At 53.9% G+C, this 70,573-nt stretch overlaps 1 protein-coding gene across 3 annotated transcripts; it reads right to left on the minus strand.

Annotated features, from left to right (window-relative positions):
- Positions 1-21,681: 21,681 nt before the first annotated feature.
- MAP3K7CL (MAP3K7 C-terminal like) lies at positions 21,682-52,753 on the minus strand. Of its 3 annotated transcripts, XM_037161431.2 has the most exons (5): positions 52,458-52,753; positions 50,563-50,671; positions 41,316-41,377; positions 30,425-30,540; positions 21,682-22,131 (listed from the first exon to the last, which is right to left on the minus strand). In XM_037161431.2, exons 2-5 carry the CDS (start codon positions 50,630-50,632, stop codon positions 21,951-21,953), a joined length of 429 nt encoding a protein of 142 aa, XP_037017326.1. In that variant the 5' UTR covers positions 50,633-50,671; positions 52,458-52,753; the 3' UTR covers positions 21,682-21,950. The 3 variants fall into 3 exon arrangements, with proteins under 3 accessions (XP_037017326.1, XP_053513818.1, XP_037017327.1); XM_053657843.1 differs by lacking the exons at positions 41,316-41,377; positions 50,563-50,671; positions 52,458-52,753 and adding an exon at positions 34,499-34,581; XM_037161432.2 differs by lacking the exons at positions 41,316-41,377; positions 50,563-50,671; positions 52,458-52,753 and adding an exon at positions 31,745-31,890.
- Positions 52,754-70,573: the final 17,820 nt, after the last annotated feature.

The following is a 70,573-nucleotide window of genomic DNA, read 5'->3' on the forward strand; positions in this document are numbered from 1 at the left end:
CCCCAACGCCGGAGCCGAGGTGCAGAGTGAGCACCGTGGAGCCGGAGACGAGTACCAGTGGGACTGTCCCTGGGGACAGGCCGGACCGCGAGTGCTCTGGGCCGCAGGCGGCCAGGCCTCTGTCCAGTCAGTTCGATGTCACGGCTGCGGCTGGAAAGCAGGAGCCGGTGGCACCGGATGAGCGAGCGGGGCCACCGGGCAAGTTAGGGCGGATGTCCTCGCACAAGCCAGGCAGAGCCGGCCGTGGTCTGCTCACCTGTAGCAGTGACACGGTGCCCCTCACAGCGGGTGCAGGGTCGGCAGAAGCGGCCGCCTGAGTGCCCTTGGGAGCGTGATAACACGGGGTAGAAATCAAAAGTTTTAATGTGAACGTGGCACCTAAAGTGTCCTGCGGCTTGAGTGCGATGCTGTTACGTTACAGAATGACGTGCTGATGGTTTCGTAAGAAAAGATTTTGTTATAAAAATGGGTGTTATTCGTGCCGGACCTTGCAGAGTGTTTTTAAAACACACAAAACCCATTTTCAAATTCGTTTAATATCATTTTCTTTAAAGAGGTTTTTTTACAGGAAGTAACGTCTCTGGAGATGAGGGAGCCAGCCTGAAATTCAGTCGTTTCCTCAGTTGTCCTAAGTTTATTTTCTCTATCAATTCGATTCAAGTAACAGTGAAAACATTCTGCTGAAAACATGGTTCGCAGAGTAAGTTCCAGGCCATGGCGTTCACGCTGCCCTTCACTTCCACCCCACGTGACCGGAGAACTGACCTCTGACCCGCGGGGTTTGGGGCTGCAGAGTGCAGGGCGGGTGGGGACCCTGTGGTACAGGCTGAGAAGGGCGTCGGCCCGACTCAGCCCCCGGGCAGGAGCGAGCAGACTCGTTTCTTTTTTTTTTTAATATATTTTATTGATTATGCCATTATAGTTGTTCTATTTCCCCTTCATTCCCCTCCACCCTGCACACCCCTTCCCCACCATTCCCCCCCTTTAGTTTATGACCATGTGTCTCAAGTCCTTTAGATTCTATATTTCCCATGCTATTCTTGCCCCCCACATCTATTTTCTATCTACCGTCTATGCTACTTATTTTCTGTACCTTCTCCCCCCTTCTCCTCCTCCCACTCCCCTGTTGCTAATCCTCCATGTGATCTCCATTTCTATGGTTCTGCTCCTGATCTAGCTGTCCTCTTAGTTTGCTTTTGTTTTAGGTGTGGTTGTTAATAACTGTGAGTTTGCTGTCCTTTCACGGTTCATCTTTTTTATCTTCTTTTTCTTAGATAAGTCCCTTTAACATCTCGTTTCTAAACGGTGCGTCCTGGCTGGACTCAGAGTCAATGGGAACCTTCACAGCGGCTCTGTGCGCGGCTGGAACTCGGGGGCCAGCCTGCACCCCCGCCCCGTTTGTCAAATGCCACCGTTTCGGTTGTGACAGTTCCCCCCACATCTGAAGCCCAGTCCACGCCAGACTTGACGTCCAGGCCAGAAAGGAAGGCAAGGAGTCCTTTGCCACCTGGATCGCCACTGGCCCTGCGAACCTCTCTGTCGCTGTCACCCAGACGGGCCAGTCTGCCCCACGGGTCTCCGCCCGGTCCTGGGGCCGCACCGCTGTGGGGTGGTCTCTCCTCCACTCGGGGGCCACCCCGATCTTCTTTGAAGTCAACTGTCAGGGGAGGAGCCCTCTCGGGACTTCCCACAGGGCCGCTCTCGCATCCCTCCCACCAGACACCTCACACCCGAGGTCTCCAGGGCACAGCGGGTGGCATGTCCAGCCCCTGAAGCCCCCACTCCTCAGCCCACCTGCACATGGCGCCCCTGCAGGCGCCCAAGGTGCAGATTTTTCTGCAGCCCCTTCTTCCATAATCCTCTTTAAGGAGAAACGTCTCCAACCCTGAAGTTCATTCCCGTTTTGCTTACAGTCAGTGTGCCTTGTGGTTGGAGATCCCTTTGCCCGCACTGCGACTCAGAGACTCTCACTTCCCCAGAAAACTCCGGGGAAGGGGTGTGGATAGACACGACACCCCTTTAGCAATGTGGGAGCCTCAGGGCACCTGCACCCCCAGGATGAGCGGTGGGGTGACACGCAGGCCCAGCGGCTGGGCCGCTGCTTGGTGTGGTGTGTCTCAGCTCTTCCATTGCTCGGGGAGAAGAACAGTGAGGAAGGGCGGCGGCGAGCCTGTGTAGTAAGTGCACACAAAACACTGGCTGGTGCCTTCTGGATTCCAGAGAAAAAGGTTCGACTACTAAGTGCTTTCTAATCAAGCCTCAGTTTTCTCCCCAAAAGACAGGAGAAGGCTGCCAACTTCACTGTTTTTTCCGCTATGAAAAAGGAAGGAAAACACACAGGAAGGCTGGTGTTTAAACGGCAACATCTGGCCTGGCTGGGCGCTCAGTGGGTTAGACCGTTGTCCCAACACGCCAAGGTTGTGGGTTCAATCCCTGGTCAGGACACATTCGAGGCTCAGCCAGTGAGCGCACGGAGGTTAGAATAAACCACAGCATCTGAGATCGACTGTGGAAAGAGGTTTGGGCCGGTCGGTGAGACGCAGAGAGGATTTACTGGGTGGGGTTACACGCTTCCCACCTAACACAGTTTTAAGGGGACCCTCAGCAGCCACTAAAAACAACCACTGAATTTGGGCTCACAGACCAGCGTCTGGTCAGGCAGCCTTGCCACTCGGTTTCCCTGTCTGTAAAAGCGACCACCTCCGAAGACTGCTGTAACCACTGAGTGAGTTGATGCGCCTGGTGGAGGTGAGCGCACCGGGAACCGCTGTTCCCACAGTCACGCCTGTCTCACATTTCACATCGTATCAGGACAAAATGCCTCGTTTATGTTTATTTTCTTTCAGATACTTTCCCCGAAGTTTTACTTACTTGTTTTTAGAGGGGGGGAAGGGAAGGAGAAAAAACAAGAGAAAAACATCGATGGCGATTGGTTGCCTCTCCCCTGAACTGGGGATCTGGCCCACAACCCAGGCATGTACCCTGACTGGGAATCGAACTGGTGACCTTCTGGTTCACAGGATGACGCCGAACCCACTGAGCCACACCAGGCAGGGCTGTATTTGATTTTCTTGATGTCTTCATAGATGGATCCTGCTATGGAAACCTGGCATAAACTGGGCAGACCGATTATTAAACACCATTATTCCTCATTTATTCACTCACTGTGTGTGTTTACTCACTTACTCATTACAGACCAGGGCAAAGGGAAGTTGACGAAGGCTTTGCAGAGAAAGGGGCATTTGAGTTGCCTCCTGGAGGAAGAGTGAGAACCTTCAATGCAGAAGTAACTTTGTAGCTACAAAGACTCATACCGATGAGTGTGCATGTACATATGTGTCTATAAATATGTGTGTATACACATGTGTGTGCACACATACACTGCGGAAACCTTCGCACATGAAAGTAAACAAGTATCGTCTTCGGCACAGAAGAGAGTCGTGACACTTAAGCACACCAATGTCACAGGCCTTGCGGGGAAGGCTGGACAGTGCCCAGGGCGGTTGGGGGAGGGGACGGAGAACGGTACCCCCAGAAGGACCAGCAGCCTCTCTGAGGACGCGGTATTGCAGCCGGGCCCCGGCTCTGAGGACAGAGGGCGCCGTGCAGGGACCGGGAGCAGCCTCGCTGGGTGCACAGAGGCCCCGCAGCGACTCACCGATGCGCTGGCACAACAGCAGGAGAAGCCGCGGCCCAGCTTGAAAGAAGAGGAAAGAAGCCCATGGGTTCAGGAGATGAAGCGGGAGATGGGACGGCGACGAGCCAGTCCAGCTGACGCAGCAGCCCGGGCAGGAGGGGAGCCATGCGGGAAACCCAGGCAGGAAAGGGGCGGACCGCGCTCTGACCCACACTCGGCCAGGCCCTTCTGTGAACAGGGAACTAGAAACTCTGCCCCCGAAAGCCTGGGTGCAGCCAGGCCTGCCAGCTGCCCGGACCCTAGGGCTGGGGAAGCTGGACACCGCAACCTAAGGCGGGCATGCACGGAAGGGTCCAGTTTGCTCCCCGCCCCCCTCCCTCACATCCAGATCCCTAATCAAAAGCAGAGACATTAACGCAAAGCTGGTCTAGGACCCACGAAACCACTGGGAAACTGGCAAAACTGGTATTTCCACGGTCTAAGGCAAAACCAACCCCTACTGAGCCGATCCCACAAGAAAGTGGATCAGTGAACATAAAACACACAGAAGAGACACACTAGGGAACAATCCACCCGCCAGTAATAACAAACGGAGACTTCCAGTCCCCAAAACTAGTGAAGGTAGATGTACGGTTTCAACAACAATGAGATAAAAGAAGGAAGGGAAGCAACGGGACAGCGGAGACGGCTGCGGAGAATCTGGAGGTGGGGCAGAGCTCGGGCACTGGTGGTGGTGAGCGTGGGCGGGGGCGGGGGACCCACAAAAAGCTGGCACCGAAACTGGGTCCCGAGAGGCAGGCAGGACCCCGTGTGTAGGGACTTGGATGCCACACTACGAGTGTACCTTCGTCCCCTGACTTCACCGTCAGATCCCCGGGTCCCAGGAAGGACAAGCCTTGGGGACACCCAGGCAGGAATGAGCAGCTGTGACTCGGAATGTTCCTGTGGCGGAGACGCCGGGGGGTCTCGCGGGGACAAGGGCAGAGGAACAAGGGTACTCAGGTCTCTGCAGTTGGCCCGACGCCTCTCGCTCTGGCCGAGCAGCAGGCATGTGCACAAGCCAGATGCCGGGCATGTGTGCTGTGACCTGGTGAGCGTGCTGGGGTCACACACGGGAGGTGGGGGCGCCAGACATGGGCTCTGCACTTCTCCCCTCCAAGTGCTCGTGAACCAGCAGGAGAAGCAGATGTGTGATAGGTACCGTCACACCATGTGACAGGCAGACGTGCGAGCCTGGGGCAGAGGCGTGTCAACAAAGGCACTGCAGAACCGGGACATCCGAGTGGAATCTTGCAGGAAGAGTAAGAACATTCGGTGGGGGAGGAATGTGGTAACCGCAAGGACTCATAAAAGTGACAGTAAGATGATGAAATTTCGGGAAAGACTTCCCATAAACTCCATTTCTTGGTATTGTCATGTGAATCATTGTGTAGAGTAAGCAAAGGCTAAAACTTGATCCTCACGAGGCTTTTAATGTAACAGAAATAAGTAGGACTTTGATCAGTGTCTGGGGTGCCCCTGGGTTCAAGTGCAGGTAAGACACAGAGGAGAGGGGGCCACAGAAATCAGGTGAATGGTCAGGGTGGCCCTGCGTGCCAGAGCCTGAGAGTCTGGGAGGGAGCGGCTGGTTCCACTGGGCAGTGTGCTGGGGTGGAGCTGGGCGGGTGGGAGGGGACACTTGGGAGAGGCAGAGAAGCCTGTAACTTCGAGGACTGGATGGGACCTCAGAAATCCTGGAGTCTGTTCTCCCACCATCCCCGCATCTCCGTGCTGGAGATGCTGAATCCAGGAGCCCAATGAGCAAAGACTCCGCCTGAGCCACGTGGAGCCGGCCCACCAAGGAGCCGTTTGTGTCAGGAAATGGGCGAGAAAGACGCATCTGTGAATGCTGGACCTGCGGAGCCAGCAATGGGGTTTTATGAAGGACGTAACTCCTGCTCGTGGACGGTCATCCTCTGCTGGCCAGGGGACGCTAGGGGAGCAGGTGGCTCTCGCATGTGCCGCTTCCTCGACCAGCGGGTGTTGGTGGTGCCCCCCCCCCCCACTCAGCAGTGCAGGAGACTCAGTGGGGCTTAAACCGCTTTGTGCTGGGAGCAAGCTGCCTCCCGGTCGTAAGCTGCACGTCTCTGCACATCAGATCCTAGGCCACTGGCAAACTACTGACAATATGACTAGTCCACCAAAATAGATCAACTTTCGAATCTGCAAAAACGCTCTGTGTCCTGAGGAAGAACAGCCACAGAGAAATAAACTCGAGGTGTGGAATGAAGTCAGGTCTGTAAGCCACCCTTAGCTCAGGGTGGGAATGGGACCCCCTCAGGCCAACCCTGCCTGCCACCTGCTCTGTGATCACGTCACCCCAGGACACAGCACACCAGTGTCCCTGTGTGGTCCGGAACGCCATCCTGCAGCGCTGGTGGGGCCAAGTGGTTGTGAGAGAGACCCGAAAAGCGTGACATACTTCCTTTCTGGCCATCTACCAGGAGCACACGCCAGCCCCGGGCTGCTCCGGGTGTCTCCATCGTCCACACGTGATCAGGGACACGCCCCACTCCTGCCCATCCCCGTCAGCCCCGCAGACCTCCTGCACTCCCACCACGCGGTCAGCAGTGAAGCAGTCGGGGGCAGGGGTCGACATGGGGAAGACAAGGCTCCTGCCAAGAAAGAGGGAATACGGTCCTTCCGAGCTACGATCAAAACCAAGACAGGAGTACCCTGTGACGTCCTCGAGGCAAAACAGGAGACCTGACCGGAAGAAACGAGAAGGCTTTGTGGAGACATCAGATCACAGCCAGGGGTGGAGGACCAGCAGCAGCTGCCCAGTGAGGAGCCGGAGGAGTCCGGGCCCTACCTGGCGGTCGGCAGCCACCGCCGGACACTCTCTCTGGACCGACAGCCTTGGCGGAGACAACGGAGGCCGGGAGAGGCTGGGCTGGCTCGGACGCCCCGGAGTTCGCAGGTTCGTTCATGGCACCTGCGATGTAAAGATTAATGAATGAGAAGGAAAGAGTGAATAGCTTTAATAATCAACTTATGTAAAATGAAGCTTTTGTTTCCAGGAAACTTGAGTCACATTTTTAAAGCCAGTTAGAATTTTTCGATAAATAATTCCACTTACAAAAAATGTAAACATAATTTTTAACGTGCAAAAATCTGGACACTATCCATTATGTCACAGGGTTTGAAATAAAACTTTTTCTCATTTCTGACTGAGCCCCCAAAACCACTTCAACGGGAGACAAATAACCTCCTAAAAAACCTCTCTGTTGCCCTAACTGGGAGCAATGGCCAGCCACGCCAGGGTTGCAGGTTTGAACCCCGTCCGGGCTCAAACAGGAGGCGACTGATCGATTTTTCTCAGATCTCTCTCTCACTTTCTCTATCACTAAAAAAATATATTCTCAGGTAAGAACTAAAAAAACCCCACCTTTGTAAATTTGTCTACGTGGTATAAGTTACAGAGAACAAAGAAGGTCTGTAGCTCCAGAGGCCTCTCCCCCACCAGTCACTGAACGCGTCCAGCCCCGGCGTTAGAGACGACACCCCGTAGTGAGCACGTTGTCTCCCAAGGCCACTCACCCTCAGAGGCGCACGCGCGGGACCTGAGAGCTATCCCGCGGCAGGGTCGTTCTTTCCACCAGAATCACTGCTGGGATCCTCCTTCCTGATTAACAAGTGAAAAGTAAACCCGAAAGGCCTCGGACAAACAGCTCGCAATGCAGTCAGGGCTTGGGAGGCAGGAAAGATCCAGGGCCTTAGATTCTGCAGATTTAACGGGTCACGCGGTGCAGAAAAGGCCAGGGGACAACGGGGACACACCTGGACAATCCGACGGCGGGATTCCTTCTCCACAGGTGGGCTCCAGTGAGTGGGTGTGTCTGCGTGCACCTGTGTCTGCGTGCGTCTGCGTGCTTGTGCACCACTGTGCCGGTTCGTTGTGTGAAGTCCCTGCCAGGAGGTGGCAGGTGGGCCATGTGCAAAGCTGAGGACTGTGCTCTTCAGTCCAACCCCAAATTTAAATGCCAGTCGGAAAAGAACAGAATAAATCAAGGGCTCAATCAAGTCACTGAAAAGTAACACAACAGAGACAGAAGAGAGAGACCCCAGCCAGCAGCGACTTCAGGCCGACGGGCTCGACCTCTTCCTGAGACCGGCCCGGCCCCCGACCGCAGTGTCGTGCGGCTGTCTCCACGTCCAGCATCTCCATCACTCATGGACCACTGTTGGGGGACCACTTACGTGGCTATTCCTCAGAAAATAATCTCTAAGCAATGGCACTACAAATATTATAAAGTGTGTTTTCATCTAAGGTACAGAGAGGTTTTTTACTATAGCCTTAAAATGTAAAAAAAATGCTCTCAATTTTAATAGTGTAAATAAAATATCCTTAGGGCTGCCTTGTCCACAAAGTAGCCACTGGTCACCTGGAGCCACTGGCCATATTTAAATTTAAGTTAATTAAAGTTTAAAAGTTAAATGAGATAGAACTGCCGCATGATCCAGCAGTGCCATTTCTGAATATTTATCCCCCCAAATTAAATTGCTGTGTCCAAAAAATACGTGTCCTGCATGTTCCCGCAGCTGGACTCCCGGTGGGCAAGACACAGTAAGAACCCACGCTTGCGGGACAGGCGACCGGATGAGAAAATGGGGTCCGCATGCACACCGGGAGGTTCCAGGGTCATGAAAAGGGAGGAAATTCTCACGTTTGTGACAGCGAGCACGAATCTTGAGGGCTTTGTGTTAACGTGAAGTAAGTCAGGCAGAGAAGGACAAGTGCTTCCTGATGTCACTGACATGCAGGATCTGTAGAAACTCAGGAGATGGGTTGTGGTTGCCTGAGGTGGGGGCGGGGGGCCGGGGCTTTCAGTTACAAGACAGGTAAGTCCTGGGGCGCACTGTACGGCGTGACCGCAGTTGACAATACTGTTTCGTATATTTTAAAGTTGCCGGGAAAGTAGGTCTGAAATGTTCTCATCACAAAAAGAACTGACTGTGTATCAGCGGCTGCTGACTAAACTTACCGGGGTCGTTTCACAACAGGGACATGTCAGATCATCATGTGATATAACTAAAACTCATGCGATGTTACATGCCAACTATATTTCATGTTTTAAAAATTAAATATTCCATTTTTCCATCAATCTGGCCAAGGTTCGAGTGTTAAGGAGCCCGGTGGGGCCAAGGGCTGCCCCACTGGGTAGCGCAGCCACAGAGCATTTTAACCTTCACCGGAAGGTGCTTGGGCACCACCACTGCCGCGTCTCGGGGCCGCCGTCTGACCCTGAGAAAGCGCCTCCTGGTTCCTCTGCATGACTAGGTTCGAAACATTGTATCCTCGGCGAATGCAAGCTTTGTAAAGTATAACAATACATGATATCAGAAGCTTGTTAGGACAAAGTATTATTCCTCACTGCAGAGGCTGGTCACATTCTTTTGATGTTTATTTTTAAACAGTTTTATTTGAGCAAAAAGATGGGCAGAAGTCCAGAGTTGCCAAACTTTTTCCTAGGAGCCTGAATGTCTTTCCGATTCCTTGTAAACCATAAAAATTCAGCCCCGGGGGATTTATAATGTTGAGTGAGTGACTTCACACATTTAGCTTCTCAGAAGTGTTCATGATTTCTCTACTAAACACAGAATGGACTTCTTTATATCACATTCTTTCCCCACATTGTAGTTTTCACTTCCCTTTTCCATATACATGTGTTACTATGTTTTGGCTACACTGTTTGCTGACGCGGATAGATTCTAGCGTGAGCAGTGAGGGAGAGCACGTTATGGAGTATTTTTAGCATTCTGTTGTCTTAGAGACTAAAAAACTTAGAGACCTGTTAGTTAGTTGCTTGGAGCAAAAGAACAAAAACGAGTTCGGAACACTTTAGAGTTCAGTACATGGCTCTCCCCCGACCAGAGGACAGGCTGAATGAGTCTCTGCACGGATTTACGTGTTCCCGCCCTGCTCCCTGTGAACGGCTGGAAGACTGAGGCACCGAAACCACATCATTGTCTAGAAAGACACATTCAAATCTCAGAAATTGTATCTGATGTCAAGTCAAAATACGTTCTTTAATTTGCCTGGAGGAGAAAAAGCCTGTATTTAACCCGTAGGTTCTTATTATGACTTTTTAAAACTTCCAGTGAATTACAGGGAGACTGAAAAGACTCGTCCCTAACAAGCCACGTGGCCACCAACGGACCTCCACCACCCCCGGCACAGAGCAGACCCAGGGACGCAGCCCCACCCCGCCCTGAGAACTCGCGGCTGGGCTCCCACACAGTTCTCCGTGGCCCCGCTGCTGGTCCTGGCAGTCAGGGTTCGGGAAGTAGGTCCCTGGGTGATGACGAATGTTACTTTTTGTATGTGCAGACTTGGTATTTTAACCCTTAGAAAACTTTTTTTTAAACAGAAAGGCATCATTTATACACCCCACTCTTTCCTACAATGAAAGAAAGACTCAGAGAGACTCAGGAAAACCGACAGGTTCCACAGTTTTGGGAAGGCGATGACTTTTCTCCAGTCTACAAAGTCCTCCTAGAATGTTGCCAGGCCCAACGTACTGCTGGGCACAAAATGAACTACACAGGATCTTGGAATACAGAAAAGGGAAAGAAGAAAAACAGTGTGAGTGTAATCAGACAGTCAAGGTTTGAATTTCCCGGGAGGAAGCAGCTCGGGAATTAGAGACGGAGCAGACGGGGAGGGGGGGGAGGCTGGGGCCACGAGGGGCCGGAGTCCGTAGTGCAGGCCCAGGAGTCGCAGCACCGGTGCGGCTCCTGCAAATGCTCCTCAGTCAAGACCTGAGCCCCCGGCGCACCCCAGGCTCCCAGCCATCAGTCATCGGTCAACTGCTCCCAGGAAAGACGCACGTTCGCCCTGGCGCTTGGCCGCCCGAGGCTGGCCCTCCCGCGCCTCGCTCCGCTTTGTCACAGACGAACACGGCGGGATTCCGTGACCTGGTCAGCGTTACGGGCCGCCCACGTCTCCTGCACTTGTCTTCCCCGCACTGGAGGGGGGCAGACTCGCCTGCAGCGAAAGCGTCCGTGCTTGGAGAAGGTGCAGAATGTTAAGCACAGTCAGACGAGCTTCTTATTGCAGGACTGCCAGGGCCCTCCGCACCCGCGTCGTGATGAGCCTTCGAGAGAACTGACCACCGGGTGCTGTGTCCCCGGAACCCTTTCCGCTCCTCCTGGAGAAGCTGCCGGCCGTGAATACAGGCTCGCAGGTCGGTGGTACTTACACCCACAGGTACTACTTATGTCAGTGTGCCAGGTCAGCCAAAAAAGTCTTACCTTTTGTCCCTACGATGGCTCTGTTAGTGGTTAATTGTCTTTAACTTCATTCAAAACAATGTTGTTAGTGTCCTGGCTGGTGTGGCTCAGTGGATGGGGTGCCAGTTCAATTCCCAGTCAGGGCACAAGCCTGGGTTGCAGGCCAGGTCCCCAGTAGGGGGCGTGTGAGAGGCAACCACACACTGATGTTTCCTTCTCTTTCTCCCTCCCTTCCCCTCTCTAATAAATAAATAACTACATAAAATCTTAAAAAAAACAATTAGGTTAGATTGTAATGTGACAGGTGTCACATTAGCATGCATTTAAAAAACATCAAAATTGGTGAATTTTTGTGTGGCCATCTTAATACTGAAGATAGAAGAAAATAGACAACATTATTTCAAGGAAGGTAAAAGTGAAACTGAAACGTAGAGAAAAGATCTGTGCCGTGGGTGGAGAAGGTGCTGGAATGGATCAAACGTGTCAGAAGTGGTTTGTGAGGGACCCCGCTGGAGACCGGTAAGGGAAAACATATAATCAGATCATACATATTGTTTAAATGTACCTTGTGTTTCACAAAAGAACTGAAGGGACAGTTTGGCCAGCCCAGTAAGTGGTGACCCGTTATGCTTCAGTGTCACACACACGGCAGAGACCCCAAAAATGGTCAGGCCTCGGGTTAGAGTGGACGGTCACCTTCACATCAGGTGGCCGTGCCAGGGCCATGGGTAGAGAGCACAGAAAGCGCTGGAAACACCCCCATTTACTGGACAGGCCGCCCCTCCCCCACCCAGGCATCTGCAGGTTGTTTTCGGGGTCTCCCCCGCCCCGCGGCGCTGCAGGTTCGGTCTCACACCCGAACCGGGCTGCGCTGGTCCCCGCAGCCCCGCCCGAAGTTTGAATTCGGGAAGTGGGGCACCTCCAGCTTTTTCTTTCTCAAGACTATTGACTATTCAAGGTCTTTTTTGGTTTCATCCAAATTTTAGGATTTTTTTTCCCTGTTTCTGTGGGGAAAATGCCATTGAAATTTTGATAGGGATTTCCCTGAATCTTAGGTGACTTTGGCTAGTAAGAACATTTTAACGTATTGATTCTTCCGATCCGTGAATGTGGATCTCAGTCAGGTGCCCAGATCACCGTGTCCCCATACCCAGAATCAGGGGCGCCCCCCACCCTGCGTCCCGACTCTGTGGCAAGCGTCCCATCCCCGGGGTCGGGCCGTGTGCCAGGGGGTCTCCCGGCAGCTGTCAGGGGCGTGGGGAAGGGCCGGAGAACCAAACGCCCACCAGCCGGCCAGCCAGGGGGCGGGGCGGGGCGGCGGTGCGCTGGGGGCTGGGGTAGATCCAGGGGTCCCCCCACCCGCCCCACAACGCGGCGGCCGCGTTCCACTTCCAAACGCTGCCCGACCAGAGCCCGTGTCTCCGCGGCCCAACGTGTTGTGCACGTGACCCTTTTCCGAGTGTCGTCTGCCATCAGGTGGACGCTGCAGCCCCACGGAGCTCGCCCGAGCGCGTGGCGGGGCCCTGGTGGCCAGGACACAGGGGGAGGAGCGAGCGGGGCTCACGTGAGGGTCCCGGTTCTGTCGCCAACATCCCGAGGTGGGGACACCTCGCAGGCCCACGGCCTGCCGTCTTCGTGGAGGGGGTGTCCTCTCTCTGGTGGCAGCTTTTCGAGTTTTTGCTCCGTTTTTGTTTTTTGCCTCAGAGCAAAGCAGGAAAAGTAAAACAGAGCAAAACACAGTTTAGAGCTGTGACTGCAGCACCAGAAAGAGGCATGAAAGTCCTTCCTCGCCTGGGCCAGAGACGAGGACAAAGTCGGCGCATCTCTCTCTCTCTCTCTCTTTTCTTCTTCTTCTTTTTTTTTTTTTTTTTTTGTGCTCAGGTACTAAATGACTCGCCTTTCGAAGCCGGTGCAGAGAACAGAGACGGGAACAGAAGGGAGTGCAGCGCCCCGGGGAGCGAACCATCCCCTCCCCCCGCCCCAGTGGGCGGCCCACCCGGCGTCTCCGCTGCTACACAGTTTGCTTTGCAATCTCTTTGTATTACGCTCCCTGATGGCTTTTCTGCAAATGGCTGGAAGTCGACGGTTCCAGACTCTAAATCTGTCTGTTAGGACAAAACACCCAAGTCCCTCCCGGTCTCTCCACTCCCACAATGGGGAATAACCCGGGTTTTTAGACCTTGAGAAATCTCCGGAAGCGTTGCTCAGAGGCTGAGCCAGCACTGCAGGCCCCGCTGGCAGCCAGGGGAGCCGGGCGGCCCGTGGAGGAGACGGGCCTTCGGCTCCGCTCCAGGCTGTGCTGCCTTTGAAACGCGCTAATTCACATCATTCAGTGAAACACGTTTGCTTCCGTTTTCTTTACTAAAAACAGGAAGTCAGAGGAGGGAAGGCATGAGTTGCTTTTTCATAAAATGGGCATAACTGTATGCAGGGTATGTGGTGTCATGAACATTAAGTGTAACACAGGACCGGTAAAACACAGCCCGTGCCGGGGGAGGGGTTGGTGAGCACTGCCTGCCCTCACTGTGACTGTCCACACTGCAGACACAGGGGGACCCGGGAGTGACAGGGAGGCTTGCCAGCAGGGGAGCAACTGCTCCAAGTCATTTAGGATGCTTCATGGAGTGTGCACAGGAACCAGAACAATATTTCAGTGTCTGTGCCAAAGTATAATCAGGTGATGCCAGACCCTCAAAAGCATCCTCAAGTTTTATGTTATTCTCCAAAATGAATACCAGTGCCCAAATTCCTGTATGCTTATCTCCAATCCCCACCAACTAATTTTGTTCACCAGCTAATTTCTGAGTCTTGAATTATTCACAAATACATCGACGACAGGTGCACCAGAAATGCCCTTCAGAGAAACACGTGGCAGACTCGGTGTTTGCTCCGGGCCCTGTCCGGCTGGTCCACCCGGGGCACCTCTGCCCTCGGCTGCCTCCGTGCCTTTCACAGCCTGTTAGGTCCAGGGACGAGTGCGGAGGAGGTGACAGCAGTGTACACAGCTCCTGTCCACGAAAATGGCGTTCCTCTGAGTATTGACTGGTTTTACCAGTTTTGCCTCTGTTTGTAAATCCACTTTACATTCTTTGACTATAAATGTGTGATTCTCTTTTGAACCGCTTATAATATCAGTTGGTCCCTCATCAATTCATTGAGTTAAATAAAATCTTTGATACAGGTTGATTTTACATTGTATAAAAATCATAATTTTATCATCACTGAAAGTTTATCCTTGAATACATACCTACAAGCTTCAAATGTACATGACTCCCCTCATGAGGAACGCACCTGAAATTCAAACACATCACCTCCCTCGCAGATTTTCCAGCCTGGGCTGTGTGACCCACCTCCTTCTGCGGCTTCTGAACCACCGGAGCCGTCACCTGCAAAAATCAACCCACCGAGGACAGCTGTCCGAGCCCTCCAAGCACAGAGGGTGCCCGGGGCATTGCCGAGGAACATGTTCTGGGCTAGAAAAACTTGTAAACCTTGTAAGGCAACGAGTAAGCTGACCTGAAGGAGTCAGGATCAGTCTGGGCTTGAGCCGCCCAGAATCCCTGTTTGGGTTACAAGAGGTAGGTAGTGTTAGCTCACTTCAGAGCGGTGTATTCAAGACTAACACTATGATGTCTTAACTTAAAATTTGGTTCATGTCTTTAAAAACATTTTAAACATTTTTCGTGTTTTATCCTGTATCTTAAAAAATATAGAAGTAGAATTACTCAGCTTCATGGATAATGTTGCTAAAGTCTCAGGCCTTCCTTTTTAGTTTCCTTATGTAACTAAGGGACTGAATATTTCACAACTACAATACTATTCCAGGTCTGTGAGTAACATTTTACATAATTGAACTAATGATGTGAGGTAATTTAGTCAACCTAGCAAGGTAACCATTCATGTAGGTTACAGAATTGTGCAGACATTTTAAACATGTTTCCATGTAAATGGTAGTGTTCTAACAAGAGAGGTACCAAACTATAATCATAGAAGGAGCTGAAAATGACAAATAATGACTGTTTATTAAGTATGACTAATGATACCAGCGGGTGTTTACTAGAAGAGGAGCAAGTATGAGAATTTAAGTGTGTCATCCATGTGGAATATTTCACACACGATTGCATAAACCTAATGAGAGCTTTTCAGAATGAACTCATTGTTTGTAAAAACTAGTCACACTTCTTTTACTTGTGAGTGTTCTGCAGGCACCGCCTGGCACCAGTCCCCTTGGAAGGTGAGATGACTTCTTCAGTCCCTCTCAGGCACCCCCCTGCCGGCCCCCCAAAGCCCTCCTCGACCACAAGCCGGAGCGGACGCCCTCGCTGGGCCCCAGTGCAGGAGCCGCAGGGGCTTAGTGACCGTGGTTACCTGAGGGTCTTGTGACTGTAAGTGTGACATTGGGGAGACCACACGGACGGTGGGGTCAGATCAGATGTGAGTGCCAAAATAACTAGCGGCTCGTTGAGTGATCACGGATGAGCAAATAAACACTGTGCACCTCGGCAAGATGCCCCCACTGTTCTCGTCTTTCGCGTCTACTTAAGTGCACGACCGCGGTATCTTGTTGCTGAGACTGAGGGGAAGGCGCAGGGAGCCCAGTGAGTGCTCAGTGGGTGGTGCCAGCACCTCCACCTCCTCCCTGCAGCGGGAACAAGAAATCTTCGTCCCCTTCACTGCGCACTCGCCACACTGCACTATCCAGGCGCTGGCAGAGTGAGGCTGCCTGAGCGAGGTTTGTAGGGTAATAACGAGGCTGTAATAATCTGTAGTTTTAATTCGAACACTTCGCTGAAAATGTCACATGGTGTGCTTGCGTGTGACACTATTACGTTACAGAATTACATGCTTATGGTTTTGTAATAAAAGTTTGTAATAAAAGGGGCGTTACTTGTGCCCGACACCTGCATATTTACGATATTTACCACATAATGGTAACAGAAAATCGGAAAAGACCGAAGCCACAGACACCGTGGGAGCAGCACTGTTCCCCGGGTCACCCCGCGTTGTTTTGACAAGTCATCATTAGTTTTCACCATTTGCTGTTTTGACACCAGTGTTTGTTTGGAAAAAAAAACACAGATGGTTGAGCAATTCCTGGCCCTTGCAACACACTCCTGGCGGTTCCTCTTCATTATTTAGGGAGAGACTAAGGTCCGGCCCTGCCCAGCCGGGGAGCGACGCTGGTGTCCAGACAGAGCCCCAGCCCTGCCTCATCCCGAAGCCCCGTGGCCGGAGGGCGGGCAGTGGGGGCTGCGGGGCTGCGGCCTGGCTCCGCCCCAGCTCCCCAGGCCGAACCGGGTCCCACCCGGGCCCCCAGAGGCCTTCTGCCAACCTGCGCCCCTCACAGTTCAGTTCCTGCAACCGGCCTCGGTCGCCGTCTTTTCCAGAAAATCTTCGCCAAACCATCTCCTGTCATCACAGCCCCCGCCCCATCCCCGTGTTAACACGCGACGCGGATTCCGGCGCCGGTTCCCACGAGCGGGGCCGCGCGGCGGCCGTTTGCCTGAAACCCGGCGTCCGTGGGGCGCCCTGTGCGGTGCCCTCTGTGGAATCTGCTGCTGCGGTGGCCTGACCTTGCCCGTCTGGGGTCACACCAGGTTCTCGGGCGCCACGGCACCTGCGTAAGAAACAGAAAAGGGGAGTGGGAGGCGGGCAGGCCCTCGAGTTCCAGGTTCCCAGGGACCAGCCGCGCCTCCGAGGTTCAGACGCCGCCGTTTCTACACCGACACGTGCGCACCGCCGTGCGGAGCGCACTCTGGGCAGAGACACGAAGAAGAGCCTGGATCTGCCTGAATCTTTCCAGGACTCGGGTCCGCTGGTTCGGATGAAGGTCCTCTACCCGACTCCGCGCGTGGCGGGCCTCGGCCTGGAGCCCGCGCCCGGCCCCCTGCGGACGCAGCACCCGCTGGCGGGCGTGAGACCAGATCTCCGCTCGCACCCTGGCTCTCTCCCCGCGGACTTGCCCCCCACCCCCGCCCCCGCCGTGCTCCAGGTTGTCGGACGGCCCGGAGAAGCGTGGAGGGGAGGGCGGACAGAGGCTGATGAGTCTCCAGATCCGTCCTCCGAGGCCAGCAGGCGGGAGGGAGGCCCAGGACGAGGTGGCATTTCTGTCCGAGGCTAAAAGCAGGAAAAGGCAGTAGGGCCCCCCCTCCAGGCCTGCGCAGCGGTCTGGCCTTGGGCAGCGGACGAGGCCCCCCCATGTGCGGAGGGCCGGCAGCTCCGCTGCGCCCACCAGCGTGAACGCAGGTCTCGTGCACAAGCGCCCACACCCCCACGCGGGGTTTGCCCTCATGTCCCGCACCCTGTGGCCAGTCCCGCTGGCGCGCGAGGTTCACCACCCAGGGACGTGACGCAGCATCTGCGGTGGCCCCGGGCAGCCAGCCTGTGCCCCCCTCCGCCACTGCGCGCCCCCCCCACTCACGTGGGCGAGCGCAGCCCTCCGCCGTGGCAGAAAAGCCCAGGACCCCGACGGTCACAGAGCAGAGGCTTCCCGTCGGCCCTGGACTCCCGTCTTTCAAGTCAGGGAAGAAACTTCCTGCATGTTCGGGCGCTGACGGGCGTGGTGGCAACCGGGGGTGGGCCTGTCCTTCCCAGGCGGGACCGAATTCTGGACCAGGCAGCCGAGGGGCTAAAAGGCCTGCGACTGGGAGGGGAAACCCTAACACCTGTGGGGGGCCCGCTCTACCCGGGGCAGGGGGTGGGGTTGTTCATAGAACTTTGCGCAGCCTTTCATGACGTCATGACACCATTTCTTTCCGAAAGCAGCCTTCGGAGACAGTAAAGCTGATGTTTTCACCCTGATGTTTCCCTCTGAAAAGATGTAGGGCTGCCCCTGGGTGGCCGATAGTTCAGTTTGAACCCGTTCTTCCCACTGGACCACGTGAGCAGGGCAAGTGGAGGGTCCAACAGTTTCAGTAAACACAAGGCTATCGCTTTAAAACGTCCTTATACACGGAAATGAAGCCTTAAGGCAAATACAATGGTACAATGGTTTCAACATGCTGGGCACGAAAATGAGTTTGCTAAATTCAAACTGATTTTGGTGGAACCTTGGGGTGACTGGGGAGCACAGCGGTCCCAGGCATCGGCCTGAGCTCTGCTGGGCTGTGCGGAGGCTGGGAGAGACCCCAACGCTGCTTTCCCACCTTTGACCGCGGAACTGTTTTCTTTTCAGACACACGTAACCTTCCAAACACTGTGTCACGAGCACAGTGTGGGGAAGGCGCCCTGCTTCCCAGGCCCTTTCTTCTGAAGAAACACACCGCTGACGTTCAGGGGTCGGGGGGGGCACCTGCAGAGCCCTCTCCACACCACCCTTCCCAGTTCACATTCCCAGGTTTCTCCAATGGAAGTACAGGATTCTCGGTTAAAACTGAACTTCAGATAAACGGTGATTGTTTTAGTACAAGTGTGGACCATGCAGTGTTTGGGACTTTACTATATAAAAAATTCCTTCGCTATCTGATTTCTGACATTTCATTTTAACGGGAAACCTAGCATTTGTCTAATGACTGCCCCCTGACCCCACTGGGGAGGACAGGCTCCTGGTCCCTGGTCCACATTTCCAGACATGGCACGGGGGCAACAGGCCCCAAGGGGCACAGGACCCACAGCCTGGCCACCCGCTTTCTGCCCTAGTTTGTGCCCACACCTGCCTCCTTGGCCCCGGTCTGTGCTGGGGACTCTCCCCGCCCTCCCGCCCTGCTGTGCCCGGAGACCCGCTGTCTGACCTCAGACAGGGGAATCCTCGTCCTCTGGCTTTGGGTTCAGCTTGGCCAGTGCCAGCCTCCAGCAGAAGATGGAAGGACAGGCGGAGAAAAGACAGGTGCTCGTCCGCTGGCCCCGGGTGGGCTGTGGCCTCACCGCCACGGAAGTCCAAGCTCTCCAGGGTGGGGTGGGGGAGCCTCTCCTGACCCAGCTCCCAGCAGGTCCCCACTGCTCCCTCCCTTCTTGGCCCTCGAAGACTCCAGGGAAACTTCCTTGAGGCTGCACCAGCCTTCCAGATTTCCCTTAATTCTTCCCCCAACTTTCTAAAGGGACATCATTAAGTTCATTTTCACTGACTCCTCTGGAGGGACACTTCTTCCCTGCCAGGACCCTGATTGACACAGGGAAGACTGAGATTTAGGGGAAACAAAGATTCCCAGCCTGAACCTTCACCTGAAATCTCAACCCAAACCTTGGCTCATGGTCTTGCTCTGGGGGGTCTTGACACCGACATGAAAGTTCCTCATTCCCCACATCCGATCAGATGGACAAACACCACTATCGGCTGGTACCTGAGCACCTGTGTTGGTAACATGTCACTGGTTGTGGTCAGCTTGGGGGTCACTGTATTCAAAGGCCAGCAGCGCCTGTAACTCTGCACCTCACCGAAAATGAGCAGGGGCCTTATCTCTCTCCCAGATCAGCGATCTGACCACTCGAATGGTCTTCACGGGGCCTGAGCAGGAATGCTGTGACCTCGCAGGTCACCTCAGCTTTGCCTGCGACACCACACCTTCTGTGTTCTTCTGGGATGGGACTGTACCCGCACCTCTGATCACCATTCTCTAAAGTTACAATGACAGGTGCAATTATTATCTTAAGAGTTCTAATTACTTAAGAATATTCTCCATTCTCTCACCAGCTCTGGAAACATGTAGGTCAGATTTTTCCAAGTTATCCTGAGGACACATAATGATTGCTGAGAAATCAAACCCATTGATGAATTAAATCTCTAACTCGGGCCAAACAATTTCAAAAGCAAAATTAATAAATTCCTTTTGCATTTTTATAGGAAGAAGAAAGGAGAAGGAGGAGAAAGAAGGGAGAAGAAGGAAAAAGAAAGGAGAGGAAGAAAGTAGTGACCACTGGTTTGACCCGAGAGCTGGGCCAGGGCAGAGCCGTTGGAGGTCCCCCACCTTCCACGCCCTTGGAGCATGACCTCTGCTCGCCTTCCCAGCTCCCAGAAGTACCGCGAGAAATCAGCCTTTGAATAGAAATGCAGTTGGGACTCTGTGTACTGGGTATGACCCAGTTAAAGCCCCTTGGGCATGTGACTGCACCCACTTAGGGCATCTACATAAACTTTTACGATTTGGAGGGTGGATGGGGAAAACTAGTCTTCTTGCCATCGCCCAAGACAAGCCTCACCTGCCACCTCCCACCTGGAATGTCGGCCTTCCTCTTAGATCTCTGCCTGCCCCCCACCTGTGGAGGAAGCTCCCTAGAAGTTTGTGACCCAACACAAGTGTGTAAGAAAGTTTGTGATTTGAATTCTGTATGGTCCTGAGCTAGTGGTGCATCCAAGCTCAGAGAAGCTCCACTAAGACCAGAGGTTTGACTTCTGGCCCCACGTAACCACATTCTCTCACGGTGGTTAAAGCGAATGGCCCACAAATAGCAGATTCTTTGGGAAAGCAAGCGCAGAAAGTAACGCTGGTCAGATTTTCCCTCCATTGCAGCTCTAAAGCAGGAAGCGCGTTTACCTTAACACCGGCAGGGCCGCGGTGCCCACTGGGGATGTTCTCCACGTTCTCACTACGGCGAACAGCAGGACTATGCCGTGAGCGTGTTTGAAGACAGAGACCTCCCGCGTGGTTTTGTGTCACATAAACACTGTGCCGGGGAGAAAGGACCGAGGGGAACGTGGCAGACACACGAGAATGTGAAACTGACAAGGATTTTGCTCTTAGGTTTCTTTTTGCTGCAAAAGTGGGTGATGTTTTCATATTACTAATGAATAAAAGTCTGCTTGAAACACCCCCCCCCCAGAGAAATGCTTGCTTTTCAGTCATGAATGGGTGTCTTCTGGAAACAGAAAAGTTTTGGGCTAAGACTAGCAGAGATGGGAAACCTGTTTACCCAGCACCTTCTCCACACAATACAAGGAGTGTTAAACTATTTTGACCCTGTTAAGCTATTTTGATTCTGGCAGAGTAAAGAGATTTTGGAACTTGTTTACCTGGCCTGCCCCACCCCCCAGTGTTCTGTGAGGGGCCATCCCTGCTGGAGACTGTAATGCATCGTGGGTAGTATCAGAGCCGAGTTGTTCATCTAGAAGCCACGGTCTTTCCAAGGAAAGGGCTTTCGCTGCTCTTCAGAACATGCAACCCTGGCTAAGAACCTCTGAGGAGGGTCAGCCAGCTCTGACTCTAAGCACCAGGGAGGTTAACACAAGGACAAAACGCAGACTGACAGTATTGATCATGTTTAATGAAAAAGAAGTTACATGAATAGAAATGGAGATAAAACGAAGAGATCAATTTGGGGAAATACGGTGATAAGTAAAACAAGGGAAAATCGCTTTAATCCTGAATTTACTCACATAGTTTCATCAGTTATTACTGACCCAAAACACCTTAAATCTAAAACAAAGCAGTAGTTACAATTTTGCTGTTTTTATGGGAACTCACCAAAGTAATGTCTAAACAACCCCTTCCCGTTTCCCCGCCCCCCAGCACACGGCACAGGCAGGTGGTTCCCGGGAGGCAGGGCTGGAAGACACCTCGTCTGCTAATCCCTGTTTCAACCGCCCGGAGGGCGCCTCGGGCACAGACCGACTTTCTGCGCGCACGCCTCGGAGACAAAGCTCCTACGCTGCGCAGCTGCGCAGCCTCAGGGCTGACCCACCCCCGAGGGCAGCTGACTCAGGAGGACGTGGACACGTGGACATGTCGGGGCGTTCTGACGGCTCAGCCTTGAGCCCAAGGACACCATGATGATGCGACATTTAATGCACAGCTGTGGGCCCACCATGAGCATCTTGCTGGTCTGTTCTGCGGTCTGTTTGGGATTCTTAGTGGAGCCAATATTCTATTTCTGCCATTTTCTACCCTGATGTATAGGAGGCTCCTATCTTCCTAAATAAGAAAAATACCTTGGAAGCTAATTACAATCTCTGAAAACAGATAAGGGTAACAGGTTTGCTTTAGTCATCTTATTTAAAGTATAACATCCCCTCCCACCCCCATGAGCCTGGACAGCAAGCACTGGCTCCAGCGCCGGCGGCCACGTGGGGAGCCCGCAGCGCGCACGCTGCGCCTGGGCTCGGGCCGAGCTAGGACGAGCCCTGTCGCTTCTGGTACTGGACCCTGAGTTTTTCCAGCTGCTCCACGCACTGGGACTGTGCCAACTTCAGGGCGCGGTTCTCCTCGGTCAGTGCCTCGAATTCGCGGGCCAGCTGGGCCGCATCCACCTTCTCCTTCTCCGCCTGCGCCAGCTTAGCCATGAGCTCCTTCCTGCAGACGGGGAAGAGCACACGCTGTAGCGCACGCGCCGGGGCAGGGCTGGGAGCCTGGCCGTTTGCGCCTGCGCGTCCCACCCTGCGCATCTGCGCGTCCCACCGTCTGCACGTGCGCACCCCACCCGCCGCACCTGCCTCCTTTATTTCACACCAGCACTTCTGCTGAGACATCGCATAGTACTAACCAACCATTGTCCAGGAGACGCTCAACAAATCCTTGGACAGTCAAAAGAGCGAATCTTTTTAAGGGTACAGCAAATAGTAAAAACTACAGGTAGTTGAAGGGGAAAACCCCTAAAATCTGCCTATAACTTAAGACGCTCTCTCTTGCCTTATTGGTGGGAGAACTTTTCTCTGTCCCCTGTTACCATTCGCCCTCCCAGTTCGGGTATCTTCCTTTGTTTTCTGTCTCTGAGTTTAAAAAATCTTCACTGGTCCCTTGAACGAAGAATTCCACTCCTTCCTGCAGGCATTACTTTCCCTGCCTTCCCCTAAGGTACAAAACAAGACCCTGCATTTGCGGTGCAGACGGAACCCCGGGAGCAGGCTGAGGTGGTGGCAGGGACGGGCCGCAACAGACTCGCGCAGTTCTCGGTCCACGCCTGGAAACACCGCATTGCTGTGAACATGCATGAAGAGGCGCTCAAGACTCACAGCCCCTGTTTAGATTTAATACACATGACGACCCCAAACTGGGCCATTCCACTGCGCGGGTCAGTGACTCCTAAGCGGAATGATTTTTTGCTACAATATAAGCGCACATGGCATCTCCTCCTCTGCAGGGAAAAGTGCAGAGACGCCTGAAGGCCACTGAGTCAAGCGTTCTGACCTGACGTCCCTGGGAGTGGGACCAGGATATCACAGAACACGTCATCCTTCCCGGCGTATTCCTCCCCAAAACGCTGGCAGCACGCACCTTCAGACTGAGAGGTCTGCAAGATTGCTAGCCTATGCTCCTCAAGAAGAACATATTTAAGGAAACTAGAGAGAAATGACAAATAAATGAAAGGTGCAATTGTGGCCTGAAAAAAACTAGCAGTGAAGGACAGGGCTGGGAAATGGCCACTACAGACTTGCATACCCTTTAACGATTGTGTTGTGGCTACTAGGGGGGGGAGAGCGCCCTTGTTCTTAGAAGACAGTCACTAGAGTGTTTAGGGCAATGGAGCGCAAAATGTCACACAACAGGGGCAATGGGAGGCGGTCTGAACCGGTGACATGTGCAGCGCAAAGTTCCTTCAGGCTGTTAATGATCTTTGAATGTTTGACAGTGCTTAGAACATAAAGGCTCCTAATAAATACTTGCTGAATGAATACTGAGGAGTCAGCTACCTCAGAGACAAATGATGCATATTTTAAAAAATGAGGAAAGAGAAATTCAAAGTGCTTAATTTAACTGAAAAATTCATACAGCTAATAAGAAAGAGCCAGCATCAAGCCACTCTCATTTATGGTTCTTTACCTCTAAGCACGGTTGAGGCAATAGATGTCAATAATTAAATATGAGAAACTGAGAAACCGAGCTCCTTATGTAACTACATTAAAGACATTGATTAGTACAGCACAGGAAACATAGTCAATAATATTATTATAACTATGTAGGGTGCCAGTTGGGTACTGGAAATATTGAGGGGAACCTTTGTAAAGTATAGGATTGTCTAACCACTGTGCAGTATGCCTGAAACTAATACAAAATAATATTGAATGTAAATTGTAATTGAAAAAGATTTTCAAGAAATTGACTAGTAAAACTTACATAAGTAAAAGACATGCCTCTACACTCTCCACCCACCAGATCTTCTATTCCTACTTTTTTCCCCTTTCCAATCAACTGTATCCCACAAATAATTCAGGTTAAAACAGAGTTTGCTTTCACATCATGGTGGAAGAGTTGGAAGTCCTGGGTACAACCGTGGCTGCCACCCTGGATCCACGTCTGACCTCATTTAAAATTCCTGGGGACGTGTTGATAATTTTGATGGGTAGAGAAAATACATCAAACATCACAGATTTTACAATATCACCGAAAGGATTGGTCATGATCGTCTGGTCGAATCTTCTTGATTCAGAGAAAGTCAGTAATAATCTCTTTCTTGTTAGAATTAAGAAGACTTAACTGATAGGTTTCTAAATTAGTTTCATGTATTTGAAAGCAATTATCCATATATATATTCAATGAATACTGTCAAAATGTCCATCATCTCCGAGACCTATTTATGCAGACATATTTAGGCTCATCCATTAGCAATTCATGATTACTGCCGGCACATGATCGCTGCAGAGAAAATCTTATAAATAGATGCTAAGGAACAAATCAGCCTCCCTCACTGGCTAGAATGTGGTCCTGCCCTTGAGTTCCCATTTATGGTTTCTGTCAGTCTCTTTGGTAGAATGGATGCAGAGCAGAAAATCACCATCGACAGAAGGCAAGACCTGTGAGTTTCCACACGCTGTAACCACCAGAGAAAAGACAGTGACCTTGGGTCTGCCATAGATCAGCCGGACCATCCCAGACCGCATTCCTGGAAAAGCTCTGTTTGCTAAACAAAATGAGTGAAGAGAAACTCCAAGTGACTTGACAAAGGGAACATTGAAACTTTGAGGCAACTGAGTCTAAAGCTAAGGAGATTCTTCATGTTGCAGGAAGTCAGGATGTAGATTCATCATCAGGCATATATTTCTCAGTTTCTAGAAAGACTAACACCATGCTTGTGGCGACTTTCAAAATTAAGTAAAGACTTTTATTTAGAAAAGACAAAGTCCTAGAGAATTTGGCCGCAGTGAGGTAACAAGTTTGGGGCAACATAATAACATGCTATCTTGACCACGAGAGTTTTATTTTAGTTAGTGATGTAGATGACACCGTTGGTTCTAGACAAGCATGTGTTGCAGGACAAGCATTTATACAGAGAGAAGGAGCAGACTCCTGGCAATGGCACCAGGGGCGTGAACGCCTGCCTGCCTTCATTTCCTGCAGGTGGGAGAACAGTGCATGCGACCGGACTGGGACGTCCACAGCACCGGCTAGACGGTGGTGCTGAAGGCCCAGGACTGAGTAATGCATGAGGCACACAGGAATCTGTCTCCTGGAAGCCAGAGGCACCACCATTCCCGGGTGGGGGCGGGCAGCGGAGTGCCGTAGAGTTTCTCAGTCTCAGCAACGTGGACCCTAGGGCCGGACCATCTTGCCGTGGGGCTGTCCTGTGTGCTGGCCTCGTGGGGGGTGTAACAGCACCCTTGGCTGGCACTCAGCAGATGCCAAAGTTACCGGTTATCTCAGCAAAAGCACCTCCAAACCTTGCCAGTGTCCTGGGGGTGGGGGACTGAAATTCTGGCCCAGTTACAAACCACTATTCTAAAGAAAATAGATTTTTCCACTACCACCCCCCAAAAGAATTAATTTGTGGGTAGGAATAAGGTGAAAGGTAAACTATTTCCTCACTTGGCTCCCCCAGAAATTGGAGCCTTCTTCCTTAGCAAAGGAGATAAATGTTTTGTCTCCTTCAACGTGGTTGCAGGGAGAGGATTGGATGAGAGACGCCAGTTAAAAGGATGGACTGCTTGTAATTAGGCGACGTGAGGCGCCCAGACCATCATACCTGGGGCATTGATGAAAAGTGTAGTCTCATAGCCCCGTAAACTCTGGTATGCTGGGGTTTCACACAGAACTAAACCCTGAACTGAAAGAATCCCGTGACCCTCTCACCCCCTGGAGCACAGTGAGGAGCCAAGACAGCTCTTTAGTTCTTTCTTCATTCACTCAGCAAGTATTTATGGAAACCCTATTGCAAACCAGGACTTGTCCTCGAGTCTGGACGCTCGCTCTGCACGACAGTCCTGGGAAGCCCCTGACAACTAGGCGCAGATGGACTCGAACCCTATGCCACCCCCAGAGGTCTCGTACCCACATCAGACGCCCCGGGAGAGAAGACAGAATGTCCTCCCCAGGTACCACCCGCCCTGCAAACACCTGAGGGGCGACAGGTCCACGAACCGTGTCTCTAAGACAGTGAAACCCTCCCTCCGGGGTCTCATCTAACAGGATGTGCTTAGACTCTGACAGTGATGTTTGGTTTTCAATATTTTGTAGCTGTGGGGTGTGTTTTTCAAAGAACTGAAGCAAGTAAAAGAGATAAAATTGGAACTTCTCTGCTTGGCCTTGGTCCAGTCTCTGACCAACACCCCTCCATTCCCAAATGGAGGGGTTCTAGAGCATGCAGTTTAAAATCCTCTGCTTTTGGGGTCCTAAAGAAATAAACGTTTCTAGCTAAACATTTGGAAATTTCAGAAATGCTACAAACCAAAGCAGGGCTCCTTTTCGACGAAACTTACCTGTTCCCTTTCTCTCCCTCCGGACGGGTCCCCCCAAGGGGACTGCCGTTCCCCCATCGCCCTTTCGTGTCTTTTAAAAAGGCCATGAAAACATGGCTGGCACCGGCTGTGGTTAACTCTGCATGAAAACCCTTTTCTAATGTTTTGAATAAACCAACTAAAATTCTATAACTTTTTTCAATAATAAATACACAATTTTTTAAAAATGGTCAAAGGAGCTGAAAGGACATGTCACCAAAAAGACACAGAAATGCCAAAAAGCACAAGAAAAAGGAGTCAGTATTTTTAGCCATCAGGGAGTATGAATGAAAACGACACGCGACTTCCCTTCACACCCACTGGGACGGCTACGGTCTCAGAGACGCTGTAAGTGTTGGCAGAGATGTGGGCGATGAGAACACTCAGACGTTCCTCCTGGAAACATAAAGGGGTGGCCCCTTCAGCTGCGGGCAGCCCCTCAGAAGGTGGCAGGCTGAGCTGTCGTGTGTCTCAGCAGTCCCACTCCTAGTCACACAACACGCCAGAATTAGACCCTCATGTCCACACAAAACCTTGTGCAAAGGCATTTGCAGCTGCAACACTCACAACAGCCAAAGGTGCAAACCACTCGACTGTCCATCAGCTGATGACACAGATTAATAAAATCCGGTCTGTCCGTTCAAGGGCCATTATTCGATGATAAAAAGGACTGAAGGGCCGGCCGACACACGCTACACGGATGAACCTCGCAAACACTGCACCACATACAAGAAGCTGTTCACAAAAGAACACATCCCATCGGGATGCAGCTGAAGCACTCAGATAGGCAAACCCACAGTCTTGGCGAGCAGGGGGGCGGCTGCCGGCGGCACCACTGGCTGCCAAGGGGACGAGGGTGCTTTCCAGGTGACAGCAATGTCCTGAAGTTGTGGTGGTGGTTGTACAATCCTGTGAGTGCAGTGAGAACCCCTGAGTCACTTTCTTTAATTTGGTGACAGTGGTCAACCTGGCATTTCTAAGAGTGTGTCAGTTTTGTGACATTCTAAGCCTATCGCTTAATACAACAACTGGCACACTTTCTCACACGGGACAGTCAAGGGATCAACCCTTTGAACAAGACAAAACACCTGGGAAAAGCCACTTTCACTCACTGCGAATCAAACGGCGCCTCTAACTGCTGTTTAATGGTGTATATTAAACACTTTCTGTCAGGCCATTTAGTCATAAATTTCAAGTCATAAAAGGTCTACACCTCACTCCCGTGTGTTTCCATCACATACACAAAACTACATGCGTTACATAAAAAGCTTATAATATTAACTTTAAAAAGCCTGTACATATTTCATGTTACTAGATATGTAATTATATCAAAATATTCACCCGCAAAAGGCCTAGAAAGAAATAGACAGAAATGGTAGCAGGAACTCTCTGAACATGTAAGACCTCTTGGTAAGTTTTATAAAACTTTCAATAAAACTGCAATTTTTTTTCAACTGAGAAGAAAAAAAAAAGATCCAATTAAAGTACGAACAGGCTTTTCTTACATTATTAGTCAATAGGCCTAAAGTGATTCTTTAAGTTAAATTCATTCTATGCTGAATTTACAATCCCAGAAAAAAGCGTACCCGCCCAACACCACGATTTAAAGTAACAGAGCTAATGCTTCTCCTGGCTCCGATGTGGGCCCTGAACAAGACCCAGGGAGACCCCCTCTGGAGACGCGGAGAAGTTCAGCCTGCAGCCGGCCAGCGACCAGTCTCTTCTAAGGAGGCACCTGAGGGTGCGTCTCCCTTGGCGCCCCGCTGACACTCACCGATCGCTGGGGGCAACATGATTAGCCACACTGGAGGAAAAGATCGGGTAGAAACTTTCATCCAAATCATCAAAAAACGGGCCGCCAATTACTTAGGTCAAATCCACGTGGCCCAGTTTCTGTTGCTTGAAAACAAGATCTGTTTAGGAAAACATCTATTGCGAAATGAATCTCTGCTTCATGGAAGTGTCCAGGAAAATGATGGTTACCAATAACCCTTGGAAGACAACCCTCATTATAATTACAATATAACCATACTTTCTATTTCCTCAATTTATCTTAGTCTTTATCGCAGATGCGTACTCCATATTTAATAATGGACCGAAGAAATTACAAACAAAGCGTCTGCATGGGGGGCGTTATAACCTCCCATCATCGCCACTCTCAGTCACCCTCATGCATGTCGGACCCTCCGCACAGCTCCCCGCTCGGGGGTGGGACCCGAATGTGACAAGGCTTCTGCGTTTGCACGTACAGTCAGCAGGGCAGCACCCGGGCGGGGCGGCAGCACACAGAAAGGGCCAACGCGGTCCTTCCAGGGAACTCCAAGGGGCTCCGAAGAAGCGCACGTCCCTATGGGATACTGGGGTGGGGGTGGGGCAGAGAGGGACAAGGCACGAAGGCCACCCCCCACCCCCGCGAGGTCTGTCTTGAAATCCAGGCCAAGCTCAGGGCATCCCCTCCTAGTGACGAAAACCACAGGCAGGACAACCAAGGGCAACAGGACGTTGACCTGGAGCCCCCGAGTCCCCTTCCCAAATGGCAGAAGCGGGAATAATGAAAAACAAATGTGGTAGACTATGAAGAAGAAAGGAAAAAAATAACAAAAGAATTTGGCCTTTGCCTCTCACTTAGCCAGCTGTTTAGAAAGGCCTGTGAGCAGCTAATCAGGGGTCCGGCCAGCACTTTCGTGGTTTGGAAGGTTAGGTGAAGCCACCTTCCCTCTAGAGTCAGCTCTGCCTTCTGGCCCACAGCCACCACCGCTCTCGACAGCGCAGCGGGGCATCTCCACCCAACACCCGGTGGGTCGCCTTCGGGCCAGTGTCCCGGTGTGTTCTGTAAAGGCGGCAGACAAAAACGTAACCTCGCAGATCCTGTAATTTAGTAGATTAGTCTCCCATCACCCCCCGAATAAAGAGCCTCGTGTTGGTTTAGTTGACAAAGTCCTCCTGCAAGTCAATCAGAAGAGCTTACAAATAAACACAGAAGCACCTGTTCTTCTGTTAGGATATCACATCACGGTCGGCGCACGCACTCTCACCTGCACACTGTAACCTCACCCTGGTCACACTATTAATCAGCTTCCGCAGCTCCTTTATGAAACTTCTCAGGACTTGGACTGTATGTAAATGTCCCACCTGCACGCTCCAGTCAACGTACAAAAACTCCCAAACAAGAGAGCCTCAAAAATCTGAGAAAGCTGTGCTTCTGATCTCATAAACATCTTTCATCTTCTATTACCAGAATCCAGGCACAATGTCACGTTCTTAACACCACAAAGCGAGGAGATACGCAAAGGTCTGTCCCCCTGCAACCGGGGCCTCGTGGTACGTGCAGAAGTCCGGACCCAAACCCTGCGCTCCCCGCCGTCTAATCTGAGCAACTGCCCTGCTGGGCTTGCAAACTCCCGACCATTTCATAAATTCCTCAAAACAGTACATTTCACTGGCTTCGATTTAAAAATTAATAAATATATATGATGTGTCTCTTCAGCAAGACGAAAGGGAGAAGCACACCACGAGAGACAGGACGTTTGGATTCAACACACGAGTCACTTTTAATATGCATTACTTACCCAGCACGCATGCGCCGTACGCCCAGCACGCATGCGTAGTTCATCCAGCCCGCTCGTGTCACCCTAACCCTGAACCTAACCTAACTCTCTGCCCTGGGACCTCCTCCAGGTAAACGTTCAGTATAATCCACCTGCAGCCAAAGAGTGCTGGGGCCCTTGGGCACGTTCACGGGCCACAGAGTATGGCTCCAGGTGACATTTTGGCTTTTGGAAGGAAGGAAGCACCCCCGTTCCTCGCACTACTCATAAAATAAAACATGGAACCCACAGAGGCGCCCCCTGGGTCGTTTCTGTGCCCACACGTTTCCTAGCAACTTGATGCCCTCTGCGCGTGCCCACTCCGCGCCCGCCCGCCGGCCCGCCGCTTACTTCCGCTCCTCCAGCAGCGCGATCTCCTTGCGCACTTCGTGGTACTCCTCCGCGATCTGGCAGTGCTGCCGGAAGACCTGCATGGACTCCAGCGAGTCCTGACGAGGCGGCAGGGGCTTCAGGAACAACGAGAAGTCAGTCATTTTCCTGTATCCGTAAATCACCAAGCCCTTTGCGCCCCTGGAGCCTGGGCCGGGGACCTCACGTGTCACACACGGGCTCTGTCACGTGCCCCGCAGGCCCAGCCCCGCATTAGAGGCGCGGCCTGGGAGCGGTTCACGCCCTGTGCCGATGGCCCCGGGCGCTCTGGTCCTGCAACCCGGGCTTCTTATCACCGACAAGAGCAGCCCTACCAGAAAGGCGCCCTTCTGGGGCGTACTCCCAAGCTGAAGGGCGGAAGCTGGGCCGGAAATAAATTGGCCCCGTGACAAGTGAGGCCTGGAGAGCCCGGCTTCCGGTGCCTTCCGACCCCTGTGAGGGACCGAGACCCCCAGGCAGCCCTTCCCGACCTCCACGTGTCGAAAAGCCTATGTCTAGAACTTAGTTTCTAAAGAACTCGCTTATAACTCTGTAAGTTCTAAAGAACTGAGTTTATAACTCTAATTTCTACTTAGCGACGTTATTAAAACCATTATTTTTAGAACCACTAAATAATAGTCTTTTAAGGAGTTTTTGTCACTTTTCAATTATTTAGAGAGAATGTTACATGATATCTGAGAAGGAGGATTTTGTTGTTCAACAGGCTTTTCTGTCTGACCCTCCCTTCACCGTGGTCCAGACGTGTAAACTGTGTGTCTGCTCAGATCCTCGCTTTTTCATGTCGGTAAGTTGAGAACTAATGAACCCTGTACTGGTCACTCTGCGCATTATGTTCTGCAAGGACACAGCTCTCTTTGGATGTCACGTGGGGAACCCATCCAGGAAGTAATAGAAATCCTGCAGTTTATTGTCTGATCGATGGATGCAGTGACCCTTCTCATTCGCCACCATTTCTGTTAAAAGACTTCTGCATAGAGGTCTTTTAAAAGAAAGAAAATTCAAAATCGATTTGGAGGAACTTGACCTCCCTGTGGAACGCCTGTATCCTGAGTCATGGAGAATCTGATAGAAACCATGTTGTGTAGCGCCCTTCCCTACGGCCCCAGGAACACACTCAGCGTGTGCTCAGCCTGTTGGGACCGCTGCCCCTTTCCGCACAGCAGCGTGCTGGGAAGCGGCGCCAGGCAGTCCGCCGCGGGGGAGGGATCTCCTGCCAGGAGAATGCAGAGCTCCTGGCTTCCGCGAGTGTGTCCTCGAACTCCCCACCTCACCAGTTCTCACCTGTTCCCCTGGCAGAGTGCCACGTGGAACGGCAGCGAATGAAACTAACTCACTCTGGGCAGCCTCTACCAGTCAGTCACCCGGCCCTGTCACCCGGGCCCTGAGACTTGGCGCGTCCGTGTCCACCCGTTGGAAACGCAGCCCATACCCGGTTCAGTCTGTAACTGCCATGCCGTGGTGGGGCCTGCACCACAAATCAGCACAGTTATGCGTGTGACAGTCCAAAGCTTCCAGGACTCTCTGAAAGAATTCACATGCATTAGAGGATACAGACAAGAGCAGCCCTGGCTGAGGGGGAAACTGCCCTTTGCTGCTTAGTTAAAAAGGAAAACTAAAAATTAGGTACATAATTTTCCTAAGAAGAAGAAGGCCTCTTTCTCCCCTTACCTTCTTACAAAGTGGGAATTTTTTTCCCATGGGTTCTTTTTTTTTTAATTGTCACTTTTTAATAGTGGCAAATTCGAAGGCATTATTATGTGTTGGTAGCAGGCTCCTGCTGCCAAGGGTGTTTTGGGGTAGGGGTAGTTCCGGACGTGTTCCACATCCTCATGTGCTAGGAGCAGGATGACCATGCTACACAGTCACATTTTCAAGGTTTCCCACAAGGAAGAAGTAGTTCCGGTTTTTCAACAAGCCAAAACTGCTCAGTGCTCAGTGTTTTGGGAAGGAACAGGGCCAGGTGTCCTCGGCCTCTGGGCCCTGTGAGTTCTGTCTTCACGACCCTGACGTGGAGGGTCAGCACCGCGTCAGGGTCTCTCCCTGTTTGCATGAAAGTGTTAACAGCTGGGGTTTTTTTAAAGCAAGGACAGAAGTTATCTTACACAACCCACCACAACATTGTGAAGTTGTCATATTGGTTGCCAGGGGTTGGGGGAGGGAAATGAGTTGCTGCTTAATGAGCAGAGTTTCAGTTCCGCAGATGGTTGCTCAGCACTGTGAGTGCACTTAACGCTGCTGACTGTGCTCTTAGAAATGATTAAGATGGCAACATTTATGTCGTGTGTTTTTTACCACAGTAAAAAAAAGTTAATGCAACAAAAGAGTGATCCTTAAATCTTTCTGCTGCCCCAGCCCATCTCCCGAAGTCGCTAAGGCCCCCTGCATTGGCAATGCTACCTTTCTCCAGGGAACTTGGAACCTCTCACCCCTTTATTACCTGGAGCCCCTGACTCCAACTGGACAAATGAAAGCGCCCTCTGCCCAGCAGGACCCCCACCTTAGAGGGCCTCTGACAGCACTGGACATTTTCTCCAGCCAAGGGGGCTCACCAAAGAATCTTTTAAACACATGTTCTTATCCCAGTAGGAATTCTGGTCAATAAATTAAAATATTTAGATTTCTGACATAAAAACTCAAGATGGAGGTGTGGGTAGATATGCTTCGCCAGAAAACCAAACTGTACGGAAGCCCACCAACCCCAGAAATGAAGAAGAAACACTCATTCGGGCTGGTAGGAGGGGCAGAAACGGGCAGCGGGGCAGAGAGGACTCACAGCAAGATAGCAGCTAGCAGACCGGGCAGTCCCACTTCCGCACATCAATATTCGTAGATAAACCAGGAGGAACAACTGGGAAGCAAGATAGACCATCAACCCAGGGATCCAACATGGGGAAATAAAGTCTCAAAAAGTCTGGCTGTAAAACCTGTGGGGGTTGCAGTGGCAGAATAAACTGCCAGCTTCTCAGGAGAGTCCTTTGGAGGGGTACACGGGGTCCTAGAACATACACAAGCCAACCCTCTTGGGAATCAGCTCCAAGGAAGCACTTGGAAGGGTGCAATTCACTTGGGGGAAGCAGAGGAAGTGACTGAAAGCGGGGTGGGAGCTGAGTAAGTGGCATTGTTCCCTCTCTAACCCTTCCCCACATACAGCACCGCAACACAGGGACGTGGGTTGCCTTGCCCTGGTAACTACCTAAGGCTCTGCCCCTCGATGTGTAACGGGCATGCCGAGACAAAGAAGTATGGCCCACATGAAAGAACAGATCAAAACTTTTAGAAAAGTACTAAGCAATGAGGAGATAGCCAACCTACAGATGCACAGTTCAAAACACTGGTAATCGGGATACACATGGAAATGATTGCGTATGATTGCAAAATGGAGAAAGAAACAAAGGCTATGCAAAGTGAAATAAAGAAAAACATACAGGGAACCAACAGTGACAGAAAGGGAACCGGGACTCAAATGAATAATTTGGAACAAAAGGAAGAAATAAATATTCAACTGGAAGAGAATGAAGAAACAAGGATTCACAAAAATGAGAAGAGACTTAGGAGCCCCGACACAACTTTAAATGTCCCCACATCCAAATCATACGGATGCCAGAAGGAGCAGAGGAAGAGTGAGAAATTGAAAACTTACTTGAAAAAATAATGAAAGAAAAATTCCCCAATTTGGCAAAGGAAATAGACATATAAGTCCAGGAAACACAGAGTTCCAAACAAGTTAGACCCAAAGAGGGCCACACCAAGACATATCATAATTCAGTTGCCAAAGATTCAAGATAAAGAGAGAATCTTAAAAGAAGCAGAAGAAGACAGTTACCCATCAAGGAGTTCCTATAAGACTGTCAGCTGATTTCTCAAAAGAAACCTTACAGGCAAAAGGGGCTGGAAAGAAGTATTCCAAGTCATGAAAGGCAAGGACCTATATCCAACATGACTCTATCCAGCAAAGCTATCACTTAGAATGGAAGGGCAGATAAAGGAGTTCATCATCACCAAGCCCTTAATATAGGAGATGTTAAAGGGACTTACCTAAGAAAAAGAAGATGATCAAAACTATGAAGAGTAAAATGATAACAAACAACTATCAACAACTGACCCTAAAAATCAAAAACAAAAACAAACTAAGCAAACAACTAAAACAGGAACAGAATCACAGAAATGGAGATCACATGGAGGGTTATGAGTGGGGAGGGGAGGAGGAGAATGGGGGAAAGGGCCAGGTAATGAGAACCATAAAGAGTCCATACAAAATAGACAGGGGGAGGTTAAGAATAGTATAGGAAATGTAGAAGCCAAAGAACTTAATATGTACGACCCATGGATATGAACTAAAAGGGGGGAATGCTGGTGGGAGGGGGTACAGGGCAGAGGGAGATAAAGGGGAGAAAAAATGGGACAACTGTAATAGTATAATCAATAAAACGTACTTAAAAATGTTTAGATCTCATACCTGATATAAAAAGTAGCGCTATAGAGAAATGAACAGGGATGTTCTGTCTGACACAGAACAGTCTCATTGCTTTGTGATAGACTGCGTGTGTGCGTGTCTGCAGGTCTGCGTGCCACGTCTCCGGGCCGTCAGGGAGAGTGACCGTCTTACCTCCTTACAACCTCTCGCAATTAGAGACAACACGTGGCTGACAGTGCCCATTGATGTTCTTGCCCAAGGAAAGATTCCTGGAATTCAAGCGCAAGGATCAAGTTTCCAATTTAAAAATGGAGCTGCCAGTAAGCCTCTGTCACGTGACCTTCAGAAGCCCTGGCACTCATGAATTAACTGGCCTCACATGCGTGTAAGATACTAACACATGTTCACACCAATAACTAAAAAAGTTCTTAAAAGAAATCCTATGGTAACTGGATGAAACAGTCTGTTAACTTCTTGGAATGAGAATCAACACTTTATTTTTGTTTAATTCTCATGGCTTAATTTTAACTATTCTTGTCCAAGAGACTTTTGTAGTTATAATTCAGGCTGGGAATGAACCAGCAATAAATAGGCTTTTTGTGTTGATGGTGAATTTCCTTTTGCTTCAGGAGGAGGAAATTTTCTTATTCCCTCCACAATTATGCCTCCCCCTCCCACACTTCATACACATTTATCTCACACTCTCGTTCAAGAGTGAAGTATTCCATTCCAAGGAAGAGCAATGCAAAGACACTTTGTTTGGAGGGATGAGGGGCAGCTGTCCGAATGCACAGATTCGTGGGACGGTGGGAGACCCTCCGGACGCTCCCAGCACCATTGGTGTGTGCTCTGCTCACAGCCCGGCCAGTTCTGAGAAGGTTAAATTAAGACATCCTCCTAACGGTGTCTCCAGCCAACTCTGAACTGCTTTTGCAAGACACTGACAGGGGTTTGCATGAGGTCAGAGCCCAGGAGGGCACTTCCTCCTGCCCCCTTTCCCGCCTCCTCCAGCTGCTGGGGATGAGCTTCCAAGGGCTTTAAATTACAGGGCAGCACAGTGAGCCCTGCTGCCCTGGTGCCCGCCCCGCTCGTCAGGACCGATTTATCAAGATGAAGTAGCAGAGAAACCACAGGCTCCTGCTCCAAGAATGCCAGCTTGAGCCACGCCACCCCATCCCCACCGTGCCCGGCCACCAGTTTATAGCAGGGGCCTGGCCAAGCACCTCCACAGGGGCAAAGCCAGCTTAAGCGCTTCCGTTTTCTACTTAGCGTCTTCAAATACCGCTGGCCCCGGCCACTTCCAAAATGTAAGAAGTTAATTTTCCTCTCCCAGCTTCCCACACACAAGATATATTTAGGAAGCTAAATATTCTACAGTTGCTGAGCAGACTTTGTATTTATTCCTGAGGTCTCGGTGTGACCTTTACACTGGGGGATCATAGGGGGCGTCTGGTTTAAGTTTATGTTTCACTTTAATGCCCCCAAACTGACAAGCATAATTTGTTAAAACTAAATGGAAAAACATACTCAGGACTGAGTGCAATGTTTGAAAATGCTGTTATCTTAGAATTTTTAATATTTTAAAACATTTTAAGAACTGACATTTCTATAGTATCTATTACGGACAACGTAGGCACTAGTAAATATACAGCATATTCTGTGCATTATGTAATGTTATGATGAATAATGTTCATCATTTCTATTGACGTGGCCAATAGTAAAGGTGGAGGTACCTCAAGAGTGTCTCAGACTTTTCCTATAAGGCATATCCTAATGACCACTGGGTCCCCACCCTCCAAAAATTACAGGTGTCATTGTAAAGCTCCAAGGGTCTGTATATATTTTCTCCCTGGTCATAACAGCCAAAGACACTAAGATACTTTTCGACATGTTGAGAAAAAGAAGCAGCCACTTCCGGCTGATGCACAGGAACTCTGGGGCCTCTCCGCGTTCTGCATTTTCCTTCCTGGGCCACCACGCGAGGTGTTGATGCAAGACCCAAAAGAAGTCTCTGGAGAAGCTGCTCGGATAACAAGACATTCTAGCCACACCTCCGGCCACACACCATTTATTTGTGGAGGTGACCTCAGTTTCTGGCCTTGCCAGACACTGTCTGAGAAAAGGCGAGTTCAGTGTGTGCCACGGAGACACCTGTCACTGTCCCCTCAGATTAGATGGAGGAATTCAGGGTGGGCAGGGGTGAAACTATTGCTCAACTTGCTTAAAAACATAGAAGCCATCCTGTTTTCCAAGAACCCTAACTTCATGAAAAGAGGAGGGCATCGGAACCTCTGTCCCTAACTCAGTGTCCCAGTGCGATGCTCCTCTTCCTTCATTCGACAGGAGCTGTAAATCCTTAAGTGCTCCACTCAGTGTGTATCTCATCGGGGAAGGGAATTAACATGTACTGAGCGATCGTTTCATTTAGCAAGCACTGTGCTGTCTCTGCTCATCATCAGTTCCCACAACTAAGCGAGCACAACATTGGCGCCACTTTGCAGCTCAGCAAAGTGGGGTTCACAGCGAGTCTCAGCAGTCCCCACATCACAAAACCAGTGGGCGTGGCACTGACCCCCGCCCTGGCAGCCATCTGTCCTTGTAATTCCCTACAGGGAGTTTATTAGCATCCTCTCGTTAACGTGTCCTTTACCTGATTATAGAAGCATATTCCTTTCTCTGACCGGCTTATTTCACCTGGCATAATGCTCTCCAAGTCCACCCACGCTGTCACAAAAAAGTAAGAGTTTTTCTTTCTGCTGCATAGTATCCACTGTGTAAATGTGCCACGGCTTTCTCATCCACTCATCTACCCCTGGGCACCTGGGCTGCACCTGTGGCTGTTGTAAATAATGCTGCCGTGAACATAGGGGTGCACGTATTCTTTAGAACTGGTGTTTCACTTATATGTGGAATCTAATACAATAGCAACTGACTCGTCGACAGAACAGACTGACAGCTGTCAGAGGGGAGGGGTGTTAGGAGGACTGGGCGAAAAAGGTGAAGGGACTGAGCAGAAACAAACAAAAAAACCCAAAAAACAACTCTATAGACACAGACGACAGCGTTGTGATGACCAGAAGGAGGGGGTGGGAGGCAGAGCGGGGATGAGGGGTGAGTGATGATGGAAGGAGACTTGACCTGGAGCGGTGAGCACGCAGAACAATGTACAGATGACATGTTACAGAATGTACACCTGAAACCTATATAATTTTATTAACGTTACCCCGGTAAGTTCAATTTAAAAAAGATTTTTAAAAACCTTTCCCTCATTCCAGTGCTAATCATTAGATCACACCGCAGCTTAGTGCTGAGTCATCTGTAAAAGCCAAACCGTGGTCTCCGAACCCTGGCTGCAGTGTTCAAGTTGAGAACAAGTCCACTGCTGGCGGAAACCCAGGGCCTGTTAAAGGGTCAAGCGCCCTTCAGAGCAGGGGGCGGGGGGGTCACTGCTGTCTGGAAGGAAAGGAAACAGACCTAAAGAAGAGCGAGGATTTTTCATTCGGTCTTAGAAGTGGACATAAAATTGGGCCCCCGGCCGGTGTAAACTAGTGTCACCGGACATGCTCCCCAGGGGCACGGAGACGTGAAACCCATTTCCAGGAAAGAAGTCCGCACAAATAGAACCAGCCCACCCCCCGCCCCTGGGCCGAGGAAGGAGCTGTCCCTGCGAACAGCTACCTGACCCCGAGGCCTCTTGCCCGACAGTCTGCATGAATAGAGACATCAAGAGCCACGTCCGTCACTGCTATTCTTGCACGGGCTTTTTTTGGCTTCTGTGGAAATAGAAGCACCGGGGATTACATGCTCAAACATGTCCACATTCTTGGCAAAGCAACAGAAAAATCCTGGGGGTCAAATTGGTGATAAGAGTGTCCACCAAATAGCTATTTTATAGCTGCATCTTATAAGTGACAAAAGACCGTGCAGTGGACACGGAAGGTCAGAGCAGATTTCATAAGGCGGCTGTAGGACCGCACCGCAACCACCTTGCAAACCAGAGCCAAAACAGTCCACGCCTGCTGAAGCCACATGAGCTGCCCCCAGCTCTGCAAGAGGTGTCTGGGAGGGAAGGCTGCCTGGACTCAAAGCCACAGGTCGTCTAGTTGGCAAGTACCTTTGGACCAAAATCTGACCTGGGTTTCTCATCTCAGGCGGGCAGGCCGACGTGCCCCCTGTTCCACGGGCCAGGTGCGCAGGCCCCGGCGAGGTTGTTGGGATCGGTTTGCTCCAGGAAGAAGGGCCATGCGCAGGCTTCCACCTGCCCCCGTGACCCAGCCCCGGTTCTTCCTCAGGGGAGCTCGATGGCCGGTGACCCCGAGAGCCCTGGCCGGGTGAGGGAAGGGGAAGCGGAGCGCCCTTGTGCACAGCAGCCTGTGCGGGGATTTCAGCGCAGACGCTGCTGCTGCAGAGCAGCCGGCACCCACGTGCTCAGGTGCAGCATGGAAACAAAGCCCAGCTCTGAGGTCCGTTCCCAGTCCCAGCCTCTCATTCTCGGTCCCCACCATCCCGGGCCCAGGGTGTCAGCAAAGCAGCAAGACAGCCTCTGACATGGACAGCCCTGACCCCGGGGCCTGACAACGGCAGAGGCTTGTCGCCAGAGCAGCACACCCGCCCCCAGCAAGCCGCTGCTCAGGTGCCGGTGCCCTGTCCCTTCACGAAGAGGCACAGCGAGCGTGTCGCAGGGCCCGGGACGCTCGGGGCCACGGGCCGGACACGGCCTCTCAACAGCCTGACTCATCAAGGGCCAGTAAGGACGAAAGAGTCTTGTTGGATTAAAATAACTAAATAGAGTCAATGTCTAAAACAGGTCAAGTGGAATTGAGTGGAGAAATGATGCAGGTGACGGCAGGGGTTGTGACTCCGTGGGGCACGACCCCTGAGCGGGGGGACCGTCAGTGTCCCCAGAGGAAAGGTCTTGGTGCCCACACAGCTAAGCGGAGTGGACACAGCTGGACGGGGAAGCGAGACCTGGATGCACTTCTACTGTGTGAGCTTCAGAACCCGTTCACGCTGTTTTCTCGTAACTCCCATGCAGTGAAACAGCTTTGAGATGACCATAAAATAAAGCAGAAAACTGCTGGGGACAGACACACAGTCACTGTGTCGCAGTCCCACTCACCCTCCCGGAACACAGACACAGCCCTTCAGGGACGCCAGAGCCCGCGGGCCAAAGACCCTGCGGTGGACACAGGAGGGGGAGACAGGATGGCTGGGGCTGCGGAGGACACTTAGAGACAGAGCTTCCTTCGCCGGCTGAGTGTGGTTGGCGTGGCCCCCACGACCTGGACAACCTCCATAATCTCTACATCACTGCTCTGCTGGGTGGGCTTTCTGCTGAGGAGGTGACAGTGCCCAGACTGTGGCAGCCGTGGGAACAGGGGCCCCTCCAGGGAGCCGCCCGGCAGGCTCTCAGCACTGGACACAGGCACTGAGGTGAGAACTGGCCGAGACAAAGGGACACCAACCCCGGTGACACAGGGCCCATCCCTGGCTCTTCCCACCCTCGAGGGCTGGGCCCAGCTCCAGTGTCTCCAGGGGACCAGTGCCTGGCAGAAGCTGCTGGTGTAAGGGGGTATCAGGCCTGTGGGGGACTGGAGGCTGCAGACCCTCCAGAAGGCTCCCCGAAGCAATGATCAGAAAAGGGGGTGGCTGAGCCCAGGGTCCGAGCCCCCGGGAGACCTGGGCACTGTGCTTTTGGTGTGGACACTGGGCTGAGACCAGTGCCCAGGCAGGGTGGGTGCTGGAGTCACCGTCTGTCCCTTAAGGAGAAGGGACGGCACTGGGGCGTGTTACAGTGGGACGTCTCTGGCACACGGTCCACGGTTACCCACACGACACATGGTCCCCACGGGTCAAACCAGGCAGTTTCTAAAAGGTTTAGTGTAAACTAACCACGTCCACCCTGACCGGTGTGGGTGGGACGTCCTCCTGAACAGCAAAAGCTCGCCCATTCGATGCAGGTCAGGGCGCAGGCCCGGGTGCTGGGGCCTGGTCCCCGGTTGGGGCTCATGCGAGAGGCAGCCAGCCAGTGTCTCTCTCTCGCACACTGATGTTTCTCCCCCTCTCTTTCTGCTCCCCTTCCTCTCAATAAATAAAATCTTCAAAAATTTTATCTAAGAAAATAAAATCATCATGTTCTATTAAAAGCTGATGGGGTGGGTGTGGGTGCAGCAGAGAAAGGGAAGTTACTTGGGCATCGCCCTACGTGACAGCTCACCTGTGTGGGGTTTTCCTAGACTCCTGAGCCCCCCAGACCCCGTAGAGGGCCCAGGTCCAGAGCCGCGCGCCCAGCCCCGGGGCTGGTTCCCCCGAGACGGGCACCGGGCCTCCTGCACGTCCCCGACAGCCAGCCCCGCGGGCTGGAGCTCTGGCTGCTCCTCAGTGCGCTCGGTTTTGCGAAACTAGGGTGCAAAGGAGAGGGACAATAAAAAGCCTTACCTGCAGCTGCTGGTCTAACTCGGGGAAGAGCGGAGGGGCGGCGTCTTCGGGAGGCGTAGCATCTGAAACGGCAGAAGGAGGCAGCTTTCACTCACCGGAGCTGCCCTGTGGTTCGACTGCCTCGTGCCCCTGCCCGTCATTCTCATCGCTCTGGTTCCAGACACGGCGAACGCAGAACACAGTTTCATTCCTTTTCGATACGAACTGAAGGATCGAGCGCTCCGCCCACCAGAGCAAGATTTTGCAAATGGTCTCTGGTAGTTCTTCAGGACAGAAGTGTGGCTCAACTTTCAAGGCTCCTGTGTCAGCCCAAAGCAAACACGGGAGGTACCGGAAAGTGCTTCAGTGGGTGCCAGCAAGGTGACCAGGCCTCCAGCGGGACAGAGGGGACACGTGAGCCAACACGAGGGCCTCACTCTGAAGGGCCAGGGCAGCCGGCTTCGACGGCTCTGCTCCCTGCCCATACAGCACCCCCCCCATGGGCAGTTAACCAGCGCATGGCTCTGGGTCCCCGGAGGCAGGGCAGCCACCCAGCCGGGGCCCTGCCCACTGCCCGGTTGCAGGAGAGAGGGGCACCTGTGTCTCCAAGCCCAAGGCCTGGCAGTGTCTCTGGATGAAAAGAGGCAGATTCCACAAGTGTCAGAGGAAAACTGAGAAAAGTTTGGCCTAAAATACCCAAGTCGCCCCCGATCCCTTCCGGAGTGTCCTGCAGACAGGCCGTGGCAGGAGGGGTCCACTCCCCCACCAGCAGGACCTCCGCAGCCCAAGGGACGCTGGCTCTGCCGTCCAGCGGCCACCGATCTCCCACTCCCTCCCGTTGACAGCCCCTCCCCCGAACATAGGACAGTGAGACTCAGACAAACTACAGGCTAAACAATAACTGAAAACCAAAGCTATTGTAAGCTGAGGAGGAAAGGGAAGACCCCCATCTTTGCTCCCTTACCACCACAATCCAATTTATTTGTGCTAACGGCTGGAGTTCGAGGTGAAGGAGAAGGACACGGGCTGTGGGCGAGGCTCCGGCTGCGGACGGCACAGCAAAGACACGCTCACCTTGGCTGAGCAGCTTCAGCTGTGTGCGAGTGACGCGCAGCATGACAGCCGTCTGCTGACTGTGGCTCCTGCAGGGACGGTGGGTCCCAGTGGGGCCACTGCTGCCTGTGACGTGCTGACACTTGTCAGCGGCATGGAGACGTGGAAACGGAGTCTTCCCGAGACCCTGCCGCACGTGGGGGGACAATGCCCAGAGGAAACACGTCCCCGGGCCCCGTGAACGTGCCCTTCCCACTCAGGTCAGAGGGGACGCCTTCTGCCCGATGCTGCAGGTTTCAAATCCACCCTTGTTTGCCAGGACTTGAACCGAGGACAGAAATATTCACTTCTTGCCACTGACCTGTGAGAGGCCGTCTTCATTATCAAACCTGTAGTTTTTCAACTGATTTGGGTCAAAGGTACATTTAAATATACTTCACTAAAATATCAACTTCCCAGACATCACAATTATTTTAGCTCAGTGAGTTCAAGACCAGAGCAATCTGGGCAAATGGGAACATCTTGTACTTTGGTGTGTGAACCCCAACACTCACAGGGGAGCAGGCGCCTGGGGCAGAAGCCGGCGGTGTGAAGAGTGGAACGAGCGAATCGGGTGGCGGCGAGAGGGAGCCGAAGGCCGGCAGGGACCGCACCGGGGCTCCCGGGACTCATCCACCCTGCGTCCCGAGAAGTCCCGCTCCTTCCTCCTCCGTTATGGACAAGAACTTATTTGCTTTGCTCCAGCAACTAAATAGCAAACACCTGGTGTGACCCCAAGTTAATGAGGCCCGTGATAGAGATCCGTATCGTCATCGATCGTCACAGTACATGCAGGCACATACGTGAGACCATGCCAACAATTTTGCGGGTAAGTGAAGGCTTCACATGGGATTCCTCCAGCTGCTAGAAAACCCTGCTTGATTGATAGAGAAATAAGCCTATAATTCGCATTTTACAATGACAAGCAAGATAAAAGTAAGACTCTTATTTAAAATGAATCAAGCTGGACTAATCCAAGCAGGAAGTGGCAGCGGAAAGAAGGAAACCAGAGACTGATGTAAGGCCCCGACTGAGCCGGGCCAGCCGTGCCCATCACCGCCCCGGCCACCTGCTGCGGCTGGCACCCCTGCCCGCCAGGAGCGGCGGCTCGAGAAGCTGCTCACCACGCTGCCCGCGCTGGTGTGTGGGGTGTTTACTTTTACACGGTGGCTGCCTTCTGTGACTGCTTTTAAAAATAGGCGAATATTCTAAAAGCAGAATGATGAATCACAGGATCGGGCCAAAAGCAGAGAAGGAGAGTGAGTCAGGCCTGGAGGACCACGGCCGGGCCACGGTCGGCCGGAGCGCTGCAAGCCGTTGTGTGGGGGACGCTGGGTCGGCCCGAGAGCAGGGAGGTCCGCTCTGGCCTCCCAGAAGCACAGATCAGCTGCTGTGTGGGCGACACCCCACACCCCACACACTTGCCCCTTTTTTTAAAAAGAAGAGCAGCTACCAGATGGGTTTATAATGTGACAAAATCAGATGCGAGTACATTTTATTAAAAGTCTTTTATTTTCCAAAGGCACCAGCAGACGCTCTGTGCTAAACTGGCGAGTCCCTTTGTCCTATTTTTAACATGTTAAGGGAATAACTCATTGGCTTCCTTTCCAAAGTGGCGCCGTGGGCTTGATGGGCTCTGCAAAAAACAGAGCCCAAGAAAATGTTTAAAGGATGAAACGTAAAGGCAAGAATTAAAGAGGAGTTTTCCCCACGCAGAGGTTCGCTGTCCGCACCACAGGCACACTTTGGCCCAGTCCGCGGAGCTCGAGTTGGCGCTCCGACCGCCCGCACCGTGACGTCCTCCCGGCGTTTCTCCACAGACCAAAGGTGGGGCGGCCCCAGGCCTGTCCTCCAGGTGGCTCACCGCCCAGTGGGCGTTGGACCCACGCCCCTGGGAGGCACCGGGTGGCCGTCCGGACCACTCCTCAGGGTGCAGAGGACACGGGGGGGCCTGGGAGACCGAGGGACGTCTCAGCCAGGGTCTCCTCACCGTGCCCCTGCCCTCCTCCCCTCTGGCCCCCGACTCCCCGCGCCCCGCACGTTTGGGGGTCTCCAGCCGGCAGCAGTTTCCCCAGAATTGGGGATCAGGACGTCCAGTGGGACCGACTCAGAAACTGCTGCTGTGTGTCGTCAGTATCTCTTCATGACAGAGAGGACACTTTTTCTTTCTGTCCTCACCCGAGGACAGTGTTTTCATTGCTATTCTTTTGTAGAGAGGAAGGGAGAGAGGGTCTCGAGGGAAGGGAAGGGACGGAGAAAGAGAGGGAGAGGAACCTCGATGTGAGAGAGAAACATGGCCGGTTGCCTGTCGTGTGGGCCGTGACCAGGGACTCACCCCGCGGCCCAGGCCTGCGCCCTGACCAGGGATTGAACCGGCGAACTTTCGCTTTGTGGGATGATGTCCAACCCACTGACCCCCATGGCCAAGGTGACTTTAACACCAAAATCAGAAGACAAATGTAATCTTAGACCAGAAGAGTGTCCGTTACATTGGATACATTTGGCTTTATAAATAGAACGACCCTAAGAAGCCCTCACCGCCGCGTCCTTATTCCTTTCGCTCCGCAGCAGAGGGGAAAACTTCCCAAAGCCCGGTGTGAGCCAGCGTCTGCCAGCCACTGCTCCCCTCCCGTGGGGTCCCCGTCCCAGACGCGGGTGGGGGGCTACGCAGAAAACTGAGTCCACACACAGGGGACTCCTCGAGCTCCTTCCCCTGCCCAGCCAGGGACCCGAAGGCCACCTGTTCAGACTCCCTGCCATCTGTCTGCGTGTCCGGCAGTCGGAGTCGGCCTCGTGGTCACGCGCCTGCACGGGCACACACAGCCCCTGGCCAGGCGGCCCACGCGGGAGACAGGCTGTGCCCAGAGCGTCTGCAGAACCGCCACCGTCCCTGAGCAGGGGCCCCACCGGGCCACACGGCCCCTCCAGAAGCCACAAGCCGGTTTTTTCTGTGGTCTGAGCCCTGGGTGCCCGGGTCCCACAGCCCACCCTCCAGGGCAGGCAGGCTCGGGCTGCAGCCGTAGTGCCCAGGGCCATGCAAAAGCTGTCCCTGAACTGTCCCTTTCCACTGAGGACCATTCCAGTGGGGCCGGAGAGCATTCCAGGGGACAGGCCTGCACTGGAAGCTTGGGGAGTGGGGACAACGGCACAACCTCTCAGAGACTCAGTTTTGTCTTCTGCGAGATGGGCCTGACATTCGCTGTCTCAGAAGGTGCGTGTCAGTGAGGAACACATCTGTCAGTCATTTCTCCGAAAGCCTAAAGCTTTAGAGAGGCATCTGGGAAGCAGGCAGTAGTAATAATAAATGTTTAATACAGTCGCCCTTGGTTTCCATTCCTTCACCATAAATCAGACCGAAAGGGTGCTGGGGAGGCAAAGCATTTGTCTGTGTGAATGTGTGTCTATATTTGTGTGGTGAGCGTGTGTACAGTGTGTAAGCATGTGTGTGGCTGTGTTTGTGTACGAGTGTGTATGTGTGTGTGGGTGTGCGAGTGCGTGCGCGCGGGCACGGTGATGGAGCCGCCGGCACCACTGCTCCGCGCCAGCCCCCAAGCATGGCTCCTGGGGCCGTCCCGGGAGGCCGCCCTGGCGCAGCCTCCAGCTCGGGGCCCTTTTCATCTCAACGTCCACATCAAAACCGCTCCCGTCCACTTTCCTAGCCAAGCAAACTCTCTCTGGGAAACACTGCCCCCAAATGAACTTACGCACGAAGGGGCCTGGAGCACTTGCATTGGAAATCTAAATCCAGAGTAATGTTTTATTTCTAGAAATACCAGAAGTGATGTAAGGCTGCCAATCCATGTTAACAATTTGTGAAAGAACTCTAAGAAAACGTCTGGACACCTGGCTTCTCCTTAGAGCATCGTTTTGAATCATCAGAAGCTTTTTCCCTCTCGGTTTCCTGCTTACCAGGCATTAGAGGTGTGACCCTTTAACCACACTAGACTTTCTCGGCCATAAAATTAAAAGTATAGATGCGGGTACAAATGTGGACACAGGTAGAGATTTGGTGAGACACCGGGCAGGTAGCCAACTCCTCATGATCAATGTTAATCACCGCGTCACCCAGACCCGAACCGCCAGGCCAGCGAGATCGCCCGTCCCACAGGCCAAATGGTGCTTCTCCGCACAGGGCAGGGTTTGTGTTTCTCAGAAGAACTCATCTAGTCACTACTCTTGTAGCTCTCGTTTTGTGAGTCTTAACCAGTTTTTCCTCCTGTAAGGGTATTTTTACTTACTTAGTTTACAACACTCACCCGGACAGTTCTCCTTCAGAAAGAGCCCTGTGGAAGCCTATTTACCACCAGACAAAACTGGTCCCTACTTTTTCTCTTCCTGCCCCACACAGACGTGCCGGTGCTCACTGTCCCTGTCGCTCCCATGGCCAGCAGGAAACTCAGCTCCTGGGTTGTCCCCGTATCCCCTTCACCCGGGGGCCCTGACTCCAAGTGGGGAACAGAGGGCCTGGCTTCAGACCCGGTCTGGGCACTGTTCACGATCGGCCACGAGGGGCACCGCTGAGCCTCCCTCGCCGGAGGTCCACGGACAAAGGGGCGTGGTCAGCACTTCCCTCTGAGTTGCTGCCAGGACTGAGTTGATAAAATGATATGATTCAAAGCACCTAAGCCTCAGTAAGCACCTGCTTCCTCGCTGGCCTTTTGCAAGGCCTTAAGCAATAGAGTCCAACCGATAACTCCGGTTGTGTTTCGTAGAATCAGCATCTGAAAAGCAAGGTGGTTGCACTTGCTGAGTTCCTGATGTCACAGCATTTGGTAGCTGAGCTCACGCACTGGCGCCTGACTCTGCTCTGTAAAGGGTCAGGGGTTTTCTCAGACGATGGCTGCTGTGAGCTGAGTGGCTTCAGACACAGGGTCAGAGTGGGGACAGGGCCCAAACCCACTCCCGCAGGCCTGGTGCCCCAGAGGCCACCCCACAAGCTGACTGACAAGTCCAGTGGGGACTCGATCCCTTGACTCCCTACTGATTCCCCTGTGAATGTGCAAATTCACAAAAGTGGGAGGGAGGTAAAACCTACACCTCCCTAGTCGTTTGTTGCATGGTGAGAATGAGGTGTCCCAGGGTCCCAGATGAAGAAGCCCTGGATCCTGGGGCCCAGGGGAGGAGACGGAAATAAAGCCAAAATGTTCCAAAGGCAGGAAAAGGTGAAGGCAGGGGTCAATGGCAAGAGCCACGGCACCTGCTTCCCAGTCTCGCCAAGAGCCCGTTTGTCACGTGACACAGAAGGCCATGCACACAAACCCAGCTGAATCAGACTCAGGGGCAGTTCTCTCCGCTGCAACACACAGCTGCCACGGCCACGCACAGCTACCCTGTGTGTGAGGAGAAAATAGTATTTCTGAAAACAGACACCAACCAAATGGGTCTTGGGTTTTTTTAAGCTGAATGTCTTGTGATTAATTTATGCCTAGCTATGAAAAATCCTGACAGCTTGCAAGATTTTTTTTAAAGCAAAATGTTGAAAGCCACCAGCTCGGGCTCATATTAGTATCCTTGACCTTTTCTGGATAAAAACCGAAAACTTTAAAAAAAAGAACCCCAACGCAAAGGTGTAAGTTACACGCAAGTATGCCAGGTTTTAGTGGAGATGAAGAAAACTCAAGCAATAAACACGGAATCCTCGGGGCAGCGCAGCCTCAGCCCCTCTGGGTGGAGAAGGAGCCCAGGATGCGGGTTCCCATGCGTCTTCTGCACATTTTCTGTTGGGAAAACTAACCCATGAAAGTCCCAGCTTAGAAAGGTAACTCTTTAGAATACCCAGCACGGACGTCATACCACCGGTTTATTACGGACACGCAAAGCAGCCACAGGCTCCTTAATGAAGGTTTCTGATGTTGGGCTAGAAGTAGTGACTTATTACAAAGGACTTTTTCTGTCCCCTAACAACTTCCTTCTTTCCTTATTTCAGACCCTGGAGGAGATCATGGTCTGTCTGGAGCCTCAGGGCTCATTCTGGTCTCGGGACTAGTGACCGACTCCCCATCTCCGAGGGACGGTCTGAGACTGGGGCCTCCTCGTCCCAGGCTGCACCGCGCTGTCCCTGCGCCGTCACAGAAAGCCTGTCCCAGGTCTTCTCTCCGTGTTCCAGAACACTCCACCAACCTGCATCACACGGCTCCCTTGGCTCCCTTGCTCGAGAGCCGTCACACTGACTGCTTTAATCGGGTCCCAGCTCCGCTGCAGAGCATCTGAGACCGGCTGGGTAACGCCAGTGCACTGCCGTCTGGGCCGGCGGGGGCCCTGTGCGGGGCCGGCAGCTGCCTCTCAGTCCAGGCCTCCGCTCCGGTTGAGGAGGCGAGCGAACGAGGGGACTGTATCGTGCTCTTCCTGACTCAGGTTGTGCCCGTGCTTTGTGTTTGGAGGGCGGGGTGCCCAGCAAGGGCGCGGTCCCTGCACTGCCTTCCAACTCCCTTCCCATCCTCAGGCCCGGGCCGACTACCGTGTCCCCAAGAAGCCGTGGCGTCTGCTGCGCATGTCACACCCCTTCCCCCGAATTCTCTACCTTACGAAACCACAGCAGGAACCCACCGCACCCTCTTTTGCGCACCTCACCCACCTCCGGCAGGAGGAGTCTGGGGGCACAGGGGCTGAGTCAAGTTCAGAGCGCGGAGGGTAAGAGGAGAAGCAGGGACACCCCCAGGCCAGGCACGGCTGCGTGACCAGTCCCTAACTCTCGCTGGTCACTGCACTGCCGAGTCTGTCTCGCCCTCGAGCAGAAGTGTGAGGTGCGGAGGACACAGGAGCCCCCTGACGCTCAGTCTCTGTCGAGGGCTGTCTCTGACTCCTGGGTGACCCTGCGAATGACCTTCCACATCTTGTGGGAAACTGCAGTTCAGCCGAGTTGGCAACTTACGCAAGGTCGTGCAAACAGTGATGGAAATAGGAGTAGCGCCCACGCCTTGCTGGCGCTAAAGGTCTTGTCGACCTCCGTCCCAGATCACCTCCGAGAAGTTCGCGGAAACGGACCGTCCGCGCGGACACGCCTGGGGGACCCCGAGACGTGAACGACTCGGCACCCGCAGGCAAAAAGGAGCCCCTTTCTCACGGACTCCACTCACTGCTCAACAACAAATGCCACGGGGCAAAGCCACTCCCCAGACGACCGCTTCAGTGGTCCCGTTTCCTGTAGACGTCCGGGCCGTTTTCCCGGAGCGCGTGGCCTGCACCTGCAGGACGCGCCAGGTGCTCCTGATCTGAGCCTCAGCCTCTGCGAGGCGGGAACGTGGACACCCACTTACGAGAACCCCTGACGCCAAAGACAAGCGCAGCTGACGCCAGTCGTCATTTCCCTGTGGTGATGGGGGGGTCGCCTGCTGGGAGGGTGCCCTTCACTCCTGTCCTCGAAGGGGACACACTGGGGACACATGCTCGGGCAGGAGTGGGCAGGTGGGGCGAGAGCCGCTGTGGAAAGGCCAGGTGGGGACGAGGCAGGTGTCCCTGGCTGCAGAACCCGCCACAATCACTGTCACCGCCACGATCACTGACACAGCACAGCCTGGTCCTGTCAGGCTTCCCTGGGCGCAGGCCTCGCGTGGCTGTGTGGGGGCAGGAACCTGAACCCGTCCCTTTCCCTTCAGGGCTGTGAAGCAACGCCTGCGCGTGGGTGTGGCAGGAGGAAGGATGGATGACAGACGACAGACAGGTATAGATGACCGACGGGGTCAGATCAGCCCTCAAAAGCCCCGAGATGTCAGCGGCAGTGGGCAGTGCAGTTTGAGCACCTGCTGAGGCACATTCACAGATGACCTCTGGTGAGGGAAGAGGGCCGAGGTTCCCTGTGTGGCCGCCCGCACCCCGGGGCCCCTGTCACAGGGCTGCGACTCCGAGAGCCTGCGAGGGGCCTGCCATCACAAGTGGCCTCCCGTCCCTGGGCACCAGCCCGCAGGGCAGCTGGGCTGCAGGAGCCGCTGCCGCCCCGGGTGTGCAGCCTGCTCTCCCCACAGTTTCCTCCTGACGCTCTAACCGAGGCCTGCTTCGCCACCATGAGACCCGGGTGCAGCCCACGGGCTTCAGAACAAAAGCTGAAATGGGCAAAAATGACCAACGAAGGGGGTGGGGGAGCAGCGGCGGAGGCGCATCTGGAAGCCCCAGGCAGCACCACCGAATGAATCCCTGCAGGCCCCCACACGCGCCCCCCTCCCCGCCCTGCAGAAGGTACCTGGGGCGCCGTCGAGGCTGAAGGCAATGCGCACTGGCCGGTCCGCAGGCACCCTGGCGGCTCTGATCATGTGGGCGCCGGGGCGGCGGCCGTCCCCCGGGTCTTCCAGCTGCGGGGACAAGAGGCAGCGTCACTACCCACCCCTCCCGCCCCCCTAGGACCTGGAACCAGGCCACCGGCTCCCCGCTCACCGCCTGCTTAAGATCCCCACTGACAAGACCGTCGCTTTGGGACCATACACCTGGAGTGGCAGGTACAGGGGTTTTTCGGTCCCTCCCACTGGCCCGTCAGACCCTGGCCCTTCAGGGTCTAGTTTCCGACTGGGGCCGCCTGTCCCGCTCATGCGGCCGGGTGAGCTCGGAAGCCCGAACTGGACGTGAGTTACGGATCTGGGGTGGTTAACGCCGAGGAGCGTGGGGCCGTCTGAAGGACACCAAAGACTCCTTCGAGGATCCCAGTCACAGCACGAATGTGCGCTTACCTATCCCGTTAACTTCCTGTAAACCCGCCAACGCCTCTGAGGCTGCAGGTCTTGAGAACGGGTGATATGAGTCCAAGCGGAAGACAAAGCTCGAAAACATGCTGTCCACACTCAACCTCGTCTATTAAATTACCGTTTAATTAATGAACGCAGGTAGAATGAATGAGAGCATATCCTATGGATAACATGGGTTGGTGGGCCAAAACACAAATATTTCTTTGTTATAATAAGATAATTTAGCCCAAATCATTTAAACCAAGATATATGATAATTTTTGTTCCCTAGGAAAAGATATTGTTATAAATATATCCTTGTTATTTAAATACATCTATTTAAATTCTCTATTTTTAGCCATGTTTCCCTAAACCCGCTACTTTCATTCTCATGTAGACAGTAAACCAAAAGCTCTCAATGATATTTTAAGGAAAACATCTCTAAAAATGGCAAAATACAACTCGTCTGTTTTGCCATCTTTAGTGAGTCCCTGGGAACGGCCTCAGCGAGATGTTTTCTCACAAGAAGGTCCCTGAATCTTTCCCATAACTTCTCTCCATCTAAAAATAGTGTGCAGAACACTGGGTTTTGTTTGTACAGTTATTTATAGCAGCGAGGCGAACGCATGTATGTGCACATGTGTGTTCAGGCGGAGTGCGTATGGACTCATCTCCTGCGGTGGAAAGTAATCGGGCTCACGTACAACACTCATTTCAGCTGTGGGGGGACGGCAGCCACTCAGCACCCAGTGAGGACGCTGGTCGGCCCGCCGGCTCCCCACTGTGGCCGGCCGCCGCCCCGCTGCACCCTGAGGCGCGTCCTTCTGAGTGAGGAGAGGGTGGGAACACGGAGCATCCAACTTAAGAGAAGGGTTCCCATGAACTGCTGTTCCTCAACCCAGGACCCGCTCCTCTCGGCCCCCACGAGCATTTCAGTGCAGCCCCATCTGCTTAGAACCACCTGTCCCCAGGGAATAGAAAAAGCTGTCTCAAATTTAGCAAAAGAAACAGTAAAAATCCCTTAACACTGTCGCAAAAAGAAAAAGCCTTATGGTCACACACGGTGCCATCAGCAAACCGAGTACCAACTGTCTGAGGGCACAGAGCTGGGCTCCAGCTTGGTGGAGGCTCTTGGCTCCCCGGCCACGGGAAACGGGACGCAGAAGGGACCACCTGCCTCCGGGACTCTGGGGGGTCTCCGAACACAGCAACGGGAGTGGCAGAAACGCTCCCCTGTGCACTGCGGCATCTGTGTGCCTGGAAAGGGTGGCAGGGGCCGGGGCGGGCGGGTCTGGAGTCCCCCCGGCGCCGACTGCAGAGCCCGACAGCACCGAGCCCCCCCACCCTCCCCGGGCTGCGGCCGAGCCGTGGTTAAGCGCCTGCAGCCCGTGCGGCTAGGCGGGCGCACACCTGTTCCTTACCTCACTCGGTGGAGTGTGCGCCCGAGTGTGATCGGGGCCAGCACGGCCTTGGCTGGTCGTCCTCACTGCGAGGCAGAGGCTCAGTCGGAGACGGCTGCACCTGCCGCGTGGCGGCCACTGACTCTCTGAGGGGCAGTGACAGCTGTCGGGCCGGCTCCACTACCTGCTGTCCCCAGACCCGCGTCCCACGGGCCTCCTGTTCCACTTCCCACTGCCACCCTCTCCTGTCCTCGCCTCTGCAACAGCCGGGATGTGGTCATGCTTCTAGAAAAAGCAGGAGCGAGAGAAGCCCTCCTCCTGTCAGAGGCATTGATGAACAGCGAGCCGTGGGGAGTCCAAACACTCTAATTCATCAGTCCTGGCAAACCGAAAATACGAGCAGGCTTGCTTCACACGGCAGGAATGTCTTCGGCCTGACCTGACCAGTGTCTGGCTATTCCAGCGAACTGGCAAACACAGCTGACCCCAGTCAGCAGAAATGCCACTCGATCGGCTCTGGGACACCCGGCCAGCTCAACGGGCCACAAGCCGGTGCACCGATGACAACAGCGACAATCCCCAGGAAGAATGCAAGGTTGGAGGTTAAGCGTTGGTGACTGGCTCCCATTTAGAGGTGCCACCAACTGCAGAATGCACCCATGGTGCATGGGCAGGGGGTGTCAGCACTTTAACAGCCACGAACCTGAACATCCACAGTACTTTAGCCCGGCTGGACGGGGACAGTGAGGTTGCACAAGGAAAGATAAAAATGCAGGGAGGCATTGCAAAGGCAAGCCGCAGGCTGGGGAGGACCCTTTGGGGAGGTGCCTCCGGTGGGAGCCGGGCTTCCAGACCACAGAGCCCTGAAACCCCACCCCGGGAGCGCATCCGCCCCAACTGTTAAATGGGCAAAAGATCTAACAGGTGCCCCATCGTCAGGTGCAGAGATGGCAAACACCACGTGTTCTTAGGTGACTGCAAATTAAAACAGGGAGACGCCACTGCCCAGCCCTGGGAGGACACGGGGCGGCCAGAGACTCTGAAGACAGTCTGGCAGCCCCTCACTCGACCGGCAGTCAGGGGCGCGCACCGAGGGGGGTGGGCGCCCGTGTCCACACACACACCTGCACGTGGAAGCCCAGGGCCTCTCCGTCCATAGTCGCCGACATTTGGAGGGGGCTGAGCCGTCCTTCAGAAGGTGATGGAAACACAGCCCGTGGTCCATCCAGACGGGCAGCGCTGTTGGGCGATGAGAAGAGCGCCCCAGCCACAGACAGACACGGAGGAAGCGGCGGTGTGTGGTGCTCAGTGAAGGAAGCCAACGCCAGAGGCCGTGCAATTCCACCCGCAGAACATTCTGGAATAGGCAAAGCCCGGAGATGGTGCAAAGACCCCCGGTCGCCAGGAGTCCAGCGGGAGGGGGAGGGCAGGGCAGTGACACTGCTCATCGGTCAAACCCAGAGGACGTACGCCACCAAGGGTGAGCCCCATGCGAACTGCGACGCTTAGTTAGTGGTGATGTGTCCCCATCAGCTCAACTGTAACAAATGCCCAGTGTTCATGACAGGAGACATTTGGGGGAGGGAGTATATGGAAACTCCATGCTTTACTCATTTCGTTAACCAGTAACCCTAAAACCACCCAAACAAATGTCAAACAAATAAGTAAAAGAACTTAGCAGGCCCTGGCTGGTGCAGCTCAGTGCACTGAGAACTGGCCTGCGAACCAAAGGGTCGCCGGTTCGATTCCCAGTCAGGGCACATGCCTGGGTGGGTTGTGGGCTGAGTCCCCAGTGGGGGGAGCAGGAGAGGCCACCACACATTGATGTTTCCCTCTCTCCATCCCTACCCCTCTGTTAATAAATTTTTTTAATCTTAGGAAAAAAAAGAACTTAGCAGATTTCCTAGAGCCAGACTGAAAAGCTAATTTATGATATGCAGTCAGCGCGTAGATTCAGAAGATTAGATCACTCGCCGACGGACCTCTTCGCCTTGTGACAGAAAACCTTTCCGGGAATTATTACTGTGGGATTTTATTTTATAGTTCACAATATCCCCTTACGTATGCAAAAGAGTCTCACCTGCTGTCTCGACTGCAGTTTCCGAGTGACCTGGCAGGGAGCCCGGGCCCCCACCACCTGTCCCCCCCACCGCACAGACGAGAGGCTGGGATGCAGGCGACCACAGGACAGGCTGGAGCCGCCCTGGCCACGCCGGGCGGCCACTGGGGGAAAGAGCTCACTCGTTTCTTTCCCAAACAGCAGGCCTGGCTCTCAGCTCTCGGCTCAGAGCAGAGCCAGGACAACTCTCTCGGTAGTCTGGCCTCCAGGGTCGTCTGACCCCGGCCATCTTTACGACAGACCCCGCCAGGCAACCAGCACAGGCGTCCTGGGTGTGGGGACAGCTGCGTGCAGCCGAGTAGCCCTGGGTCCCAAGTCAGCCCCTGCGCCCGGCTTCAGAAAAGCTGGTGCTGACACCGACGTTGCCAATGGGATCAGTGGCTGGAAGCATCTGGAGTCCAGCGAAACGGACCCCTTGGAACAGGAAGACCTGGAAGGAGGCAGCACTTCCCTCCACCACCCAGGACCCCAAAGCCCTTGGGGACCCCTGAGGTGGGAAGGGGCCACCACACACGGAGCACAGAGGGGGCCATCACCTCGTGGGAGACCAAGGACAGCAGCTGACTGACTCAGCCTGGACCTCACCTGGGTCCCTGATGTCCCCTGGACAGCCTGGGGCACAGACTGCTGTGTCAGTGATGCCGTGTCCTCGTGACAGTGAAGGTGACATCACAGTGCTGCGGCGCAGGTCCCACTGGTGAAGGGCTACGGAGGAAAAGCTCTCATTGAAGGGTCATTTGGCAACGACCAGACAGAAAGAACGTGTCTGCAGGGGCTGCGTGTGCTCCGTCCGAGTGTGTGCAGTCCAGGCTTCCAAACAGCACTTCATCCTCACCAGTCCTCCTGTTCCCACGGGGGCAGCGAGGATTTTCTTGGCTCTTTAGCTAAACGTTCTCAACAAAGTGACAACTCTGAAACCCAAGCGAAGTCCCCTTCCAGAACTGTGACCCAAAATAACCACATGGCACTCAGAGAACTCAATAGAATCACAGTGATTCAACCCAGAAAGAGCCGTGTGTCCATCAGACCACTGACAGACTGACAGCATGTCTCATTCCCACTTTTTCCTTCTTCCCAGTAAGTGCAATGTCACTGCTGTGTAGACCTGGTTTTCCTGGGACCAAGGAGCTGTTCAGATGATGAAAGACAGACTCACGGCAGCTCAGGGCGCAGCCTGTGGTCAGCGCTGACGCAACCTCGCTGACCCAACAAGCATTCTGGGGAGACTTGGTTTGCTCTGGGCTGGTGTTCCCCAAATTGGCCCCCATCCTGGGTTCGGGCCCCTTGGTCACACCAGGCTTTGCCAGGGCAGGGCCTCTGTGGAGCCGGGGGTCTGCGGTTTTGTAAACTCGCACGGAAACACCGAGGTCTGTGCGTAGCGCTTGGAGAATGGCACAAAGACACGGCCACCAGCTCCTTCCAGTTCGGTCCCCTGCTCCGTGACCCACGCAGCACACAGTCTCCGAGACAGAGCCAGTCCACAGTGGCGAGCTGATCAGCCTCCCTGTGGTCATGAGTCGGTTTTTTCTGGAAAGAGCCAGAAGACGAGTATTTCACTCGTCCGAGCCCATTACCAGCTGTGCGGGAACTGATCTCCCCCAGGGCAGCACAGCAGTGGGTGAGCTCCAGCTGTTTACAGACACAGGAAACGGGGGGCGTGGCTGTGCCGCAGCAAAACTTTATTGACAAAGACGAACATGGAGGTTGAAGGACCAGAGTAAAGTGCTTGCAGCAACGCGGGAAGACGATGAGCTTCCTACAGGTAGGAGGGAATGATTCCTACGTAGGTAGAAATGATTGGCCCGAGGGCAAAAATAGCGGGAGAACCACACCCAAAGGTGTGAAAAGAGAAAAAGCCGGGTACGAACCGGGACTCTGCTTCCAAACTCTGCGTGAGTGCAGACCAGACCCTCGGACCTCCGAGCCTCCGTGTCTTCCTCTGGGATGACAGCGACCTCTCGGGGCGCACGCGAGGCTTCCCGGGCCAGAGCCCTTGTCACAACTGCCGTTGCTGCCACTGCTGTTGAGAAACGCAGCAGCAGGCGACGTATAAATGGACGGATGGACTCCAGGAAACTGCGTTTATAAAAGAGGGGCGGCTGGGCAGGTGTGGGAGCTGGGCTGCTCGGGGTCGGCCGCTGGGACGCGCTTAGGCCCCGTGCGTGACGGGCGCCATGACGTGGCCTCCGCACAACGAGCCCACGTGGTGAAGACCGTGCCGGCGCCTGGGGTGCGTAGATGCTGGTCTCTGACATGTGCCTCCTCCTTCACCACGAGACCCTGACGCACGCCTGTCAAAATCAGGCCCGAGTACACGTGTCCTGATGCCTTTCAGACATTTCCCAAATGAGCTTCAGTTTTCAGGCCCTAACGTTACTGAAATTATTAAGAAAACTCTTTGCATTGTTTCTCAAAATCCCAAACACTGACCTGTGTGGTCTGTCACGTGCTGTGGGCATCTGTCCTTCCGGTGTGGGTCTTTCCTCTGAAACCCCTGCAGGAGGGGACCGGATGCCAGTCACACCCCCCACGGGAATGAAGGGAAGGACGAAATAAGTCTCGGCCCCGAACTAGGGCTCTTGTAGCTGCAGGAGTCGTCCAGCCGAACATCAGCTCCAGTATCCAAGGGCATGTGTCCACTGGCTCCTGTAACCACAAAACCCGGGTGCCTCTGGTTCCCGGGGGGTCCACCCAGAGGCGCAAAGACATCAGGGGGTGGTCTTTCTGCACCTTCTGGGTCAGCAGTTCTCCGTTCTCAGATGGAGTCTCCCCAGGAAACGCCCACTCACTGCCTGAACTCACAGGTCACCGACTTCACAAGCCCGAAGCACAGAGAGGGCTACCTCTCTGAAGCCCGGAGTGTGGCCGTCGCTGGCCAAGCCGGAGCTCCAGGTCTGTGTTGTGGGCAGGACTGGAAGCATTTGGACGGCGAGGCCTGCAAGGGCCACCCACGAAGTCAGGCCAGGGGTGCGGGGCCCTCGGTGGCTGCACAGCGTCCGAGTGCCCTGGGGAGCACCCGTGAGTGCGTGGCCTTAGTCCCCAGCAACACGCAGGAGCCTCCGGCAGAGACGGCGCCTCCTCACTGTCTACCCCTGAAACCCGACTGAAATGACGGGAAAGCTTGGTGGTTGTCGTTGGTTTTGGGGTTTGTTGGTTCTGTTTTGCTTTTAGGCATAAATCCACAAGGAGGGAGAAGTTGGGAAAAGACAAATTTCATGACCTAGAAAGCAGATGAGTGTAAAGAAGGGATTATAGACCAGAAAGAAAAGAAGAATCTTAAAGCAGAGAAAAGTGAGAATCAAAACAGATCACATGCCACATAGGAGGAGAAAAACTAAAGGAATCAGTAGCCAGAAATGCGTGGGGAGTTCTCAGAAAACACACCGGAAACCACGAGGAAGGGGGGCCGGTCGTCATTATTCTGCAGGAAAAAGTATTTTCAACCCAGAATTCCATACCTGACCAAACTATCAGCCAAGTCTGAGGATCAAGGTCTTAGAAAGTATTGACATCCTGTGTTCATTTCTCGGAAAGCAACTGGCGTGAATCCAGAAAGAAAAAGTCCTGGACGCAGGAGACAGACAGTTCGACATGAGAGGCAAACCAGCCCTCAGACCACAGCGGAGGAGACCAAGAGTGGCCCTGGGCCACGAGGAGAGGCAGCCACCTCTGGTCCCCACGGAAGCGTGTCCACGGGCCACAGGATGGGCTCCTTAGGGACGTAAGTGGAGAGGCTTCATTGGACCAAATGAGAAGAGACTTGGACAGTTGGCAGAAGAGTGTAGACAAGTACATGAAACAGAACGGCTAACAGACAAATCAGGGAGCTCCGGGCGACTATATCAAAGTGAGAGAAACTGTGGTGGGCTATTTGCCGGGGCCGAGACCAGCATTACAGGGCCTCGGCGATGTACCGACTGTGCATCTCACTAAAACGAGGGACTGAACAGAGGTGCCACGGGAACGGTGCTTGTGGGGGAGGGGTGCAGGCGGGAAGGGCCACATCCCCACCCTCCATGGTGGGGAGCCAATGGCCCAGACCAAAGCAAGCGAGAGATTATAGTGTGGGCACATCTCGTGGGAGCGGGAGGTGAAGACCTGCCCAGTCATCTAGGAATGAAGAAGATGGGTGGGGCGGTCGTGGCCCTGCTGGGCGCCCTGGTAACTAACCTGTGGGTGAGCCGAGGGCCACATGAAAACGAGCACAGACCACGTGCCGACCCCTCGTCCAGAGGACGACGCTTGCACACACGGCCCCTCACAGCCCGAGCCCAGCTGCTGGCCTTCCCCGCAGGGACCCGCGCTGGTGCCCGACACCAGGGCCTTGGGGCAGCGTGTCCCTTTGCGTGTGGGGGCCGTCCCGGCGGTCACCTCCTCATGCGCTCCCGAAGCCCCTGCTCACTCCCCACTGAAGCTCTTGGTCTGAGTCCAGGTTGGCCCTCCCGGCCCGTGGGCCCGGTCCACAGGTGGAGTCACTCAGTGCTTCCGGAAGTGAACTGCACCCGGAACAGGGCTGCGTGGCGGGGAAGGACACGGAAACACCAGCAACGTCAGAGACCTTGGTTCACTTCGCCAGCTTCTCTAACTTGGTCTCCTGTTAGCCTTGGCTCCAAGACAACCCTCTAACTTTAGACCTGCTTTTGTGGAGAACCAGTAGCCACAGAGCCACAGGTCCGACCACAGGAACTGAGCCCCCACCCCACCCTGCAAGGTGTGTTTGCAGAACACCTGCTCAGTGTCCAGCTCGGGCCGCTCCCCTAGGGGCCAGCGCCCTTCAGGCCAGAGCAGAGCGGCCCAGAGAGCAAAGGGGGTTGATAAAGCTGTGTCAACCCGGTGCGAGTTCTGAGCGGCACGCCCCAGCTGCCAGGGAACCAGTGCACACCACGTTGTGCCCCAATGCTTCTGGGGCCGTGTGTTTACAAGATGTGAAGAAGTGGTGACCCTGGTCCCAAAGCTGGTTGTGGGGACCACAGAGGCGACCCAGCGGGCACCACTGTTCCTAAACCGCATCACAGAGACCAACGACAGGGAGGCTTGCAGAGTCCCTCCAAGTCAGAAGCCGCCGGTGAGCACAAAGGAGGCTGCGGACAGCAGGCAAGCTCAGCGCCTGGGAGCAGCCACTCCAGACGGAGGTGACGGAGGGAGTCCCGTGCTAAGGCCTATGTGACCGCTCGGTGTTTACCTTGAGCGAGCCCCATCCACTGTCTTTATGCAAACAGAATAACACAAACTGTGGGAGCAGCTCCCGTCTGGACCCCGAGGCTACAGCCCTGGGACCCAGCGTCCCTGAGGCGGCCGGTCACTCACGTCTCTACGTCACTGCACCTGTAGAACACACCCACCGGGTGCACAGGCCCGTGTCTCCGCTGTACCGCTCAGCCGGCACGTGGCCACCTCCCGCCCCGAACGCAAACACCGTGGGCTGCCTGCGTCTCCGCCAGCCTTCTCCGCGTGCAAACCCGCCGAGCGGCCTGTCCTCCGACCGCAGCCGCACTCCTGGGAGGTTCTGCTTCCAGAACTCGCCCCTCAACCTTGGCTCAAAGTCTTCAAAACTCCCTTTAGGCCCTGGCTCGTGTAGCTCAGTGGAGTGAGCACAGGCTGCGAACCAAAGGGTTGCTGGTTCGATTCCCAGTCCTGGCACATGCCTGGGTTGCAGGTCAGGTCCCCAGTGGGGGACGCACGAGAGGAAAACCAGACATTGACGTTTCTCTCCCTCTCTTTCTCCCTCCCTCCCCTTCTCTCTAAAAAATAAATAAGACCTTAAGGGGAAAAAAAAACCTCCCTTTAGGTTTCAAACTTCTTTCACTGACACTGGTGTGGAAGCTGGTTGTTGGTCACAGGCTGGTATTTAATTAATCAAGTTACCAACTCACACTTCTCTGTTTGGCTGTCAGGTTGCAAATGTTCAGTGTTTTCAGAGGTTGGGTCAAAAGCGCCAACACAGATGTGGGGACTGAGATGTTGCAAGTCGCCTTCCTGTGAAAAAGCCATTGACACAAGAGCACGGGGACAAGACCCCCACACCCCATGTGGGGCCGAGCTGCGTGGGCCCGTCCTGTCCTGTGGGCGCCTCTGGGCCCCAGCTCCCTGCGCTGGAAGGCACAGACGTCAGACCGATGGTCTCAAAATCCTTTAGACGTCTAAAGCTTTTCGTTGTGGGAGGTGGAGCAGCACCAAAGTGAAAAAATTATCCTCAGGATCCTCCCCCAGTTTTGATTCAGCAAAGAGTCCACGGGTTTGTAATAAACCCCAAAATACACTCTACAGCAAACGGCAAGAAAAGAACAGAACGAAGATAATTCTGATTCCTTTTCCCCTCGAAAGCCGGTGACCGACCACACCCACCATTCCACGCCAGAGCCGCTCAGTCACTGGGCCTTCCGTGCCCAAGCGAAACCCATTCAGCCCCTGGTTGTACTATGAAACCCAAGGGCATCCAGAAAAGTGACGAGGAAGAGATCGTGTTTTGCTCATCAAGGCATTTTTCAAATTAAGCCGTCACACCCTGAAATAGCAGGACAGAGTCACCAGGCGGGGCCTCCTCCTGCGAGCACACAAGTGCCCGTCCTCGTTTAGACGCTGGGCGACCTCGCCTGTGCGCGCACAGAAATGACTGATTGCCGAGGCCTCCGGAGGCACCTGTCTGCGTCCCTTTTTTTAGCTGAGGTGCTTCAGCCCACGGGAGCTGCCGGCACAAAGAGCGTTCCGTTCCGTGGGTGCTCGGGCCGAGGTCGCACTCGAACCGCAGGGGAGCTGCGCAGGTGTCCGCCCACCCCTTAGAAATACATCATGAAAATACAGCATTAACCACGAAAGGGTGGCTGCCCAGCCACTCAACTGAAATACAGAAATAGGGTGTTAACTCCATCAGGAGGATGGGCACAGCTTCCCACCAGCGCCGCGGCTAAATGCGAAGGAAGGTTTCCTAGAAGAGTCTGCAGACGGAAACGGCCTTTTTCCCGGAACAGGAGAATCTGGTGAATAAGGACAGGCAGTTCTCCCCTCTCCAGAGCTGAGACGACATTAAATCCACTAATAGTTCGGACAGAGGTCACACATACTCCTCAAGCAGCGAAAAGCCTCGTTCAGGGTGAACACAACCACAGACCAGACAAGTCGAGACTGACGGTCCTTTTTGGCTGTGCCGGTAGAAACAGACATTACTTATCTGTCAGGAAAACATCCCTGAACTTGAGGAAAGCTCGCTGCTGGAAAAGGCCCCCGGGCTAACTGCAGCTATTCCCTGCTGCTTCAAAGGCTGCAATTATTTACATTCAACTTGTGAAAGAACTCTCTGCAGAGCCTAATTAGCATTTCTTTAGAATCTCTTTCCAAATTCAGAGTCTGAATTAACAATGAGCAAGAATGACATCCCCTTTTTACTAAGGAGAAAGTAAAAGAAAATTAATGAAAATATAGACAGAATAGTCTTTTGTGCTCCATCTGGCTCTTCAAACACAGATTTCAAGATAATTGTATCTGTCAGTGATCAGAGATGCTTTAAATGATATCCTGTAAGGGCACAAAGCAGAGAGTAACCCTTGGTGGGTCTCCGCCCGTGCGCCCACGAGGGCGGCCACAAAGACCTGCTGCTCGCATGGGCCGGTCCCAGAGCCAGATTTTCTTAGATCACGGAACTCATCCCCCAGGCTAACCCGAGGAAACTCGTGCACCACTTACACTTATGTCTGCCTTTTAAAATAACAGAAGCCCCAGTGGCCTAACGGGTAAGGCACTGGCCTCCTAAAAATAATGTGCACTTGTGCCCTGACCAGGTGGCTCAGTTGGTTGGAGTGTCGTCTTGTACACCCGTGCTTGTAAGTCTGCATACAACTGTGGTTGCAGGTTCGATTCCCGGTCAGGCAAGTACAGGAGGCGAGTGATGGATGCCTCTCTCTCTCATATTAGTGTGTATGTGTCTGTGTTTCTCTCTAAAGAATTCGATACACATATCCTTGGGTGAGGATTAAAACATTTTTTCATTTGAAAAATGGACACTTGTAAGTTCTGTCATTTGTTTGACTCTCCTGAAGTCACAGGGCTGAGTGAGGTCAGAACCTGTGACCAACGGACCGAGGGCAGGGCTGGCGCAGGCGGAGGCCCCAGGGAGCTGCAGCGCCACAGACAGAGAGCGGGTAACAGCACACAAGGCTCGGCTCGGGGCTTTGGAGCCTCTCAAAGTGCTGACTGGGCGAAAGGCCTGCCCCGGAGAAAGCCTAGCGTGCAGGTCCGCACGCACACCGTGCAAGGAGCCACAGACAGACAGAGCCCTGCGTCCCCTGAGCTACCGACAGCCTCTTCAGTTCCCAGGTGACTGGTCTTTTTTAAAAAAGTTCACCGGCATTCACGTGGATCGCACCTGTGCCAGGCACCAGGACCTCTTGACCTTCAAACAATGTCCTGACCAAGGCCAGTGTCCTCGGCACCGAGCGGCGCTCGTGCGGACCCCACACCGGCACCCACACTCCGGTGTCTTCGCCCTGAAGCTGGAACCGGGCGCTCAGCATTTTCGTTTCCGGAATTTGAACAAGGGGCCCCGCACACTCTGTAACTGGTCCTGTCTGTGAGGTTAGAACTGTTATCACCCCCATTTCACAGGTATGGAAACTGAGGCCAAGAGCAGTTAAGCAACTTGCCAAGGTCCAAGAGCGGGCCCCGGGAGCAGGGATTTGAGGCTGCACCCATGGGAGCCACGGGCCCAGCTCCAGCTGGTTCTGCAGCCCCAGCTGAGGTCACGGCTGCAGGAATGTGGATTCCACTCCTTCCTCCTTGGTCAGTGCTTTTTATAGACACAGAACTGCAGTGGATAAAGAAACGGCAACTTCGCATTCACAAACAGGCCAAATGTGAAAAAAGAACCGCTTAGCCGAATGAAAGATGAGAGGTTTCAAATGGTCGTGGCAGGGGCTCAGCTATTTAAACGACAGGCCAGCAGGGCCCCTTTCGGGGCTGTCTCAGCTCTGGCCCCCGAATTAGAGCTTTCAGGAGGGGGCTCCAGGGGCCCGCGTGGGGAGGACCGAATCAGCAGCTTGGCGATGTCTCAGCGGAAGGGAGACATCAAAGGCGGGCTGCTCGCTCACTGCCTTTTATAGCTGTGAACGAAAGCAGACCCATGTCCAATGGGCAAACAGAAATAAAAGGCTTGCATCAGCTGAGGATCAAGTACTAAAAAAAAGAGGAAAGACTTCCTGGGGGCCAGGAGTCAAAGGTCGAGCCCCTGTGGAGAGAAGTGGCTGTCCCGAGGTCCTGCCGGCCCTGTGGGTGTGCCCTCTGACTGAGACACAGGTACGAGGACATCTGTCCCAGGGTCGTCGGACAAAACCTTTGTGCTTCTGAGCTTCGGCTTACTTGTAACCAAAGAGAAATAACAGCAACCCACCCTGTGTACAGTAGTTATGAGTATTACGAAATCTAGCTCAGGGCCTGGCAAATAATAGTTTCCCTATCGGCTGAGACATATTCATTGGCCATTAGAGAATACTCAATAAAAAATGTCTTAACCAATGGACAATTACCTTCTCACGGAACAAAAAGTCCAGAAGCGGGATGGATTCATTTTATAGCTCAACCAAGTCAGGGCTTTTTATCAGTTTCCCTGTTGTTCTCATAACTTTATATCCTCATGGTCTCAAGATGGCTGCTGGAGCCCCACACCCCACGTCCCACCATGATACCTTCCCAGGCCCAGGTGGGGATGGGGAACGCCACTTCCAGGAGCCCTCAGCAGATTGCCCCACAGCTGGGTCACATGCCTGCCCTCAATCACTGCAAAGAAAGTGGACTTTTGTAGTAACTCAGACCACTGTGCAGTCTGAGCAGAACAGTGACCAGAGAGGAAACCGCTCCTACACAGGCCACCAGCACTTCCCACGCTGTTCCGGCCCCTCCTGAGAGCTCACTCTCCAGTTTCAGGCCAGTTTTCTGTAAGCAGAATTCGTCCCATATCAGAATCTGAGCGCCAGCCACCTCCTCCTCTTAGCAGTCAGCCCCCAAACCCCACATGGGCCTGGCTCCTTCTCCAGCTGAGCATCCCAGCCAGGGAGGCTGGGTCAGAGCAGCAAGGGAGAGCAGGAGGGTTCTGCGCTCCAAGGACGCGCAGCGTCTATGGGTCCTCCCGGCAGCTCGGGGGCGGACAGCAGAACCGCCGCAGGAAGGGCCAGGGTCTCAGAACCAGCAGGAGGGGGGAGTGGTCTGGGGCAGAGAGCCAACCCTGACTGGGCAGAGCTGAGTCACCTGGTGGCCGCGGGGCTTCCATTCCAGGGTGTGGGATTCCGGACTCTGCAGCCGAGGCCACGGTACAGGGCTGCCCCCGCGGCTGTGCAGAGGGTGTCTGCTCCCCAGACTGGGGTTGGAGGCCAGGGACCAACCCAGCTTTGCTCTCCAAGCCCTGACCCCAGGGCTGAGCTCCACTTACCTGAAGCAGAGGTACCTTTTCCTTCAGAAGGACCACGTTTGGGTGCTCCCAAGGGAGCCAGGGGTCTGCCCCTGCCTGGACCACCCACAGAATGCTGCTTTTCTGATTCACGTGGAGACCTGCAACCTGTTGGCTGCATCCCAGACACTGGGCCTCGGAGGGTGAGAGGACAGGTCCTGGAACCCAGGTGTGGGGAATAAAGGCCAAGAGGCTGACAAAAAAGGCATAGGACCTACTGTGAACGCTACCTTCCAGTATTTTCCAGAGCAGATCTCTCCCTGTCCCACCCTCTGTGGAACCCCCTTGCAGCAGGCGCCCCAGCTGAGGGCAGCTCTGGACAGGATGCACGGTGGTGACAGGGAGCATTCTTGAAGGTTGCCACCCCCGGCTCCCCTCTGAACTCATCACTGAACTTCCCGAACAGGAGATGTGGGAAGAAGGCCCCTACAAGTGGGCTTGCGGCAGGTCCTCCCTGGCCAGAGCCTGGGTCCCCGGGCCCTGCGCCGGGTCGGGCACCTCCTTCCCTCCCCACTTCTCCTGCAGGTAAACTCCTTGCTGCTCTGTCCAGGCCCCTCCAGGTGGCCCAGCCCATCTCCCTGGGATTAGAGGTTACAGGTGGGACTCCCCAGCTGAGCAGGGGACGCAGCTGGAGCCGCAGCCGGGTAGGTGAGGGGCAGCACTTGACCTGCGGAAGGTGAAGAAAGCCCAGCCCCGCGGCGGGGCACCTGCAGGAGATGAGGATGGAGACGGATCAGAGAAAGGCCTCCCTTCCCGTCAAGCCCTCTTCCAGGGGGAGACATGCAGAAAGCTCAGGACCCCGGCAGAAGCGGTGAGGAGCGGCAGCGGCAGCGGCAGGGAGCCGGGGCTGGAGGCCTCAGCTGGAGCCCAGCACGGGCTGCTGATCAGGGACCACGTGCCTCCGGGAGGAAATGGGCCCGTGGCCCTGCCCGTGGCCCTTCCCTGGAGCCCAGCGTTCGATGCAGGAAGGCTGGTCGCTCACCAACAACCCTCCGATAACTGTTGCCTGTACTGGAGGGAGCAGAGTTAGGCCCTAGCGCCCAAAAAGGCTCAGAAAGGGCACCGCTGGGCACGGCCCCGCTGCCCACTGGGGTCGGGAGGGCGCCCGAGGCGGCTGCGGTCCCTGCGATGGCCCCTGGAGCGGCTGCCCACAGCGTCCCAATCCGCAGCCGCCTCCTGGGCGATCGCAAACGCCGCGCAGGACCTCCCCGCTCCGGACGCGCCTTCCCTGCGGGCAGAGGACGATCTCACCTGCGGGGGGCGCCACGCCCGGCAGGGCCGCCCCGCGCGGAAACGCGTGCGAGCAGGCGTGCGGCGGGCACGGCAGCGGTTTCAACGTGAACCTGGGCGCCTGGTGACCGAGGACCCGCGGGGCGAGCCTGCAGGAACCGAAGGAAACCTGGGGGGGAGCCCGCTGTCGTTCGGTGTCGCCGACTGTGACATCACGTTGGCGTCCGGTGTGCAACCTCACGCCTGATGTTCGTGCTCACGGAGGAACGATCACGGTGCCGTACAGTCACCAACACAGCCGCGAGTATTTTTCTCGCGGTGAGAAACTTTCAGGGCCACTCCGCCAGCGACTTTCGAGTTTGCAACATAGTGTTGCGGTGCAGCCCGCACGTACTACGTTCCAGGAGCACCCCGGTTACAGCTGGAGGCTCCGGTCTTGGGTCCCCTTCACCCATTTTGTCCGCCCCGCGCCCCCCACTCCCGGGACCTCCGGTGGGTCCTCTGCATCTGAGCTCAGGTGGGGGTTTTGTTTGGGGTTTTGGGTTTGTTGTTGGTTTTTTTGCCTTTCGATGTTGTTTTCAGATTCCACACACATGACATCACACGGAACTTGCATTTCTCTGTTTGCTTTCACGCAGCACAAGGCCGCCTAGACCTGTCCACACTGTTGCAAATGGTGAGATTTTATCCTTTTTGCAGCTGAGAAACATTCCGTCGTGCGAGTCACATTTGCTCCACTCACCCGTCCGCGGGCACTTGGGCGGCTTCCCCGCCTGGCCGCAGTAACCACGCCGTGAGGACACCTCGGTGTGCACGTCTGTCCGAGTTAGTTCCCTTCAGATGAAACTGAAGCAGAACCATCTGTTGTTTCCAAGGGGCTGTTTGAAGGCGCCGATGCTGCGGGTCTCAGGGTCACCCTGGAGTAACGTGACCTTGGAGGACACAGGCCTGAGCCTGGTTTGCGGTAAGATGTGTGTCGAGAAGAAAAGAAATGTCAAGGGCATCAAGCTCGAGTTTGTGTTGATCTCTCAGCACAAACCACAGCCACAGTGGCCGGGGAGGTGGCGAGCTGGAAAGGATGGGAACCCACCCAGGAAAGAGGAGTTTGGCAAAGGTTCCTCGGAGGTGCCTCCGTCACCGTGACCTTGTCGTGCGACCCCTGGAACTCACCGTCCGTTACCAAGAGAATAAGCAGGAGTGTCTTATGCAAGAGCAAGAGTCACCACACTATCATTTTGTGTCAAAGGCAACCCGAGAAAGCAAGAAGGAGTAAAACGCAAAAGGCACCCGCCCCACCCGCCCCTGCTGGCTGCAGGGGGAGAGGGTCCCAGCAGCCGGGCTCGGACCCCACAGGTCAGACCAGGCTCCCAAGTGAGCGCACTGGCTGGAGCCCAGAAGGCGCCTGAGACCACCACAAAAACCACGGACAAGCCTCCAGCACAGGGGTGCTCTCTGGGTCCATGCTCCCCAGGTCTCCGATTCACGGAGCGGCCTCGGAGGCTCCAGGGTGGTTAACTCAGGGCTCCATGCCCCCTGCCCAGACCCGTCGGGGTCTCCGAGGAGACAGATGATGGGTTTTCCCCTGATGTACAGAAAGAGACTTATTGAGAGAAACGGCCTCACACATTCACGGGGGCTGCGCGGTGCCTGGAGTTCCTGCCTCTCACACAGCGACACGCTGCGTGGCATTCGGGAAAATCCTGGGCCCGCGGTGCCCAGCAAAGCCGCACCCAGATTCCTGACCCACAGAAACTGAGATGAAGACGGTGGCTATTTTGAGATGCTACATCGTGGGGCTCCTTTTTAAGGCAGCAGTGACGGGTATACTTTTCTCGGTGATTGTGCTAGATGTCTCTAAACCCACAACAACCAGCAACCCTGCAAGCTGAGTATCAGCACCCACCGTTTACAGACACAGGGCAGCTGGGAGGGTTGAAATGACTCTCCCCAGTGTCCTGGGTGATAGGGTTAGAATTGCAAACCCAGCTTGGCCTCCAAGGCCACCCTGTTTTCCACAGACAACAAGTTATTCCCTTTTCCACTTCTATGACCTTGGACACACGACTTCAACGTCTGCTAGTCAGTTTCCCCATCAGTGAAATCAGGAGCTGAAACAAATTATCCATCTCTGATTCTGTAAACCTCATCCCCTCCTCTGCTTTAAGAAGCAAATGTAAATGATTTTTATATCAAGGAATGTTGAGGATTTGAAGATTGCTTGATTTAGCTGAAGAACTCCACTGAGGTAAAAAAACACCTCTTTGAACATCCATGGGCCGCACAGCCGCTGCCGGAGCCCCCGCGGGCTCAGGGCCAGGCTCGGGGGCGACAGGGGCCCGAGGAGTGTAGCTCACGGACGAAGAGGCCCCACTCCGACCAGCCTCGACAGTGCAGCCCCCCACAGGGAGGGCAAGAGCTGCGGCAATGCCCACTTCTGCTGCGGCTCTGCGCACGTCCTCAGCCCACAGTGACGTGGCAGGGAAGGAGGGGCACCCGGCCAGCTGAGGGGTCCGCGTGGTCGTGTTGCCATTTTACTTTATCGTCCTTTGTTGTCATTATGATTGGCCTTCTGTGTGTGCTGTTGTGAAATTCTCCCTCCTTCAAGTGTCCCTTCAAAAATTCTCAGTTTAAGCTGCATCTCAGACCCAGAATTGTGGGAACCACTGCCCTAAACCACAGTGCAGCGACCCGACTTGGTGAGGGAGGGGACCCTTTTAGGAAAAGCCACGTCAAAACTCCACCTGTCCCTTTGGCATCTTGGGGTGAAGAGAGCAGAGACCCTCCACTGTCCCTGATGAGCCCGCCCTCCTGCTCAGAGGCCAACGAGCACGCAGACCAGGGAGGCGAGGGTGGAAGAGCTCCTTTTCCGTAGAAGAAAGAAGCCCAGTGACAGGTGCCTTTAGGGTTTCGTGACGTGTGGCACGATGTTCCGTCATCCTCTTCCCCAACAGCTCCGCCACTGACTAGCTAGCGAACACAAACGAGTTATTAGTCTTCACAGGGCCCAGATATCCCCCTATTATTGTGAAGATTAAAGAAGAGAGTTTATCTGAGAAAAACCAGTGCAGAGTCGCGCAAATAGTGGGAACTCAGTAAATGTTCAGTTTCCTTATTTTACATTCTTTTTTTTTTCGTAATCAGTTTACTCTGGCCCTGGCTGGTGTGGCTCAGTGGACTGAGTGCCCTCCTGCCTACCAAAGGGTCACTGGTTCGATTCCCAGTCAGGGCACATGCCTGGGTTGCAGGCCAGGTCCCCAGCATGGGGTGTGCTAGAGGCAACCACACACTGATGTTTCTCTCCCTTTCTCCTTCCCTTCCCCTTTCTCTAAAAATAAATAAAACCTTTAAAAAAAATAAAAGATCGCCCTGGTGCTCCCTGGAGAACATACATAAATGGAGAGGAGAGCCAGAGGTGAGACAGACCGCTGTCCTTGCCCTGGGGAGGGTGGGGCCCAGGGTGCGTGTAATAAGGCCCCCAGGGGACTGTCACACTCGAACACTGGAGACACACAACTCCTGGGGAGGGCGTCTCCAGCCCAGAGCTCATGACATTTGGGACAAACGATTCTTCATTGTGGGGCTGTGCCGAACACTGCAGGGTGTCTGATGAGCCTTTGGCCTCAGCCCACGAGGTTCCAGCACCACCGAGGTGATGTGGCTTCCTACAAACAACCAGCCACTGCTAATATCCCCTGGGGGAAGGGAGAACAAAATGCCCCCTGCCGAGGGCCACTGCTCTGAGGGCAGGAGTGGGCCAAGCTTGGCTCAGGGCACTGGAACCCTCACGGTCATTGACACACACAGCCGCGTGTTCACAGAGACCTGCTGCGTCCAGGAAACGAGGGAGGGAATCGTGTTTCCGTTTCCAAAGCACTTCCACGTGTGCCATTTCCTCCTCTCGTTAATCCCGTGAGGAAGGTTCCTACGTCCCCCGTTTCCGGTTAGGGACCTGAAGTTCGTAGCGGTGGCTTCATGTGCCCGAGCCCACTGCCCACTACGGAGCAGCTCGGGGCCTCAGGTCCACATCTTCGTTTTTCACAGGGAAAGAGAATTCTCTTGTTAAATGGGTTATGGAGGGGATATTTCTAGCCCTGAACAAAACTGTTGCTCTTGGAACAAATATTAGCTAAGAAGTTACAGTTGTAGGAATTCTTCAACAGTGTTCAATAATAAAACGTTGAATAAAACAAGATTGTTTTATTATTATTGTGTATCCAAGTTGTGTATCCAAGATTAGAGTAAGCCTGTCTGTAGCTGTGGCATGAGCTCTTACTTCGAAATAAACAGTTTACGAGAGATGTCCGGCCCCTGATGCAAAGGGAAAGCAGAGAAAGGACGCCCGACCACTGCAGGGCC

This window comes from Artibeus jamaicensis, unplaced genomic scaffold (genome assembly GCF_021234435.1).
Source record: "Artibeus jamaicensis isolate MK-2021 breed Jamaican fruit bat unplaced genomic scaffold, CSHL_Jam_final scaffold_474, whole genome shotgun sequence".
In the NCBI taxonomy this organism is placed as follows: domain Eukaryota; kingdom Metazoa; phylum Chordata; class Mammalia; order Chiroptera; family Phyllostomidae; genus Artibeus; species Artibeus jamaicensis.

Bases quoted from the DNA above. Each gene is read 5' to 3' on its own strand.
- MAP3K7CL (XM_037161431.2), bottom strand. From the start codon at position 50,632: ATGATCAGAGCCGCCAGGGTGCCTGCGGACCGGCCAGTGCGCATTGCC. The intron at 41,378-50,562 runs GTACCTTCTGCA...CTGCCGTTTCAG, and splicing joins CAGCCTCGACGGCGCCCCAG to ATGCTACGCCTCCCGAAGAC. The intron at 30,541-41,315 runs GTAAGGCTTTTT...TTGTTCCTGAAG, and splicing joins AGTTAGACCAGCAGCTGCAG to CCCCTGCCGCCTCGTCAGGA.